Below are 72,089 nucleotides of genomic sequence, written 5' to 3'. Positions count from 1 at the left end.
ATTTTCGTTGTCAAAAGTTTTGTTTAGTTGAAAGGTGTTACTTTAATTGTGTAGAAGTATATTTTCGTTGGAATTTTAAAATAATGATGGGTGCCATTTACTGGTGCTTCAATTTTGCTAGTCCCCAGTAATTGGCATGTGTGCCAAGTACTTAGGAAATAGCGTCATTTCCGCGATAAAGCTGAGTGAAGTGTCATTATCTTCAGTTTTTTGCGTAGATTACGAATATGATAAAGCGGAAATTGAAATCGATAGCTTTTGTACAGTAATTGTCAAAAAAAAAAGCATCAAAATCATCAATTTTTGAAGTTGCGGCTTTTTGTCAATTGGAGTGACTTTCACCAGAAAAATATCCAAATGAAAGTTAGTCAGTAATTAATTTTATACTGGGGGCTCCGGCCTCTGCTCGATTCGCTCGCTAACCCCCGTTCGCCACCTACGGTATCTCAATGCCGCCTGCAGCGGGTGGTTTTTCAAGAGAAAGAAAACCTACTTGTTGTATTTGATAAGTAAAAAAGAGGAAAACTTATGCAAAAAAGTATGCTATATGATATTTTAACTATACTTGGGGCAAACCTAACTTGTTAGCATTCGTAAAATCAAAACTGCAAACCAATTGATGAAACAGCATTAATTTCAATATCTTTTCCATGGAACATTCCAAATTTATGTTTTTATTTCTCTAAAATACTTTTCCAACATGAAGAAGAGTGATTTAGCATTAATGTATATAAAACTAGTGGTACCCGCACGGCTTTGCACGTAATAGAAAAATTTAAAGGTCTTTTGGTTCGCCTGTGTGGCGAATTTTCTCTCCAATTGGCTTGTACCCATGTTACGGTTCCACGTTATGATAATTTCGTATCTCGCCAATTGGCTTGTGCCCATGTTACGGTTCTACCTTATGATAATTTCGTAATTTACTCGTCCATCTTATGATAATTTTGTTCTTAAAAATGGAATAGGAAAAGAACTACATAGAATTTTCGAAAAATCGCTTCGAGGTGCACACCCCCATGCTACAAACTAATTTTGTGTCATATTTCATGAAAATCGGTCGAACAGTCTTCGCGCTATGCGCGTCACAGAAATACCGACAGACAGACAGAAATCCGGACAGAGAGAGATCCGGACAGAGGGAGATCCAGACAGAGAAACTTCCAGATTTATCATTTGTAAAGATAAAGAAGATGAAGGATGAACACATTCTTCCTCATATTATCAAATTTATATGAAAAATGGGCTTAAAATTGGAATAGAAAAAGAACAAAATCGAATTTTTGAAAAATCGCTTCGAGGTGCACACCCTCATGCTACAAACTAACTTTGTGCCAAATTTCATGAAAATCGGCTGAACGGTCTAGGCGCTATGCGCGTCACGTTGAGTCTGATAGACAGAGATCCGGACAGAGAGAGATCCTGACAGACAGAGATCCAGACAGACTTTCTGCTTTATTATTAGTAAAGATTACCTACTTTACATTATCATTACTCATGTTTCTTATGATGATAAAATTTGTATGTAATTTAAAAGTAAAAAATAAAGTGATTTTCCAGTTCTATTAGCCTATGCCAATTACTGGATCACAAGGTGTCATACACTGGGGTATCAGGTGCCAATTACTGGGGACTTTGGTAACTTTTTATAATACATATTTTTATAAAAGTATCGATTCAAATATTTTTGATTTTAGTGAACCAAATAGATGCACAAATGTGCACTCTTTAAGACAAAAATATTTGCAAGAGAGTACTTTTTTTCTAAGTACTGAAAACAGAGGTAAGTTTAAGGACAAACTCTTAAAGTGCCAATTACTGGGGTCTTTACTCTATAACCGAAATTTGATTTTTGAAGAAATGATCCACAAAACACTTACGAAAATATGAAGACCCAGGACGAAGAAAGTCGAAGAATGATATAAAAAGACTTGAATACGAACTGACATGAATTATCTATGTTAAGATAACATGTTATTCAAAGCTATTTATTTTATACCGATATATTTGATTGTCCTTTGCTAGCTGCACATTCTTTCGACAGCATGAGGGACGACTGAATTCATTGTCTTTAAAAACATCACACGTGACAAATAAAAACAGTTTTAATACAGTAAAACCTTCGAAGTTGATCACTCTTGTAAGTTGAACACCTGTCTAAGTTGACCGCTTTTTTCAGGCATGGAATTAGCCCTAATCATATAAATCAACATATGTTAAGTTGACCACTAAAGTAGCGCACCGCAAGTGGTCAACTTACACAGGTTTCACTGTTATTTAGTTCGCGTTTCCAGACCTACTAGAAAGGAAAATATACGATCACTTCAATTTAGCAAACAGCATTTTTCACACAGTCATCTTCGAACAAAACACCTTCACAGTTTGGTAGTACAGTGAAACCTGTGTAAGTTGACCACTTGCGGTGCACTACTTTAGTGGTCAACTTAAACAGGTGGTCAACTTATAGAGGTTGAAATATATGACATAAATCTAATTCTGTGCCTGAAAATAGCGGTCAACTTAGACAGGTGGTCAACTTACAAGGGTGGTCAACTTTACAGGTTTTACTTATCAAACTCCCTGAATGTCCTACACATGCTTCCGGTCCTCACTCATCTCAAAAGCTTACGTTTTACCATAAAGTCACCACATAGGTAATGCAGTTTATTTAAAACTAGTGGCACCCGTACGGCTTCGCCCGTAATCGAAAAATTAAAGGTCTTTTGGTTTGCCTGTATATTTACAAATAATGTATGGTGAATTTTCTCGCCAATTGGCTTGTACCGACGTTACAGTTCCACGTTATGATAATTTCGTATCCCGCCAATTGGCTTGTGCCCATGTTACGGTTCCACGTTATGATAATTTTGTAATTTATGATAGTTTTTTTCTTAAAATTAAAATAAAAAAAGAACCACATCGAATTTTCGAAAAATCGCTTCGGGGTGCACACCCCCATGCTACATACTAACTTTGTGCCAAATTTCATGAAAATCGGCCGAACGGTTTAGGCGCTATGCTCGTCACAGACATCCTACAGACATCCAGACATCCAGACATCCTCCGGACAGAGAGACTTTCTGCTTTATTATTAGTAAAGATTACCTTATGTTTCACATTACCTCAACTGACCCTTAAACCCCAGAAAAAGTATTCAGTTTTCAATAATTCAGTGTTCAGTAATTCGGTTTAAAAAATGCCAGAAAAGTGATTAAATCCATCTTTTTAACCCAAGTTCTAAGACATATTTAACCCTCATTAATCCGAACCCCATAAAAACAGACTTCGCTTAATTCAGACAGCCATTTAGATGTCATACTGTGTAAATACACTGTTAAAAATCATCTGCTTAGAAATGAAAACATTTATCTTCTCATTTTTTCCAAGCAGTTTTGACATAGAAATAAGTAAACGTCAAATTTAAATTCAAATAAGCAGACCATCTCAAAAAAAAAAAACGCGTGCGCAGGAAGAAAAGCAGGAGTTTCATTTCTCACTATTTCTCACTGCAGACTTCTCACTGTTGTGAAAAATATTTTTAGCTCCCAGTTTAAAGATTGATTGAGCGTATTTGTAAAGTGTATCGGCTTCAGTTCGATTGCCACCCGTTCAGACTGTTTAAATTCCAAATGCGAGCGAATATGTCCATGGACCACTTAGCTTTGCAAGAATTACAGCCGAGAAAATACCATGCTCACGAATGGTACAACATGTGCTTATTTTTGAGACATTCCAATTCTCAAACAAACCAATTCGACATGTTCTCATTTTTGAAACAGCTCTATTCTCAAAAATGATACCGTCTGTGCTTATTTCTGAGAAGAGCGGTATTTCAAAAATGAGAACATGGTGTAAATCGTTTTTGAGGAGAGGGTATATTTCAAAAGTAAGAACTCTTGCTTTTCAATTCTAAGCTAAATTGTCACGGAGCCATTTTGAGTAAGTAATGTTTTCAAAAATAAATGATTTTGTCTCAATTTTAAGAAATCTTTTAACAGTGTAAAAAGGGAGTTAGAGCAATAATGCATATTTGTATTTTGTAATGCATTTTTATTACTTTCTCTTATGCAATTTTATATTTTTTTATTCCAAAATACAATTTTCATCAGGGCTGTGGAGTCGGAGTCTGAGACTGATTTTAGAGTAAAGGAATCGGACATCGGAGTCGGTCCTTTTCCCTCAAAGTCCGCCACTCTGCAAATGCTTGTGGAGTCAGAGTCGAACTGATTTTGGAATAAAGGTGTCCGGAGTCGGAGGCGGTGGGAAGTCACGAGAGTTCACTGTGACCTTCCAAAAATTTCCTTATTCGGAACATTTTGTCTGACAATTCGGCAAAATTGTAATCATTCGGGAAAATTTAGAGCTCTATTTGGCTTCAATCCGTACTTTCAATAATTCGGACGATCTGGATTCCCTATTAGTCCGAATTAATGAGGTTCTACACTGAGAAAAATTGTGTTTTCAAAAATAAGTACATTCATGCTTTCAAATTTTCTTAAAACCTTTTTTTTTTTGTTTTTCAAATATGTGTACCCATGAGTTCAAATACTGGAATGAATTATCTCACACTCAAAAACAAGTACATAACTCGGTTAATACTCAATTTTAAAATTATTACATATTGAAAAATGAACACAAATACCTCGAAAATGAGCACATGTTGATTTGAGTATTTGATGATTATTTGAATACCACCTAGTCGGAGTTATTTTGGCTCTGAGATAGGTTCAAATTTGGGTACTGTTTCGTCACTTTTGAAATAGTTGTTTTTAGAGTATACTGTATTTAAAAAATGCTAGAGAAATGGTTTTAGTAACAGAAAGACAAAACTATCTTAAAGTGAAAGAAATTCGTAGTCTTCATCGATCGAAACGAACACTACAATTTTCCTCAAAAAAGCTTCCGTTTCTTTGCCTCTACTTCAACAATCCGAAAATGAAGTTTTTTTACATTCATTTTCTGAAAAAAAAATTCTCCGCTAGGAACTGTTGCAACTAAAGATGCACTGCTTGCAGCTAAAGAACAATGTGGAAGAGTGGATCCATTAACGGCTAATGTGTTTACCAATACCCGACATTCCAAGCCAAATAAAACAATCCATTTGCAGCTTTTCTTTCATAAAAAGGCAAAAAATGCTTTTCTGGAAGTAGAAGTTAAAAGTAGAATGGCATCAGATGTTTTTTTAAGGAATTTTGTGTTAACGCTTTTTTGTTAAATTACTACACATTTACCGAAATTTAGTTCGGAGCAATAGCAAATCATGTTTTGATAATAATATAAACTGAAATTATTTTACTATGTATTCGTTAGTTAATTTTTTTAGTAAGTTAATTATTCATTTTTCCAGGACTTTCATTTCGAAATTTTCCAGGGAGAAAGGAGCTAAGGGTAGGTGCTTAATGAAAATTAAAAGCAACAAAAAATATCCCATTTATATAAAAGTCCAGTAGAACGACGAAAATCCGAACTAATTGGTACCACATAGGTAGTGCGGATTTTCGAAAAATACTAAGAAGATATCATTGAAAACGAATGTGGTTCTAAATGGGTAATGAAGTCAGGCCATTAAAGTTCAAATTAATTTATTAATGAAGTCTAAAGTTAATTGATATAGAACATATCAAAACAAAAAGGGTTAGGCACACGCCTCAACTGACTCCAATAGGGAGTGGCTTAAAAATAACGTAATACAAAAAATAATAGGAAAACGAATCAAATCATTCATCTCAAAAAGAAACCACAAGTTTCACTTCACCGTTTAAAAGAATAGTATGTCATTTAATCAAATAAAGTGCATATACATTGCGTTTGTACAAACATAAAATAGTTTATAACGCAACAATATCAAAGGCGCAAGTAGACGCAAGTAAAATTTTCGGAAGACGGTGTGAAATTTTCGGAAGCTCGACCCCCCACCCCTCTTCCGTAAATACGCTTCAAATATGCGTACAAAAAATCATTGAAATCAATGGGGGGGGGGGGATTTTAAAAGTTTTTTTTTTTTTTTTTTTTTTGTCATGCAAAATTTTTTAGTTTTAGAATGTTGCCAGGCTAAATTTTCGGAAACGGCAAATATGAAATTTTCAGAAATGTCGGAAAGTTTTGGATCACAACCCCTCCTGCACAATATGCAATTACATTTTTGGATTGTATTTTCTCTCTCTTTAATTAATTCTCATTTTTATCCTGTACATAAAGGAAAATTTGTTGAAACTTCATGGGACTGGGTTCGGACTTACGACGTTTCGGATTTTGGACTTTCAGATTTTTGACGCTCTACTGTACATTCATTTTTCAAAAGTCCCCCTACGATACCCCTAAATGACTGACCAGCATTTTTACCAAATTTATTCTTCGTTTTCTAGAATTAAAATGTAAGAGAATGTAGGGCAAAGTGAAATAAAGTTAAAACCTCTCCTAACGGACACCCCTCAAATGCGGACTTCTCCGAAATCAAAAAACGTGAAAAATACGAGGAGTCATATAACCAGGTCGGAGCGGTAAAAATTTTAGTGGCGATTGAATGTATGTCATATAAAACAGTTGATGTTTTATGATGAATTAGCCGGGATAAGGAATGCGAAAAAAGTTGAAATAAAGTAATTTCTCAGCCGAGTTGTAGGAACTTCCATTTTCACCACAGTCGAATGCATGATTCATTATCGCTTTGAATCTTACTTTGAAGTCTTTCTTCCATTCGATATTGAGAAAAGAAAAAGTAAGGATGGTCCCCTGAGATTCTACCACCACACAACTCTTGACTCGTCCTGTGACTACAGATCAAAAAAAGGATGTTCTCCACATGCTCAAGAATCGCAACGGAGATTGCTGAATTGATGGACCCCGGGACAGGGCCGGCTCTAGCTGTTTTGCCGCCCCGGACAAATTTCTAAAGTGCTGCCCCTCCACACAGTAAAAAAAAAAAAAAAAACTTACAAAAAAAAGAAAAAAAAAAGTTCAAACATTACAATTTTTCATTTTTTGCATAACAAATATACACTGCTTGACAATTGCTAAGGAACAAGTGATTTATGCAAATTTGCACCTCAACCACCTGGCCAATGGAAATAAATTCAAGTTCAGATGGTGTGGTAGACCAAAACTCGTTATCTGTATAAAAGACAGTGCATACACGCTCAAGATTCGTACGAAGATTCACGCGATTTGGTTTTTCTCTGAAATTCTGTTTGGTTCTTGAAATACTTAAGAGTAAAAGGTCAGCAAGACATTATTTGAGTGTCTACGATCGTGGACGAGCGGTTTCACGACTGGAAGCAGGTCAAAGTGTCACCACTGTGGCTGCTGCAATGGGTGCATTAAAAAGTGTCTTCTTCTGATTAAAGACGGCCGCTGAAGGTGGAAATCTTTTGCAAAGTCATGCCGGGGGTCGTGGTAGTAGCACAACACCTTCAGAGGCTCGCTATTAGCCCTCGTGGCAAAAAAAAAAAAAAACAGAAATTTTACTCTTGGACAGATAGCTGCAAATCTAACAACAACTATCGGTACGCATGTTTCTGCAAGAACCATCTCACGGCGAATAAATAATGTCAGTTTGTATGCACGGAAGCCCGTACGTTGCATCCAAGTTCAACCACGCTATCCTCGAGAGAGATTACGCTGGTGTAAGGAACATGTTGGTGGGATCATCAAAATTGGTCTAGAGTGATGTTCTCTGACGATTCTCGTTTCAGAGTGACAAGTGATTCTGGTCACCAACTACTGTGGAGAGAGCGTGGAACACGTTATGCACAAAAATTTGTTTGCAAACGTGATCGGTACGGCCCAGGCGTCATGGTGTGGGCAGGCATCATGCACAATGGCAGAACAACGCTTCACATTTTTGAAAAAGAAAGCGATACATCGCAAATGTTTTGCAGAGATGTTATGATGGACTATATTCATCTTTTTAGGGGGGCTGTAGGTCCAGACTTTCTCTTTACGGACGATGATACACGGCCACACTGGAGCATTGAAGTGTCAGACACACTGCAAAGTGAAAACATTCTCCGTACGCAGTGGCCTGCTTACTTTCCAGACTTAAATCCAATTGAACTTGCCTGGGAGGCTCTTGGCAGACGTGTTGCGCAAAGAACCGTCTTTCCCAGAACAGTACAAGAACTCAAATCCGCATTGAGAGAGGAGTGGAAAAACATCCTTCAAGCAATCCTCAATAATTAGTGGGGAGTATGGAAAACAGATGTAAATTGTGCATCAGTGTCCCTGGTAATCATACATCAAATTAAGGTACTCATGTCTCCATCATTCTGAACAACATCATTTTTTTGGTGTTGTATGAAAATCATCTAAGTAGGATTATGTTTTTAGTTTTAAGTTTTTACTTCATTGATGCAGTAATATCTGTATTATTTTGTACTCATAATAAAGGCACATCCACCCTACTAACTATATATTTCGTTCTGTTTCTTTAATCGTTATCTATTCTTAACTATTCCAAAAAACGTAATTGTTCCTTAGCAATTGTCAAGCAGTGTAGTTTATTTCCCTTCTTTCTGGTATTTTTTTTTACATGAAACATTCTTCCAAAAATAGAGCCCCCTTCCTCGCCACTCCTTTCCCCCCCCCCCAAATGATCATGATTGAAGCAGTTGTTTCGCGTTGTCTTCACGTATTCATCAATTCATCGCTCCTATTAGACTGTGCCACCAGAAAATACTTATAGGGGAGGGAGCACGCTTAAAATTTCCCGTAATTGATAAGGGGGTCCGGGGGCTCTCCCCCCCCCCCCGGAGAAATTTTTGAAATTGTAGTCCTATGAACGCAGTTTTAGGTCTCTGGCGGTCTAGACGATTTTAAGAAACTGAAGTCTTAAAAACTCGATTATAGGCGAAATGTGTTGACTTTAGAGTAAGGAATGGGACTTCGGTGCAGTCGTCGACTTTTTTTTTTTTTTCTTTTTGAAAATAGATTTGAGGTATCGTAAACCTCTTACCCCGATTTTTCGACATTGAAGTTCCAAAAGGCAGTTACCGACGAACTTTGATGTTTACAGGAAAGGGGCTCTTCAGTTCTACCCAAAAAACATTTCGAAATAGAAATCCTGAAAAGCGAAGATTTTAAGCCAGATTCAAGGACTAGGGTGATGGTTTTTAAGGTCTCATTTTAAGTTTTGCGAAATTATATTTTTTTTTTTTTTTTCAGATATTATACTGGAGCATCGTCTCACTGTATTAAAAATAACTGCGCGCTAAGCATATCAACAAATTGTCGTTTTGAAAAATCCATTTTTAGACGATTTGGATGATATCAGAAGGAGCGGTTTGATGCGCAAGGCCTTTGTCCCGAAGTTTTCAGAAATAGAAGTCTTAAAAACGCGACTGTACACCATATTTGGTAACGTTAAGGGCATTGAGAAGGAATACTAATGGAGGGAGCGACAGCAAATGTCTCAGTCAGATAAGCTTCAAAAACATTTCTCCCAGGTCAGGTGACTAGTTTGGCTGGGAAGTTGTCGCGTTTTGGCACGCAATCGCTCTTTTGGCACTAAATATTTTTCAGACGACGGCACTAATTATGAAGTCGAGGCTACAAATCAGAGCTGCAGAGTCTGCCCATCTCTGTTCAATTCAAATGAATATGTATTCTGAAAAAATATCGTCTGCTTTCAAAAAACAATATTATTAAAACAGAAGATTAAAGCCAAGCCAAGTAAGAAGAAAACAAAGTAGAATAATTCAACCGCCCTATTTTTTAATTTATCGTCTGCGTAAATTTATTTTTATTATATTTTGGAAATAATTAAGAGTTGTTATTTTTTCTGAGAATATTAGATCGACCAAGTGTGTTGTGAGTAAGCGAAAGTTTTCAGCCTGAATTTTTGTGATGAGTTTTTTGTGCATCGGTGTAGTTAAATTGAGCGCGTGTGTGTGCTTTTCGAAAAATAGTATTGAAACTTTCTCTAGAATTGTTAGAAGATTAACAGAGTTTTGAGCAATGTTGAAAGATCAGTTCTAAAAGGTATCGTTACTGATTATTGTTACTAGCAAAGGCAAAGCTGCGAACCTTTTGCCAATTTTAAATGAATAACGGATACAAATACAGATCTGTCATTCAAACTCCCCTCCCCCACTTCTTCCCGGATTTTAAAATATGATGTAGCTGCATTTTTCATGTATTTTGATGTTTATTCCTTGTAATGACGGTCATGTACAAATATATGTTTAAAGAGTTCTCTCATTGACTGAAAATGTATGGATTCTTGTGTCTTGTAATCAATGTTTTGAAATTATTTCATACGCAGGCACGCTAGTATTTAAATTAAAGCATAAAAGTAACAAATATTTATTTTCAAATCTAAAACTTGTTCTAAACGCATCTGCTGTTCACAGGAGCTTGGCGAGAAGCTACTCGCCAACAAAGCAAACGTACACAAATTACTTGAGAGCCGTTAAAATAATTACTAGTTAAGTAAAAAGTGTTTTTATGGAACTAAAATGTTCTTTGCACTCATGATATACAATGTTTTATTACATTTATAGGTAAAATCAGTACAAAAATTTAAAAATTATAGGCAACTGTGGGAAATGTACTCGTTGAATGCATATATATGTTATTTTTTTCTTTATTTTGAAGTAAAAAACATTTGTACATGCCTAAGAAAAGTTACTGGTATGGCTTTTTCTTCACAGTTTATAATGCTAAAATACTGCACTATTGCTATAAATCTAATTTTTCCCTTCTACAGTTAAATGTTTTTATCATTCATGGCTTCAGCTAATGAAAACTTCTTCAGCGGTTACGGTCAACTAGAAATTGCTCCCCAGGTCACATGGTATGGTTGCCGTATCGGGATAGTAGGGTTGCACTCTCTCCATCTATTCCTTCTCAATGGTTAAGGGCCTTGCAATTTTTCAAAATTGTAGCTCCAAAAAAGCAGTCTTAAACGATTTTTGATGTTGTTTTGAAGGCGATGTGTTTGGTAGTTCTCCCTAGAAATGTTTCAAAATTGAAGCCCTTGAAACGATATTTGAGATGCACTTTAATGATTTTAGCTGAGGGAGGAGGCTTTCGAAGCGTAGCATTTTAAGGATTTTCTTATTTTGGGATCGTCCAGGAACAAGAAAAGAAAAAGGAGAGGTGGGGATGAAAGAAATATGAGGTGTGGGAAGTGATTATTTGGGCAATAATCTAACAATCGAAAATTTTAAGGTTCTTTTTAAATTAAATTAAGATTTTTTCACAACAATCGATATTTTTTCTAAATTAAAATTACTTTGTTATCCTGAACAGCATTCTTTTCTTCTATTTAATAGCGTGAAATATTTTTCAAAAAAAAAAAAAAGTATTATACTCAGTCCTGGGGGGGGGAGCCCTGTGCGCGATCCAATTCTAACGACATGCAGAAGTTCAAAAACTGGACCGCCAAAAATGTATCATTATTTAAAAAGTCGTAAATAATAATTGCTTGCTACGCAATTGCAATATCCCATGGCGCGGCGCCCCTGTAGATGAATTATGGCTATCCGGGGAGGCACACAGTTCGGGAGAAATTGAGCACTTTTGAGTTGATATTAAAACATAAAAATTATATCAGTTTGAATAAACGTTAACTGAACTAATTAATGCTAGCATTAATGCTAATTTTGTAATCCGGGGAACCCTGATCCTGAATGAAAATTTTTGGGAGGGCGGAAATTCTCAATATGCTGAATGAAACTCCAATTTTTTTCCCAGTGAGAAAATGCGTGTATGTACACAAAGCTGCATGTAATAAAAAATGACTTGGGCATCTAATTTTTTTTTTTTTTTTTTTTTTTTTTTTTGCAATTCGGCTTCCGACTTTGCCGAATCATGAGACAAAATTTGCTGAATAGGGATTTTTTCGGAGGTCACAGTGACCTCCGTGACCTCCTATCGGGAAGCTCCAGCAAAAATCAAAGGTTATTTACGTTGAAAGGACATTTTTAAGATGTGTTTTAAATCTGAGAATTTCACTCGTAAGTTACTTTTAGCCGAGATTAAAAAATATACCTGAGATAACAACATTAACAAAATCAAAATCTTTCCCACGTTAGCACTGACTTTGTTTTATAAATACAAGTTTAACATAAAAGTAAGTTTTTTTTTTTTTTTTTTTTTTTCAAATTATATTATTATTCAACCTCTTGAATGCAATAGAAGAAAGAAGAAACGAATAATTATTAAAAAATATATAACTCACTTCAGAAAGTTTCCTTTCCTGTGAAATATATACTATGTATTTCTATTCTTTAATTTTTTACTTTGCTTATTAATGGCAACGCTATTTGAGCAAAATTGCAGTAAATAAGTAACCAATGGTATTCAGTTCTTCGACAAAAGATACAGAGCGGACTTTCAAAAATCACATAATTGCTTGAATATTCCTTGCTCGTGTGTGTGGTAAATTTGTTGGGGAACACAATCAACTCAAAAGGAAAACACTATTTTATGGAAGGGATGGTGGTGCACGTTTCTTTTTTACTGGCAGGAAAGAGAAATACAACCCTTCCAAAACAAAGTCAAAAGATTTCTCATAAAAGGTTTCCGCTCCCCTTGTTGAAACAATTGACAAGAAGAGAATGGCATGGACCAGACCCTGAGCATGGACAATAGGGCTGTAAAGCACAAGGCCTAGGGCCCAGAACCAGGCGGAGGATTCGGATGGTAATCGGACACCACCCATTCTGTCTCGCTTCGCAACTAAACACATGACCATCTGACGTTAGGCAACAGTAATTATGGTACAATAAAACGTAGGAGGACAAAAAGATCTAAAACCTTCACGTACTTTTCAGATTCCCAAGCTACAAAAAAGGAATTATGTTTGCAAAATAATTTTGCACAAGTTTATCAAAAATGTGTTTTAGACATTCGAACCAAAATGCCGCCCCTACAATTTGTCGCCCCAGACAGGGTCCGGTTTGTCCGGCTCTAGAGCCGCCCCCGCCCTGGATTATCTCGGTCAAAACCCACTCTCTTCTGTGTCAGTGACAAGCAAGTAATGGATGCTATTGACGGCCACGAGGAGTATGAAACCAATGGAGAATGTGATTGTCTTGATGAAGAGACATTGACATACATGTCTAGTTTGACCACGAAGTTTTCTAGCAATTCGAACTCATTTTTTATTCTTAACAAAGGTAATCTACCTTTAATACCCTTTTAATTTATTCAGCGTTGAGAGTTTCACCACTTAAAAAAAGTAAATAAATAAATTTTTTCTCTGTGAATTTTCCAAAATGAAATATTTTCAGCACAGTGTTTCAGGGGTAGGCTTCTTGTTTTTATTACCTTTTACCTTCGTTCCATTCTACCATATCCTGCGTTTTATGAATAAGTCCGACCATGAACACTTGCAAAGTATAAATCTAGGAAAAATTCTTACTTTCTGAACCCAAAAATGGAATTTATGACGCAATTTTGATTAAACGCTCGGTTTGGCTCATGGACACTTGATACACTAATTTTAGGTTCAAATACTTCGATATGAGAATATTAGGAGCCTTTATGTTGGGATTTTGGTGAAATTGGCACTATCAACATTTAGGTTTTCATTCAAAAGGGCACGTCACCAGGTTTTTCATTCAAAAAGACACACATCAAAAATTAAAATGGCGATATGTCCTTGATTTTTTAATTTGAAAATTTCTTATGATGGGACATGTCATGACTTTGTACTCAACTATGTACCCACGAAATAGGATAAAATGATTTTGCAGTTGGTCTAATTCGTTTTTTTTTTTTTTCACCTCTTGGACATTTTTGGAAAAAGGATATGTTACCTTTTGATAAATTAGTTCTCATATGTTTTAGTTATTTATTAAGTGAAAAAAAATAAAATTAGGCCTTCATATTCACAATACTAGAGTAATTGCTCAAATAAAATAAAATCATTAGGCCTAAATCAAAATATTTTAGCTATTCATAAATGAAAATTCATTGAAAAAACATCAAAGCAGCCTTTAAGTCAAGTCTCCCTAGTTTGGGTCAGATCTCTCTAGATAGCTCCTTTTGGTTACTTTAAATTTTTAGCAAGTTATTAGAAATTAAAGTTACATAAAATTACTGCATATATATAAATGTATAGGGTGATTCGGAACTACATATCAGAACTGTGCATGGAGGTCAGGCACAGTAATAAACAAGAATCATATAGGAACATAGCGTCGCATGGGCAATCCAAACACGCTACACGGGCTCCAAGACTCTGATTTAGGACAACGCAAAAACCGTTAGAGAGAAAGAAATTTACTTTTAAAATTCATTTCCCACAAAACCTGGAGGCTAAAATTTAACAGATTCCAAAATCCTCAAATTTTGCTTGAAAGGTGCAGTATCCTTTAACACTGAATTTCTTGTAAACTACCGAGTATCCTTTAACACTGAATTTCTTGAAAACCACTGAGAATTCTGAAATGGCTTCGTCCTGCAAAATATTGTTGTGTGATTAGTCAACCAATAATAAGAGTAAAATTTTCCCTAAATATCCTTTTCATTGAAAAATCTCCCAGCTCAAGTCTCTCTATGGGTCAAACCTCTCTAGTTTTCCCTACATAACTTGCACAAAATATAAAATCATTTCCACAATAACAACTCATAACATTCATAAAAATATCTGATTATATGAACAGGCATTGCTTATACTTCTTTTCGGATATTAATCGCTAGTTTGAATCATGCTTTAATGGAAGAAAAAAATGCTTCTTTACCAAGTGTATTTTCAGCTTTTGTTCAATTTTACTAAAGCAACAGCTTGTTACTGAGAGCATAAAAGACTTTATAGAAATTATATCGTCTGAAGTAAACCTTGAATAATCATGTTATAAGATTAATATCAACGTGAAATACGGAAGATGTTTCTTAGTTCTCAAAATTACCATTGTTCCTCCAGTAAAGCCCTAGACTAGGAATTCTGAAGAGTAGCCTAACCACTGGCTACCAGAGTGTAGTAGCCACTTTTGACATTTGGTAGCCATTTTTTAAAATACATATATTCAGCGCAAAAAATAAATAACCTTAAGAAAGTTAGCTCCAAATTACGTTGCCATAGTGGAGCCCACTGATGCACTGAACTAAGGTCGTAGCCAGGATATTTTTTTGGGGGAGGGACATGGTCGGAGGCAAAGGTGGTTCCAGACATGTAATCGAAGTGGGAAAGATTAGCATTTAAAAATTATGTTCATTGTGTTGTTTGCATTAAACTAAAATGTAATTTAAAAAACTGTATCAAATAATTATTTTAATTAATTAGTTCATTAATAACCGATAATTAATATTACACCAGAATTATTCATCAGGGAGTAATTACATTTTTTACGATCTATATCACTATCTGGTGACTATCTGAGACTCAACAAAATAAGAGGACTGCGTACACTAATACAGTCCATACCACTCATCATAGTGCTTGTTACATGCTTACAATTACAAATACATGCAATGATGGTAAGACTAATTATCAGGCAAATAAGTGAAAATAATCACAGTTGAAAAGTAATCTACAATCACCACCTTAAAAAATAAATTAATATTCCTCAAGGTGACAAATATGCATTAACTAACATTAATTTTTTAAAATCGACAAAATTAAGCATTTAACCAAAAGTATGATTGGGTTAAAAATGGTAGTTATGATGTATATCAAAGAATGTTTTTTAAATGTTATCCGTAACATGAGTCATTAACATTCTAAGATGAACCAAGGTGTACAAAAAATAGAACTTTTCAAATTTTTTTTTTCAAAATTTGTATGTGGGTGTGGAGGGGTGAGAAGGATAAGAGGGCTGACTGGGGAAAGAAGATTTGTATAACAAAGTTAAGTGAAGGAGGAGTAGAGGGAAGAATTTTGATTGATAGTCTTTGTTTCTTTATTTTTTGGAGAGAAGTAAAAATTTCGGGAGAGAATTTGTCCCGACGGTCTCCACCCTGTCTATGGCCCTGCACTGAACGTCCCAGGATTGGAAGTGTGTTGACTTATAGCATGATACACGATATGAATATTTATAAAAAAAAGAAAAAAGTGGTTGCCACTTTCTTGGACTTGATATTTTGGTGGTCATTTTCAATTAAATGGTCACCCGTTGGCGACTGGCGACTGCTAATGTAGAGATTTATCCTCCAAGTTCCAGATTCGTTCCCATTGCTCAAAATCTGTTGTTGTTTTTTTTTTTCTGTTTTTGAATTTGTCACTGGTATTGAAAAGTTTTGAATCAAATTATGTTTTTTGCAATTATGGTTGTGATAGAAGTCATTTGCAGAAAAAAGAAACCCCGCGGATTGTGTCCTTTCGCGATTGTGAAAAACATAATTTGAATTCAAGACGTCAAAATTCAAATTAAGGCCAGGGGCTGCATGCTAAATGTTGTGAGCTGGACACTTTTCATCTAAAAAGGATTGTGGGTCGTTATTTAATTTTAAATGGGCTTAGATATGGTATTGATAAATGATTCTTCTTTAATCAAAAGAAACTTAAGAAGTTCTAATACCTAAAATATTAAAGTGAATTCATTTAGAATATGTTTTTATTTTGTCCGATTCAAAAAAAACATTTTTTTTACTTAAAAAAAATTTTAGTAGTAGCTTTTGTTTAATATTAAAATTACCCACATTGCTCAGTGCATATATAATTTTTATTTTCGAAGGTTGCTTGACGTATTATGGCATAACTTATACATATAACGATTTCTCTGCATATATCTTTGTACAACATTTACTATGAATAAAAAATTTTAAAAGATAGACTGAAATTCATGCAAAAGTGTAACTTTTAGAAATGGGGACTAATTAACTATAGAACATAGAAATTAAAAAAAAAAAAAACTTAAAAAAAAAACGCTTCAAAACCTGACTACAATCTCCTTGTTTGTAAAAACGTTTATTTGATGGATAGAAATTCAATTTTAATTTAAATTTGTGGAAAGCTATATCAGACAATTTCAAAACAAACGATATGTTAGATAATGCACTAAAGTACATAGAAGTATGCCCCATTTTTGCACAAGATTTTTATGCCAATCGCTCAACGACTTTAAGTATAAAAAGGTATTGAAAAACTTTGGCTTAAATTATTATAGAGAAATAAAATATCAAACATTTTCATGCTTATTTGTAAGAAAATCTTAGTTTTTACTGAAGAAAACCTGTGCATTAGCAAACACCCCCAAAATTAAAATTTTTAGATAATTGGTTAAATTTTTTTTCCAAGTTTATTCCTGATTTTGTATTAGTTGATTGATTTGTCTTCTTTTCTGTCATGTTTCAGAAATGTTTATAACCAAAAACAAATGCAAACTGAAAATTTAAAATATTTTATTATTCCAAAAGAAAAAAATGTTTTACATGATATTTACAATGAATTCCATACAGATAAAAATTAAATATGGATAAAACAAAATATGTAATTAATAACTTATAACGTATTTCAAAATCAACAAAAGTTTGATCACAGTTTTTGCAAATGGTATTTTCAGAATAAATTCCAGCAAAATAACATATAAAAATATCTGCACCAATTATAATCTGATAAATGTGCACATAATAAAAATACTCATTTATATTAATAACAATAAATAAACATAAATATTTCATATGCTGCTTCAGCTTCAAAATTACACTATAATATATATTCTTGTGGATCTTAAGTTGCAACACTTTATTTTATAAAGATACAACTACATCAGAAAATATAGTTCTTTCCTTATGCTGGGAACCAATCTCAGCCATTATGTCAAACACAAGCTGCAAAGAAAAATAAATCGGCAAGTCAAGTCAGTTATTCATACCTCTGAACTTTCTGTTATAAGTTATCTAAGCTTCGTTTAAAACCAAAAATGTTTTCCACTAAGCTTATATTATAGCACTTGCAGAGTGCAGCGTAAATGTATAACTTACATTGAATTAAATAAAAGTTGCAAACCTATTTAAACTCAAAAATTATGTTTCTGCAATGTGTCATAATATTGATTTAACAAATGTGTTAGACATACACAGGAGTTTGTTAATTTAGAAGAAGAAAAAATGGACCATATGGATCAAGGAAATACAGCAATAATCAGAAATTAAATTGCCATAATAAAAAAGATGCAACATTGCAGTATTTTTCTATCAAAAATACCAATTGCAATTTTGCTTTGTGGAAGAAAAAAAAACATTTTTAAAACAATGAATTAATGTGAAAAATAAAAAAGCGTGTAGATTGCAACTTTATTATTATTAGTAGTAGTATTAGTATTATTATTTATGTTTAAACATTTGAAGAAATTATTCTTAAAAAAGTATTGTGAAACTAGTATTTGGTTAATCTTACAAATAAAGGCACAGAAAAAATAACCAATACCCGTTCCCTACACAACAGTCACAAAATATTTTTCTTGAGATGGATATAGCGCGTCCGTCATGAAAAAACTCCTGCCATGCTTGTGACGTGGGAAGAAACGAACCAACAGTGTAGGACAACAAATATTTACAAGATTAGCATTGTTTTGGAGACATGAATGTATTTTTTACTACGTTTTATAAAAGAGAATAATTATATAATTATCATCTGCAACATTTATTTTATTGTATTACAATTTATTTAGTACACTAAATTTTTAATTTACCACTTACTGATTTACATTAGTTGATACTTATCATTATTATAAAGAATAAAGTAAGTAATTTTGAGGATTGCTAATGAAGATATTCAGAATGAGTAGCATTTCTCAAAAAAGAATAATTCTAACATGTTTTTGTTATGTGAATCTTTGTTGCTAAAGTTTTGGAGTTGAAATAACTGTTTTCAGATGGCAAAAAGTTAAAATTACTGGCCTCCCCATTCTGTTCTGTCTTTTTCCTCTAACTAATGCAACTTCATGAAAATGTGCTCTTTTGTGAAATGAGGCGTGGCTAAGTACCAACTGCTGGCGGTTGGACTAAACCATATTTATTGAAGTGAAATATTTCACCCTTAAAACTAACAGGTATGAGATAATACACAACTGAACTTTAATCTCAAGTGACTCGTTTTAAAAAGTTTAAATGATATCACTGGGGAAGAAATAAAGAGATTGGCATTCCCAAAGTTTTGAAAACAAAAGAATCACAAACTATTCAGATGTTCATGCAGATAGCATTGAAAGCAATACTTTCAGTGAGAATAATTTGTTATGACTAATTTAACAGTATTTATTAAGGGTACTATAATTATTAAAGTAATAAATAATGAAACTATTAGTAGTTTTGAAATTGTTCTCAGATATTACTGCAGTAAAATAAAATTACACAGCGAAAATGCTGCCTTCTGAGTATTTCTCTGCACTGACCCCAAACTGGCAGTAGGACTTTTTCCCACTAATAGGCGAATTATAATTTTCTCTAACGATTAGAATATACAAAAATATTTTATGTCATATGAGTCCCAGTTGTATGTTCGCATCAAAAACTAGGATGTAAAATTAAAAACATTTTCTTGTACATGAGGTAAGCACAATACATATGAAAAAACTAATAACTCATAATAAACTATTTTTTTTGTTAAGAAAAATTTTGTATGTGTGCAAAAGAAATCCGTATTATGGAACTATCTTAAGTAAATACTTTTATAGGATTTCATAGTTATAATGTATGTATCAACGTTTTGTTTTTTAAGATCCTTTAGTGTAAATGTTATGCCATAAATATTTTTGGTTATGTCTTAAATATTCAGTATTATACTATGACTTTGAAATGTACAAAAATAAATTGACTAATTAACTCAAGTTGAGCTAAAATGTCTCGACGTGCCTCATGAAAAGACACATTGGGACAATATGTCTGTTGTGTGTTAAAGTAAAACTTTTTTACCAACAAGATATAAGAAACAGAACTTACTTGTCTGGCTTCACTTTTACTAACATCACCACGAAGCAAAATCAAGCATACAAGTTGTTCTAAAGATATATCAGGGTAATGACGAATCACGCCCTGTTTGAAAAACAGAATTGAAATGAGAAGTTATAAAACATTACTAAGGTAATTTAGTATAGCTTTAGAGCTTTAAACGTCCTGAAAACGAAACTGCAGTAAACTCCCGATTATCCACGGATTCAAGTGGCATGGTAACTGCAGATAAGCGAAACCGTGGATAATCCGAATTATAGTTAAAAAACAATACTGGTGTATACAATAGCTAAAAAAATAGGAACAAAACTCACACATGTATTTAAATTATAGCTAAAAAGAATAACATTGATTGTAAAAAATATATGTAAAAGCTAAAATCAAAAATAATATAAGGCACCACCGTTAATGAAAAATAATTGTGAAAAGACCTGCGGATAATCCGAGTTGCAGATAATCCAACCTCCGATAATCGGGAGTTTATTGTGTTTTGAAACATTTCGAGTATATAACACTGTTACAGTTTTCAATTTTTACAGAAAAAGGAAAAGCAACCAACCGAAATTTCCAAGGACAGCATACTGATGTCTTTCAGTTTTAACACTTCTCCAAGCAAGTTCAAAGCTTCAAAAGGTGAATTTGCCTACAAGAAAAAAAAAGTTGACAAATACAATATTACAAACAAGAAGAATTTGCAAAACAATTTTGAGCTGTAAAACTATCAGGCCTTTGTATTAAAATTAAAATAATAAACCACCCTTTTAAATTAAGATATAAAGGGTTTTTTTTTTCCTTTTCCTTTAAAAAATATTTTGCAAGCACCTGTAAATAAATTCTTTCTTTTTGCATTTAAAGTCTTAGCATCAATATACACAAATCAATTACTGTGTAATGTATAATGTGCTCCTTGCTTTATAAAAAATATTTTAAAGTACTTTTTTGTTTCAGATTATACTCTAGAACGTGGAAAAAAAAATGCAGCAAAATGTATCACAGTCAATATAGAAAGTTTTTTAAAGCAAGGGAAATGCTATCAAGCATGATTTAAAAACCAATTTTATTTAGGTTAAACTTAACCACCATGTGTTAAACTTATTGTGTTTTAAAAGTTAAAATTTACACATAAACTATTCAGTTAAAATTATGCATAGAGGTTTTTTTTATTATTATTTTAATCTATAACATACTCAATTAGATCAGTTTTAGTTACACCGTAAAAAATTTTTCAAAAAAGAAGTGGAGAGAGAGAATCAAAAGAATCTGGGGTAAAAATTAAAGAAATAGGTACGTCAAATCAATATTATTTTTAATGAAGACAGATAGCAAATTGTTTATTTTCAAACACTAAAACATGAGTGAAAGTTTCCTGTCTTATTTATAAGTTGTTAGGTGGAAAAGGATGAAGGAATATTTTCCTCTACTTAGATCTTTTTCCAGTGTTCTCATTTCTTTTTTTTTTTTTTTTTTCTTTTTCAATACTCTGAATTTGACACATTTTAGCAGAAATTTAAACGTTATAAGAATTTTTGATACAACTACACTTAAAATCTTAATATGTAATAATTAACAACTATACATAATTTAATAAACTTTATTAAATGTGTAATAATTATTTTTCATTGGAGTTCAACTTGAGTTCCTGCTTCAATTATTGAATATTGTAACGAATAGTGTGTTTTGAATAGTTACAAAAACATATTTTAGCTTCTGTTCATTGAAAAAAAAAATTTAATTTCATCCATGCACTAAAAGCATTTCAAGGGTGGGTTTTCTTCCTCTCCTTCTAATTTTTTTTTTTTTTTTTTTTTTTTTTTTTGAAAATTTAAATCCATGTTACACTAGTAATATTTTAAGATAAAAATTTTTTTTGTTTTTCCTATCATGCAAAATCAACATTATACGTTTATCCTCTTGCAGAAACACACGAGAATCCCCAGTTATCCTCAGTTAAACACTAAAAATTCTACATAGCATGCTAATAAAGCACACAGTTAAAAAGATTTTAAAGGTACAGTAAAAGCACTTATTTTTGCGAGGCTTTCATTTTTGCACTTTTTTGCGAGATCGTCATAGTTGCTAAAATTTAAGTCTCGTAAAATATTTTTTTGAGGTGGATTTTTCAACTTTCTGCACTGTTCATACAAAATTCACAAAATCACTGATGTTTTCATTTTTGCAAAATTGACTGCTCGCAAAAATAAATGCTTTTACAGTGTTCAATTTTTTTTTTTTTTTTTTTTAATATCATTTTTTTACTGCAAGAATAATAGGCAGTTTCAAATACTTAAAGATTCTAAAATGGCAAAATTCAAAATCACTTGCTACTAACCAAGGTAAATTGCATCATAAAAAATTGTTTGCAATAAAACAAGTCACCTCCACAAGGCTTGTTAAAAAAAAAAAAAAAACTAGAATTTAGAACACTGGTTTGTAAATGAATTTCATTAATTTTAGTGGTTGTTGAAATCAGCATTTGCTGCTCTGTACTTAAAGAATATCACTGTTCATAACATAATTAGAACAATTAATTTGCTTGATATATGGTTTCAATGTAATCTTTTATAGCAATAGTCATCTTAGAACACACAAAATGCTACTGAACAAATCTGATCAAATCAATAATCCTAATAAAAGTTGAATGAAGCATATTTTTGGTTTTCTCCTCTAAGACCCACACATAATAAAATAAAAATGTTGTTGAATTCAAATTGGACTATGAATGCAAATTAAAATTCTAAACATCTGGAGAAATTAATGATGAAATATTATATACTTACAGGAGCATCAACTGGACCATACTTTTTTAAAACATTTTCAAGTATAACTTTTCCATCATAATAAGTTCGTTTTTTCAAAATAGAATTCAGCTAAAAGTAGAAATTATACATGAAAAAACAAATAGCAAACACAGACAATATAATCACATAACAGAGTTCATTTTGTGATCTTGGTTCCTGTAACTTTTTTTCTCCTTAATTTATTATTCACACAAAACAATTAAAAACTTTTTTTTTGAAGTACGAAGATATTTTTTTTTAAACTTTTACATTGTGTATTTTTTATTTCTACACAGAAGATCACCGTTGATATGGATGAATTAGAAATGGTGCGTGGTTATATTTATCTATTTAACAGTGTTAAACTTTTCTGGAAAGCATTCAGAAGAAACAGCACTATCTTTAAAAGTGACTCACAATTTTTTTGATAAGAAAAGTTTTTGACCTATGTATTTTGCTTGAATACACTTTATGTTCCAGAAACTTGCACATTAAAGAGACAAATCATACATAAATTACAAGCAATGTGTAGAAGTATGAAAAAACGCATGCTAGGGTTCAGTCGAAGTGACAGGCAGCAAAACACATGAGTTAGAGAGTAAACCAAAGTTCTTTGCTCTCCCATTTTCACTTTTTTACAGCTTATTCATCATCTGAACTGAGAAAAAAGTGAATATAGAAGTGGACTAGACTGAGCCACTGACTTCCGGATTAGGAAAGCCAAAGCACTGGAAATATGACGTCACTTACAGTAGGCGATCAAGACGTAAAGAGCGATTGTGGTTTCTGGACGAATTTAGGGCTCATTTTAAGAAACTTTCAGCACAAAGAGCTATTTCAACCTTTTTTCTTCTCAGAATAAAATAACAATAAGAATTTTCTGCTATAGTACGTCTATAAGTAACTTTTTTTCCTTTTTTAACTGAAGTTTTCGAAATTATTAAACGAATGTTCATTTGAAAATACATAGCTATTTCAAAATTTAATTTTCATTTTTTTTTAGGCAACACTAATCTTAAAAATGATAGCTGGTAAAAAACTACTTTTAGTTATGTAAACAATCAATTGATCTTATTTTCACATACATTTCACAATAATATTTACTTAGAATTACTCATTTTCAAATGCTTTAAAATAGTTTCTCTATTTTACTATATGCATAAAATTAAAAACTCCAATAAAGTGTTAATTGGGGTTTTAAAACAAAGTTCAGAGAATATTTGTAGGAATGTTAGTAGTGAAAATTGTCTCAATAAATAAAAAAAAATCTTAATTATGAAATTTTTTTCTAAGGCTGTTCAAATAAAGTTTAAATTATTATTTGAACTATTGTTAATGAGTGTATATCTAATGTTGTTCATTTAAGTTTTATGAAAATTAAATATCCATGTAGGGCAGCCTTAATTTGCATGACAGCTCACGGGAGCTGAACTTCAACACTTCTTTTTAGTTTTGTGAGAACATTAATATTTTAGACAAAATTTAGATTATTTTAAAGGTAAAAAATAGGTCTGAGGACTGTAGGACTCCTGCACTTTTGTTAGAAATGAAGTCTTGATGTAAGATGCACCCTATTAATCAAATTAAAAATGAAGTTTATTTTGAATATTTTAAAATTTTGTGTGCACAATTGAAAAAACGGATTAAAATATCGGGTTAATTTTAGTCAGAAAAAACTATTTACTAGAATCCTTTTACTAGTTATTTACCAGCTGTCAGTTTCAAGATTATTGTTGCTCTAAAAATAAGATGAAGATCGAATATAGAAATAGTTAATTGAACATTTGTTCAATCATTTTCAAATCTTCAATTAAAAAAGAAAAAAAGCATTTTAAAACAGATTTGAATGACAAATTTGAATACATTATAAAATTCTTTTTGTTACTCTATTTTGAGGAGAAAAAAGGTTGAAATAGCTTCTTATATAGAAATTTTCTTAAAAAGAGCACTAAATTTGTCCGAAAACACAACCCTTCACAATCAAATCGCTTATTGTAGTGACATCAGGCTACCAGGTCGTTGATTTTCCTAGTCTAGAAGGCACTGTCTGAGCACCTTGCAAGAAGAAACAGTAACAGTTTTGACACCAAAGTGCTATATGGATACCTAGAGAGAAGAAAAGACCAAGGAAGAGATCACAGTGTGGTTGAAGTGATGAGCTTGTCTACTTTTTAGAAGCAAAAATGAGAATTGCAAGAGATGGAGCAGATTGGGTACATTTAGAAGAGGTCTTTATCTTGCAGTGGATTTATAAAGGCTGAGAATGATAATGATGTATGTGTCTTTTGCAAGTACCTTTTGATTAACAGTGAATACTAGTTTCTTAAAGGAGAATAGTTTACTTTTACATCAATTCCCCTCCCCCCCCCCCCTTTTTCCCCTGCTTCAACCAGTCAGCATGTTGCCAATTTGAAATAACTGTATTACATTTTTACTTTTTTATCTTTTGCACTATCAAATTTAAAAGCTATGAACAGAAAACAAAAAACTTTTATCCATACAAACTTCAGTATGCCAAAATATCAGAGACAGCCAATAAAATTAGTAACATCACACGGTGTAAAAAAAATTGGTAAAAAAAATTGATTTTGAAGATAATACTTTTTTTTAATTAAAACTTTAATTGTTATTTGAAAATTTTTATTTGCATTTTCATTTTATTGTTATCTTTTTTTTAAAGGGCTACTGTTAAATTATTTTCTTTGTAGCACAAATTTACTGAAGTTTGAAATGGAACAAATTGAGAGAATAAACTAGAAAATTGATAGAAATTGTTTTGCTTTAAGGGAACTTTAGTAACTCAATCTGTTTTGTCTTTTAAATATTCTTTTTTCTGAGTTTTTAGATTAATATCAGAATTGTTACAATGAACCACTTTGGCCAAATATTTTGATCTAACTATGGATGTCATTTAACCCCCTTGCGGTTGGACAGCCCCAGAATTACATGTTAAATGGACGAGACATCTTGTCAAGAACTGCAAGGTGGTTAAGCTTACACACTATTTTGACTAATTAATAAATCTTTCCTAAAACTATTTTACAGGGATAAACATTATGTTGATAACAAGCTTGCTTTTGTTACTCTTATCATCATTATTGACAATACGTTTAGACTTTATTGAGTGTTATGTTTAAAGCTGTATTTTCTGATATTTCTTTTTTTTCTATTCATCTTTTCCAATAAAATTCTAATTAATTTATATACAAATAGGTGCAAAAGATTATCACACTATTTTGATTCTTTACTTTCAAAAACATCCAATCTTTCTAATTTTAATAATGTGATAAAATAGAAAAACTCTTAAAACTATTATCAAAAAAATTCAAATAAATTACAAATTTATAAGAATGAAATTACATAATTGAATATATATATATATATATATATATATATTTTTAATTGTGCAAAGAGTTTTAAGTTGACATATATCAGATAAATTCAAAAATATCAAATGTATTGATGCATTATGAAAATGGTATTAAACAGGAAAAAATATTACTCTTTTGTTAAAAGGAGCTCTTTGAAAAAGTTGCTGAAATACTTTTCCCTCTTCACACATTTTCTCAGCAGCCTCTTTTCTTTCCTCATACGTTTTAAAATTCATCCTCCTAACCAACATAAAGAAGAAAGTTTCACATTTTAAAAGAAAGGAATAACTAATTGCAGCTACAAGTGAAAATTGATAAAACAGTAAAACATTACTTATTCATCCTTTCAAGGAAGTGACGTGCAATGAAGTAATATTGGAAACAATGCATAATTGAACCATAAACAAACATATTTTATTTTTAAGGGTTCAAACCTAATGATGCAGTTTTATGCAAATACAGTACAACCTCGATATCTCAAATCTCTCGGGACGGGGAAAAAATTCGAGATATCAAGTTTTTGAGTTATCAAGGTTTTAAAAAAATTACACTAAAAACTCTCACAATTGCACACACGTACGCTATATGCATTTATATATGTACTATGAGACCACTTTGAATTACGATCAATAAAGTAGTCTTCAATATTTTACTAAATTTGAAATTTTATAATTGTCGAAAGTGCAAAGGAAGAGATTTTGAAATGAACAACAATTTCAACTTGGTTTTTCACCTAAAAATTTAAAAATTTTTATCTTCAACTAGTAGCTCCCCACATTCAAAAAAGTTTTCAGCAGCCATTTTGTAGGAGTTAAAAAAGCAGAATGATGAAAATGAGGAACGCATTTTCCGTTTGCACTTGAAAATTGACTGGCGAAAAATCAACCACCTTTCCTCAAAGTGGGCAACATGTTCGAGAGCATTGCACAAAGATTCTAAACTCTGGGAAAAACACAGCACCCCCTTCATACCAACACTTCCCTATTATCTTGCTTCAATTCCCTAATCAAAGTTTCCAAGAAGAGAGATGAAAACTGGTCCCTGAAACTGGTTTTACTACAAAAATTGCCAAAGAAAAACGACAACTGAAACTTGCTTCTGTGCAAAAATTTCGATATATCAAGGGTTTCGAAAAATAAATTTCGATATAACTATGGAAAATACATAGGGGTTTTTATAGAAAATGCAGGGGAAAAATATTTATTCGAGACATCAAGGGTTTCGAGATAAGGAGGTTTGAGATATCAAGGTTTGACTGTATTACATTGAAAAGGAACTAATAAGTTTTTTACATACCTCTGGAGAACAGAATTAATGTAATTAACTGCTACACGATTCATGACATCATTAATTAACAAATTAAAATTTTCAGGCAGGAGATGAGTATAATCACTTCCATAATCTTCTAATGTAGCACGGATGGTGTCTACAATTTCTATGCCAGACAAAAACCTGAACGAAATTTTAGAAAATTATAACATTTTAAATGTTTGTTTTCTTAAAACATAAGCACATTGAGAGCGACTTTATTTTCATTTTCAAATACAACAAAGCACTGGTGGATTTATTTTTCAAAAACCTCAAGATGTTTTTTTTTCTTTTAATTGCACTCATTTTACTCATTTATTAGCAGAAAATTCTTACTTAAAATCACAAAACCATTCAAATTTATTAACATAAACTTGAGCGGAATATGGGATTTTAACTTACTGAATTTTGAAATCATAATCAAAAGAATTAAGAGAGGAAAAAAACAATATTATGTAGATTTTTTCCTAGATCAGCAAATTTTATTTGAAAAGATAACATACATTATGAGCATTATAACATTTCAGTTTAGTAAAAATATCTAAATGCTTACAACAAATGGTGCTTTTTTTTCTGACACTAAAGTACACTTTAAAAAGTGAAGCCAAACTAAAATTGTATATCATCAGTGTTCAGGCAAAAGTCACCAAGTCGAAAACTCCAATTCATTCACATAATTTCAAAACAGTTTGATTGGTATGTATCATGAAATAAATTGCTCCAATAAATTACTTTACAGTTATCTTCTTTTTTTTTCTGCAAAGCACCAGTTTCAGCATTTCAACGAACCTTTTTTACAATGCAAAATAATGAGCTTTTGGATGTAAAGACATCCCTGCACAAAGGTGTTTATTTATTTCTCAATGACTTTTGCCTGACACACATAACATCATCCTTAGGTCAATTTGGCTTGACAGTACCTGTACAAATATTTTTTTTTTATTTCATTCACTTCATTTCACAACACACAGTTGCTACATTGTATGACAAATAAAAAACATTTTAGATAAAAATGCAACAGTATAGCTGCCAAAAATAATAGGTGAAAATTAGGGAGGCTCATGTGTAAAATTGAAGCCCAGTGGCAGTACTTTGCGCTTCCACACAACAGGACCGGGATCTATTCTTGGGTCCAGCATAGTGGACTCAGCCATTCATCTCTTCAGTGGGTGTATAAAATGAATACCAAGTGTACTTGGGAATAAATCCTGGGGGTTCTGCATTCGGCTGACCACCTGAGTGGAATATCTGCCTTGCACCCCAGAGCCGTTGGTCAGAAAAAACTGAGATGGGGCAAAGTAGGCCTTGGCCCTCATGGGCTGTCGCGCCACCAGGTTTATGCATAAAATTAGGGAGATCTAGCATGAATAAATATAGCTACAAGCTTGTTCGGTATTTAAAAATAATTGGTGGATCCAAAATTTAGTAATTTGGATTACTGTTTTTACTTTTTTCTCTTTTTTAAAGGGGAAAAAAAAAAAGAGTACAACTTTTCAGTTTGAAAAAAAAAAACTTTATAAGAGGCATAAGTATCTTTTCTCTATTCATTCGTCTCACCAGGTAAATTTTTAAGAAGATAAAAAAAACATTGGAAATGTTTTATTGCATGTTTTTGGAAATATAAGTTTATAAAAAAAAAGGAAATTCAAATAAACATGTTTCAAAGATGATCGAACATACACAACTTTCACACACATGTATGAAAAGGTTTGATTTTTGAGATTGTTCCACTGTAAGGTTTTTTCCAAATTGCAATTACTGAAAACTCCCTTCCTTGCGGAATTTCAGTGTTCTGGGATGAAAATTCGGGAGATATTTTTAATTTTGGGAGACGGTACGGGGGACAGCACCTAAAATCGGGATTCTCCCGAAGGAATAGGGAGAGTTGGAAGCTATGGGATTGTGGTTAATATAATTTGCATGAATGAAATCATACTTCAGTTGTATACACCTATTCAGCTTGGAAAAATAGCTTTGAAGTAGGAAAGAAATTCAAATGAACAAGGTACTTACCATGTACGAGTCATTACTCCATTCAGATTACTACTGAGGTCCAAAAATAATTCCTCTCTTAAATATTTTAAGCTAAAATATAAAGAAAATAATAATAATAATTAGAGGAAAAAAAGCACTTGATGTCGAAAACCCATTATAATATTTTCAATTTATTTCAAATCAATGATATAGAGTATTTCTATTGAAAAAAATATTACAAGTGAAAAGAAATAGATAAGTAACTGAGAGGGAAAGGGGAGGAGAGGTGATTCATGAGCATTTATTTATGAGCGCAAGAACCATTTATTACACCCAAATCCCTCTCCGTTCCTCAAAAAAGTGGTTATTGATAATGGAGGTTGGTTGCTCTTAAAGGTTGTTTGTGAAAACGCAAACAAAAAAATTTAATAGCAACAAGAGAAATTGTTTATATTCTGCTTCCAGTACATAAAAAAGTTATGATGAGAATATAAAAACGTTATGATGAGAATAACTCATAAGATAATTTTAGTAGATTCAAATTTTATTTTCTAAAATATACTTCTTCCATTTATTTTCTATTTAGGAACTGATTCATTTTGAACTATGAGAAGATAGTTCTCTGTTTCAGATCCTTTGTTTTTCTGAACCAACTTTTGTTTTTTAGTTCAGCATTTAGCAGCAAAAATTATTTTTTCAATATCGTTAGCATTAGTTGGAACAGAGTACAACATGAGCCTATTGATTCATCTCCTCTTCGAATGAGTTAAAAATGTATTCTTACAACTAAAAGAACCTAGGAATGAAAAAATGAGGAAAACTTGCCCCTTAGAAAATTGGTCGTGAATGGAGTGGCCACTTAATAGAGGTGCCACTCATAATCACAGAAGTTTTGCTATAATTATTCATACAGAAAGCAAGTGTACAATATGATTATTATTGCTCATTAGCAACTCTTATTAATGATGTTGGGCAAACGTTTTGAAAATATAAATTTTAGATATAAATACTTACACAACTAATATTAATTTGAGAAAAGCATCAATAGTCTTGCAAAACAAGTCTTCTGCTGCACTGGAAATGGTACTTAAATCTTTGCAATACCTCAGCCTCAGTTTATCAGCAAACTCACAAAACTGAAGACAATTATTCGCAATGGCAATCTATAATTATGACATCATAAATGTGCAAGAAATGTACGTAAAGAATACACAGATTTGATAGAAAGCGATAACAATCAAAACACTCTGAAAGACAAGGGTTGCCATGATTTCTTAACATGATTTATAAAAATGTATTTAAAGTACATAAATTTCAAAAATATAAAAAAATCAGCAACATCCTACTTGCACATCTTGATGCAAGAAAAACATTTTCAGAATCTTAAAAAGTGATATTTCAATTATTGCAAGAGATTCTATTGCAACATTTAAGAAGTGAATGCGGTCTTATTAACTATCAAACAATTAGCAAACACCAAAGGGTTTTTTTTTAAGTAAAACGAAAATTATAATGAAACCTTACCATGTATGAAGTAAATTTTTTCACTACACTTCTATCTTCAAAATGCTTGTTTTTATAAACAGTAATGGAGTCTAAACATAGATAAAATACATTTGAGAAATACATACACGATATTTATTTGCAAGAAAAACTACTAAAACTGAATTAAAAATTTAAAAGCCTTCATCCCTGATGGCCCTACTTCACATTAAGATGAAACTTAGGGGCCAGAACACATACAAAATATAATTAAATTTTTTTTCTAGGTAACATGGGAAAACATGGAAAGAGAAAGACAATTAAAAACTACTAAGTTTTGCTAATCACAAAAGCAGAATCAAGAGCTGAAATTCAAAATCCTTTTAAAAGCCTTACACTAAAATAAGTTACAAGTATTTTATTTCTTAACAAATAGCCTATGTCAATAGATAGGTTTACATCGTTTAACTTTTTCCCCTAGCTGCCAGGAGTGAAATCGTAACCAATCCTGTGAAAAAAGACTTAGCATTCTATTAAAAATTTAAAGGTTCTAGTAAGAGTTCCTATTCCCTGTGTTTAATTCTGTTCCATATAACTTGGAGGTTTCAAATAAATTCCATCAGATGCAGGAAAGTTCATTCTTTTGATCGGTACTAACATTTTAAACATGCCAGTAAGCTTTCATTACAAAAATTGAAAATGAATGAAAATTTGGTTTTTTATCTATAGTAATTAAAATCTTATAAAGATGAAACCGAGCTAATTATAAAGATGAACTCAAGCTAAGAACACTCTCAATTGAATGATCCTTCAAACAAAAGAGGAAGGATTGAAACAGGTCCATCCTTTTAGCTGCTATGATGCCACAGACAGACACACAGATGCAAAATTTCAAACATACAACTCTTTTTCTTTTTTTTTTTTTTTCCAAGTTTAAAAACTGAATATAAAAGCAATGTCTTGAATAAAATTCATATATAGTTTAAACATACCTTCATAGCCTCGAGTAAACTCAAGTACTTCCTCAAAGCTCAGAAACATCATACGCTTGACTAAATCTTTGTTCACAGTCTGAGCAACTTGCAACTAAAAATTATAGCAAGACAAGAAATTATTGAGATTGTTTTGATGTTTTTCCTATAAATGTACCACATTAAAACAGAAAACAAACACACGTAAATTTGAAATAGCTTATTATATATTTTGATTTAGCATATCATTTTAACAAGCTACAATAAAAGTCAAAATGCTCATAATTTGAAGGGTTACTTTTTATTTTTCTCAGGGCTGCAGAGACACCTCTCCTGGTGAAAATAGGGAGAAGGCTGAAATGGGGGGGGAGATCCCCAAAAAGTCTCCTTTTGGAATTGAGAGGGGAGAGAAGGTTGGGGATTCCTACAAAATCCCCCTTTGGAATCGGGGGAGAGAAAGCGAAAAATGCGATGACAAAAATCATATTGACTTTAAAAATTCATATTTTTATTAAGTTTTCATATTTTTTTGTAGATTCTGTATGCATTGTTTATCAATTATTTATTTTAAACACGAATGCTAACAACTTTTATAGGTCCAACTAGTAATTCACTTAAAAAAATAAGGGGTGCCTGACATCTGGCTGGTGTTCATGAATGTACTATGAGGGGGGGGGGGAGGTTTGGGACTCTAGCATCTTATATAATTATAAGATGCTAGATATTTAAATTAAATACTCATTAAAACAATAAAATTTAAACAAAATTCAATCAAAGCAAAACTGCATATTACGCTAAAGAAAACTTTGCTCACATAAAAAAATTCAGTTTGTCTTCAACTACCCATAAAGTTTTAGTCAGCAAGTCAAGGATTACACGTCAAGAACAATCACTTTAATTTCAAATCAAGAAAGTGGAACTAGCAGTGTTTATTTAAAGTAGGAATGAAAAATTGATACTCACATGTTGCTCTAACATATTATACATTATTAATGGAAGTTGAGTGTGGAAATAACCATTTTCATCTTCATCAGGTCCTTGCTCTTGCTGCCAATCCTTTAAAACCAAAACTTTACTTATAAAATTCAATTAAAAAAAAATTTGTTCTAATATACAGACATAACTTAGATTGCGTCGTAGATTCTCCAAAAATTTATTTAATTAAAGAAATCTGCAAAATGTGTACAAATTCTATCTTGAGTCGGAAAATATTTGCAGAAAATCTGCAGTTTCTGCAGATATTTCACAGAATACTGTAGAATTTCTGTAGAACATTTGTGTGAGTTTTCCCCTCACATTTGAACAGAATTGTTCTTCAGCTCAGGCGCAGCTTCAGTTATGCGACTTGTGTTGTTGCAAATTTAGTAATATTCTGCTTTAGGGCTTGTGGAGAGTGCAAAAGTGACTTATAAGTGGAGAGACCATGCACGGGAAAAGTCTTTTCATATTTTAACTGTGAGATGTAGACTACTATAAGTACAGTTTTTAAAAAGCTTAACATATAAAATTATTTTACAGATGTTGTATAGTATTAAAACTGCTTTTTTTAACAAAACACACTGAAATAGTTGGCAAAAAAGTATCTATAATAAGAATCAATATATAATACATAATACAGAAGCACTAGAAAAAATTTTCATTACTTTAAATATTTATTTGTGTAAAACTGTTTTTAACTCAATTTGCACATCTGTTGTTAACATAATTAATTCTAGATCAATATTTCTTTTTACTTCCTTTCACAAAAAAAGAAGTATTGTATTTGCAAAAAAAAATTCACTCAAAAATCGACCTTAATTTCCATTTTGCTCACCCCCGAATGAATGATGAGTTTTTTTTTTTTTTTTTTTTGACTCGACCACACCTGGATAAGTGACAAAGAACACATAGACACGCAAAATATCCATTTTGGCGATTCCCGAGTTAGTTACAACAAGTTTTCTCGTGACATCTGTATGTATGTATGTATGTATGTGCGTATGTGATTATGTGTGTATGTATGTCGCATAACTCAAGAACGGTATGTCTTAGAAAGTTGAAATTTGGTACGTAAAATCCTAGTAGGGTCCAGTTGTGCACCTCCCCTTTTGGTTACATTCGGGTATTTCTACAGGGGTCTTTTTCCCCTTTTTGGGGGGAAATCATTGTTAATTTTGATATAAACTCAAGTGGTGTTACAATTTGGCAGACACTTGGCGATATATCGCCAGTCTTTTGGTCGCAAAGTTTTGTTGCCAACTTGGTGACAAATTTGGCGATTTTTTTTTAAATCTGGTTTCAATTTGGCCACTGTTGGTGATATTTAGAGAGTAAATTATTGAGTCACATTAAAATTACCAATAATTGGGAAATGACATTAAATTGGAGTAAAAGGAGTCATGTGAAGCACACATCAGCTCGTTTTTTTTTTAATGTTTATCAGCTGTTTAAGAATACCTAAAAAATGTAATAGCATTCAGAGCTATGTGAGGGACTACTTAAGTTATGTGCTGAATGGTCAAAAGCAGTGGTTGGAAAAACTACATTTTTTTTGTAGCGAACTACAGCTACAACTACTTTGTTACAGATGTAGTTAACTACAACTACAACTACTTTTTTCAAAATGTAGCAACTACAAACTACTTTTGAAATGTAGTTGCTACTTCGCTACTTTCCAAAAAATAAGTAAATAAAAAGCATACACAATAGGTTGTCCCTCAAGAAATGAAAGTCAATTTTTCAAGTCGCATACACTCTTGTATTTTTCCTCTTGTGTCAAAACAATCGTGAAAAAAAGTTTCATATAATTTGCACAACAGCAACCCGTGCCGACTTGCACCTGAAAGTGTAAAACAGTACTTGTATGCTAGGCCAAATCGAAAACTTTTTTTAGAAACTCGAAATTTTTGTTGATAAAACGTTGCCCATGTACCTAACATCCCACATGTCTCACAGGAACATTTATTCAAATTAAAAAACATTTAGATATGCCAAACATTTAGATATGTCCTAAAATTTATAATTTTATTTAAAAAATTGATTTTTTTTCAGTTATCTTTCAAAAAATTACATATAAATTTAAATAAAATATAAAGTTCAAAAATTACTGGCGAACACATTTACAGATCAACATTTACAAACAAATAATAAAAAATATATTTTTTTTTTAATGAAAAATTTAACTCACTCAACCTGGAAAAAATCCTTATCTTTGAGTAGTACTATGTGGGAAACTTAAAAATTGCAGGAAAACAAAAATTTCTATTTAACGCTAATACATTTTTTTTTTGATGTAAAAGGATAAAATATAAGAGAGTGTGCGACTTGAAAAATCAACTTTCGATTTTTTTTTTTTGGGGGGGGACACCCTAATACACAAACACACCGTAAGAGGATTGACCAAAAAGAGATTGATAAATTAGCTCATCAGACTAAGAAAAATGTCCGTTATCATGCTCTCATACACTGTAATGCTCGTATTTATTGTAAGTTCTCCAGAACAGTTCAATTTCATCCTTTTCCATCACAGTTTCAGTAGCTTCTTTATACTTGGTGAATACTGTCCAAAATTTAAGCATCGCTAAAATATTTTTGTGTTTCAATCTTCGGTCTGTTCACATAAAATTCACCAAATTTTCAACTTGCGAAATCACTGATATCTTCATTTTCGCGAAAATAAGTGTTTTTTTTCGATATAAATATTGGTGAAATATGAAAATTACGACGGCAAACAAACTAATGGCGTCAAACAGATAGAAAGTATGGCGTCAAAATGAAATGCCTGAGGTCAGCTCGTATTTTTAAGAGTCTTATTCCTCATTGCATCCGCTGATGCACTTGTGTAAAATTTGCGCCAGACAAATTCGTTTGAACATTTTTTTTTCAGTTTATTTAAAAGTAGTTTCCAGAAATCGCTACAAACTACTATTTTTTTGTAGTTAACTACTCACTACACTACGTTTTCTAAAAAGTAGTGCGCTACACTACAAACTACTCAAAAATGTAGCTACTACAGTAGCGTCGCTACTTGTAGCGCGCTACTTCCAACCACTGGTCAAAAGCACCATTTTTATAGCTAAAATTTCCAGTGAAGGAAAAGCCTCTTTCTAATCAAAACCCTGTTGGATATGAAAAGCATAAAATGAACCTATAATAAGCAAAATATGACAAATTCTCCATCAATTCAGCTGGAACTTTTAAAAATAAATCTAATAAGAAGGTAATCTTACAACAAAACTGGATTGTAATTGTGACATAATGAGATTTTGACACTATGAACATCTCATTTGGCCATCATGAATGGAATTCATTTTGAATGAGTTCCACACTCATATCATCCACACATACACAAGGTGCAGCAACATAACTTCATTTTTTTCAAAATATTATAAAACCCATTTTAAGGTTCATAAGCTTTTTTAACTATGTAGATACATATCAAAAATTTCGTGTTAGTTTTAAAAATCATATCAAGTAGGTGATGCCCCTCATCATTGTCAAGACTGAATAAGGCACTGAAGGCAAATTTCTGGCATTTCTCATGACCCTTTAAACATAGCAGAAGATACGTTAGCAATTTATGCCTGGATGTTCACCTTCAGGCCTTGTGAGGTTGTTGGACAGTTGCCAAAATGAAAGATTCTAAATCATCCCAGAAACACTCCTGAGGGGCCGAATTGGGAGAGCGAGGTAGGAATTCCAAATCTTCTCTTTTGTTAAGATACAACGCTTTGGGAACTGCTGCCTCAAAGCAGCTAATGATTCCCTTGAAGTGCAAACTGTTTGCCACCTTGTTAATGGGCAATGGGAGACGCAATTTATCTGATGTGATTTTCAAAATTGTGTTAAAAAAGAAAAACAAAATTCACAGACATAACTAAATAATTTTAGAAAAAATAAAAGCATTCTGATTAATGAAATGGGTCTTATTTCATTTTGAATTAAAGAAATTATCGTGTTGCATGCAGTATAAATTTGAATGTCCTTGAAGGTTTCAGTCGGACTGCTACACAGCTCATTATCTCTAGATTCAAACAAAGTTTGGCACAAAAACCATACATTATCTTTAAAAAAACATTGACAAAATATGTTAAAATTTCTTTTGGTTTTTTGCTCTAACTAACCCAGAAATTTAAAAAATAAATATTTTCCATTACAGTTGAAAATTATTATAATGCATACTGTGTGTAGAAACTGAAGCTTTTATTTTATAGATTTTGGCGTTAGGTAGAGAGATTATTTTATGCATAAACTATCGTCATGAACATTACTAATGACATTTAGACTATAATAATATGTTTGCATATTATACATTTCTTTTTACGCCTACTGTTTTAAATACAAACCTTTTTGTACTTTTACCAGCTCAAAGGTTTTACAAAGACAATCTAGTACCACTATGTGTGTACTTATAATCATCACATTACTCCTTTCATTTGTTTCAAAATAAATTTGAGTATAACAAATATTTTGCATTTAAAACAACTGAAATAAAGAGTAAAAAGCAAGATGCTGCCTTAAAGCCAATATGCTACAGAATGCTGCTACCTTTACAATGCAGAAAATACGGATTTATTAACACTAAATTTATAGCTTACTTTTGAGAAATAGTAATGTTCATGGATAATTTAATTTTACGGATCCTCAGTTTAAAGATGCATGTAAACTTAAATTAGAACTAACTATCTAAAAGTCTGACAACTAATTTCTAAACACTAATAGGCTTTAAAAAAAAAAAACTTAAATAATTTTTCAACATATATACAAAAGTTTTGCTCACTTTAAAATCAGTAGAAAGAGCATTCTTCATCCAATCTCGGTAATTTCTTTTAACATTATATAAGTATCTGAAAACATAACAAATAAGTCATTTTTATTACTAGAAATAGACATAAAACTGCAAGAATAATAAATTTTAAAAAACAATACTTACTGATTGACCAAGCTTGATATAACATTGTTTTCGAGCAAAGGAGGTAACTTTGAAATATCAATATTAAGATCTGGATGTCCAAGCATTTCATCAGTTCTGTAAATCAAATGAATCGCATTATTTTATGTAACATATTGAAAAAAAAACTATAAAATTTGACTCTAGAAGGTAATCTTGATGAAAATGATACACTAAACACAAAATTTAAGAACATTTTCATTTGGATACCTTGATCTTACCAAAGACTCTTCATGGACAATTATGCATTTCAATATCAATATTTTTCTCCAAAAATATTAACTGTTGGCACAAAAGTCCTCTTTTGAGCTTAAATGATCATGCTATGCAATGCTTTAATTTCGTGCAAAAGTAAACATTCCTCAAATGTAGCCAAATTGCTCACGATAAGCTATAAGCAGATAAAAAACTTAATTCCAACATGGTTGGACTAAACAACTTCTTATCTTTCCACAATGAGAAGATAAGAAGAAAAAATTTAACTTTGCAAAATTTTTACAAGAAAACTTAAATATGAGTAGCCTTACTCTTCAGGGAATTAAAAAATATTATAAAAGAGAAGGGCACAAGAAAAACAAGCAAGAATTCATTTCAATAAATCCAAAGCAAAATTAATGTTCTTGTTCCTAAGATCTTTTATAAGTGATTTAAATACATTTTAATATTTTGTAGTTCAAAAACTAATATTTCAAAATAAAACCTTACACAGTTTTTTTTTTTTTTTTTTTTTTGCTAACTAATTGCATGAAAAAATATATTAAATATTCATTTTACATTATCATTACTGTTAAAACTAGAAAGTTGCACGTCATGGTATGATGGGTGAAAATTTGCTTTTATGTACATTTGAACGCAATGATTGCCTGTTTGGTGATATTTTGGTAGTTAAAGTTAAATTTGGTAGTTTAACCCTAACTCCAGTGGATTAAACATTAACTCCAGCAGCTAGCCGTCATTGTTGACCATTTTTACGTTTCTTTATTCTGTTAAAATGACAGTCTTACCAGTAAAACAGTTAAGTCACCGGATAGAGTTCAGCCTTGTCATGATAAAGCATTTCCCTGCATGTAAAACATTACCAAAACATATTATCAAATTATCATGCCGGGGCTCGAGTTTCATTGTTAAAACACGCGGGTTACTTTATCATTGGCTATTATTTATATGAGATACTCAAACTTAAAAGAAATAATTCAGATGAAAGCAGTAGATTTCAAAGCTAACCCATAAGCACTGATCCAAGTCAAGAGTGTGATGTATTCATTATCCTCAAGTTTATTGCCAATGAGATCTTCCAACTGAAAATGGAAAAAGTTACATTAAAAACATAATTAGTAAAATTAGGAGTGTCAAAAAATTCTTTCAGACAAAAATGATTTACTTACATGCTTTGAAAGACAGTCATGGTACATTTTAACATATTCATCAAATATTTGATACTTTGGAGGAAAGCAGGGGATGCAAGCACTCTATTTATTTAAAAAAAAAAAGAAAAGGAAAAAAGTTACAGTGTTGTTGCAGTTTCAATGTACAAAATGAACGGGAGAATACTATTTCAAATTATAATATTATATTGTAGCATATTTATTCAGTCATTTCATAAACTTAAACTTCTATTAGTTGCTTCTTGCAACATCTACTTAATTTTTGAAATTAGATTTCATACTTTAATATAACATCTATATAAATAAAACAAAGAACACATACATATATGTGTGTGTGTGTTTGTATGTTCCCCATATAAATCCACATTTTACGTCAGATTTCGACCTAACTTGGTAGGGAGGTACTTGGGCACCCGAGAAGGAACATGGAGCGGTTTTCAAACGCCAAATAAGAACCCAACCATTCGAATTTTAATTTTAGGCCCGAAAATGGCATTAAATGTTTTTTTCTACACAAAATAGTAATTGGATCAGTTCAAGTTCAGCGCCATTTGAAAGCCCGCCAAAAAATCCTGAAATTGATTTACAACCTTCGAATTTCAAAAAAAAAAACTAAGGCTGTAAAATTACCAGGAAAAAAATTAAAAGCATTTTTAAGCCTAATGGAAAAGAATTTCATACTGGAAAATTATTATTTGCACCATCTCATTTTAAGTTAACGATCTCATTTTAAATTTACAATCTCATTTTAAATTAGTTCCCATTTTAAATTAGCTCTCATTTTAAATTAGTGTGCAAACAGCTCAGAAGTTTGCCACATTTTTTTCCCCTGACTGTGCCCAATTAAAATTTTCTTTTTGTTTTGAAGCAAAAAATTTCCCCTTTTGATTATTATTTGGCAATTTTTTTTTTTTTTTTTTTGGACTGCCAGCAAAAGGCAATTAAGAAGGTTACACTTAATTTGTTCGGGAATTTTTGATTCGCATTTTTCGTTCTTTAAGAATAATTATTTTGAAGGGAAATTTTACAGTATTTCTTTTTCTCTAATTGAAGCCTGATTGTTGAACATGCGTCAGTTGACAAAACTTTTATTTTAGAGGAACACTGTGTAAAGGCAAGCAATGTAGCTAGTACATATTAAAGCTGATAACTCAAAAATTACCTATAAATCGTTACAATTATACCGGAAATTATCATTATAACTCTGAATTGTAGAAATGTGATTCCAGATAAAGTCTTATGATTAGAATTAGGAAAAAATCAACTATGCCTATAATTACCTTAATAATAAATTAGTTATGATAACCATCATAATTTGGAAAGGAAAAAAAAGAAGATACGAATTAATCTTTAGCATATAGTTAACTTACGAATTCATTTTTCTTCTTATCATCTGACATCCCAAGTGTAAAATAAACAATAAAAAACAATCTGCAAATATGTTGTTATATCTAGACTTGAAGATGGTTACTATAATCTTGCATGGTGCAATCACAGATGCAAACATGCACATTGTTTGCAGATATATTTGCTGTGAAAATATGCATCACCCGATAATAGTTCAGACTTATGTGGTTCTCTAGTAAAAGATTTATTTCAAGTGTTTGATTTAAAAAGCAAAGCACAGGCACTAATAAAAGTGGATAACTAGATAGATTTGCATCATTTAAAGCTAATTTATGAACTTGTAAAATGCCTCAATATTGCCATACATTTTATATGGTCTGGAATTGTTAAAGGTTCAGGGGAAAAATGGCCAAGGGCTCTACATGGTGTTGATAAAATTATGTTTTGAAATATTAAAATTTTATTTAAAATTAAAAGATAATTTTTATTTTACAACTTTAAGTACCTTTCTGTTTTTGAATAAAACAATTTTTTGAAATACTTCCTAAACACCAAATAGAAGGTGCAGAATTCATTTCTGAGATTCTTTAGCCTTCTCAGAATTTCTTGACAGTATTTACCACCACCTTAGTTTTGAAACCCACCTTAGTTTTGAAACATCTCAAATAAAAAAAGAAACTGCTTACTTTGACAACTCTTAGGTCTTCTACAACAATTTGTCTTGTAATCTCTAAATGTGTTACCAACCACATTTTATTTCCAGACCTATCTTCAAATTGATTTCCTTCGATTCTGCAAGTAAACACAAAATAAGTAACATGCTAGACATCAAATGAAAATGCTGATTTTTAAGTATAATGCTGCAAAGTTATTTAAAAGCATTAAAATGTTACCGTGAAAGATTGAAAGCTATGTCATGACTTCATTCATTCTTCATCAACATTCGCACAGGAGTGCCCCCTCCCCCCCCCCCCTCTAAGAGCAAGGTTGCCTCCTAAATATTGCATAGACCCCCAAAATATAATAAAAATAACCCTCAAAACACTCCTTCTCTAAAAATTTTAATAGCTGCGCCATGACCCCCCCCCCCCCCCATGTGGGCACCCCTGCATTTGCAGGTGTTTCACCGGAAATATTTGATCTTTTCCTTATGTCTTCACAATGTGAATATTGACATTTGACATATTTTTATATTTCACAGTAAGATACAGTATATACAGTATATACAAAATTAAATAAAATAGAATCATTTAAAAAACAAAACAAAAAAAAGAGAAAAAAAGGTTAAAAAAAATGAACTAAAAATAAAGATATCAAAAGTCAAATACAACTAGGTTCATCCATAGTGGAAATCTTCCCAAACAGTTCAAATAGAACAAAACACAGCACTTTGTAGCCTCATTGCAATAGATTAGTCAATGCATTAAATACATCAAATGCAAATACCCAGCAAGAAAACAGCAACAGAAAAAAAATTCCTTGCAGTTTCGAAACTCATGACACCTTTGATATTCATGTAAAACTTTCAATTTATCTTCCTTTCTCCACCACACTTGTTTCTTTTCTTTTCTTTTTTTTTTTTTTGCAAATGTTTCTAACAATTCTCAAGAATCGTAGACTACATATTTTTACTCTATTCAGTTATTATTTATGCTCTAGACTAAATATTTTTAGTCAGCACTGAAAAAAGATCAATTCTAAAAATTAAATTTTCACAAAATTTGTAACCAAATGAGTTAGATCAGGGGTCAGCAATCAAAATTGACTGAAGATCTACTTTCAACAGTTCAGTAAATATGAAGATTGAATTGGAGGGGGGGGGGGTTTAAACGGTCGTGTTGCATTGGCAGTTAAGTTGAGATTATGCTGACTTCAAATTATAGACAAAATCTTTTCAAAATAGACTTTACTATTTATTAATTAGTTGCTTTAATTTGATAAAATAATGTTATATGAACACTGTTAAGAACTCACATAGAAATATTTTCACACAGAAATATATTGCTTGTTTTAAAATTGATAAAATAGTGACCATAAAAAGTTCTGCTGAACATAAAAAGGTTGGAAAATGTTCAAGTAATTTGAACTTTAAACCTAATTTTGTTTCAGAAAATGGAACTCCAATAGAAATTAGGGAGAAAACATTGTCTCTATTGACTGAAAATAAGCTTGAGATCGACCGGTTGATCCCGATGGACAGGTTGCCGACAGCTACGTTAGATCAACAAATTACTTTCAGTTAAAACTTCATAAACTTAACTAAAAAAGGATACTCTTCACATAGCTACTAGGCATTGTATGTTTTATTTAATTAGGAAATAGTATATTCAAGCAATCCAATATTATAATAGTTTATTTTATGTCATTTGTAACACAAATTTTAAATTCAGCACACAAAAAAATCACTATTTACCTTTCTGCAACAGACTTATTCAAAACTTCAAATGCTTTTTTCCTCCATTCCTTAGGTCTACCTATTGGCATGTAACCCGTTCTTTTATGCCATGATATAGCATTAGCATCTTCACTTTCTTCCCGTTCGATTATTCGCAAAGCACTTACAATGATTTTTGGCTCCTTCCTGACCGAGTTGAGAGTTCGGCACAAAATTAACCAAAGTTGCTTACTAACTTCTTCTGATAATTTTTCCACATCCGAAAAATAATGTTTCAACATCTAAAAATATAAGGTGAACATTTTACACGAAATTCATGTAAAATATTTACACATAAAAGAAATCAACAGGATGAATTCAAACTGTGTATCATAACAGTATAGTAACACACATGGAATAAAATTGTTAAAAAAGAGAATTTTCTGCATTTAAACGTATGGAAAAAAACTGTTAAAACAATAGAATAACCATGGAATATAGATTTTTCCGAATTAAGGATTATTAATAAACCATTTGGCAATGACAGGAAGTTAAAGAACAAAACATGTTTGTATAGGTATCTGAATTTCATGTAGTATTTTGGTACATTTATATATCATAATCATTATATTAAGGGAGAGGGGGTGTCTTTGAATATGGCAGGTAACCAATGAAGGAGAAAGGAAAACTGAGCACTCATTTTCATGAAAACTTTACTCATTGGTTCTACATTTTTAAATTCAAAACAAACTATTAAACATTACTAAACAAAATAATAAGCTTTATTAAAAATATTATTTTTCAAATTCCAATAACTACTCACATTTTGATCCGTAGGACTTTGATTTGCCAGCTTATGCATTTCAAACAAGAGATCATCCCTGGAATGCTCCAAAATAGCTAAACTGAAAAAGAAAAAGTCAATCGCAAAATGCATGAGAATTACACTCATTACTGAATATAGAAATATCTACAAATAAAATACAAAATTGATTAAATATTAAACAGGAAAAATAATTATAAACTAAAGTTTTATTTGCTTTCTGCATTCGGTAGAAAATGTGCAATTTCCAACTGATTGCAGTTCGATTTTTAGCAGAGGTTATCAATTTTTTCCCAACGATTCATAAAGAACGAAGGCTTTCACAGCCAGTGTCAATAATGTTGTGAGATTCCGTGCTATCTCGGCCACACTGAGAAATCAGCAGTTGTGGAATACTTTTAGTGATGGGACCCAGGACATTAAATTCAAAGAAACCAAAATACTTTCAAGGACTACCCACTATTACGCCAGATTGAACAGAGAAGCGATCGAAATTTTCATACATCCCAACAATTTCATCAAAAAGGAAGAAGGAATTAAAATCAACAAGCTCTGGCATGCTGCACTTAGACAGATTATCCTGAGAGATACTTTTAGCCAACCAGAAACTGCGACAGATGTCCAGCAGCCAATCTTTAACCAGAATGAAGAGGGCTCAAGTTTCAGCCAACCAGAAACAAGGACGAAAGTTCATCAGCCAATCCTGGCCCAAAACGAAGGGAGAGCTAGCTCTTCCCACATAAATATTGACAACATTTTGAAATCTGCATCAGTTGCTAGGAAGTCGCTTCCCTGGAAGCTTCGCCCACATAAACACTGAAGATGACCACCGCAGATGCAGTCAAAACGTTTGGGGTAACCACTGAACAACAACGGCACAACAACCAGGAATCTTACAACATTATTTAGATTCATAAAGAATCCAATATTTTCCTGCTTACATTTTCTATACAAAAATATATTCAAGATATGCTCTTCTTCAGCATTATGGCTAAAGCAAGTTTTTTCAACATTATTCTTTTGCTTAGCTTTAGATATGCTGTCATCATCTGCTGGAGCAGCAGAAGAGCTCACTTCATCATCAACAGATTTCATGTGCTCAGTAACGTCCCATTGAAAAATGTTCACACAGTGCTTTTCCAGGCACAGAAGTATTGATAAAGAATATCTGTAGAAATGAAATTTAAGTCCACCATAAACGAACACCAATTTCTTCACTATCTATCATAAGCATATGTAATATCATTAGGGAAAAAGAAGTTTGGGCAGGACAAATAGAAAAGTTCATGACAAATGAAAGTTCACTATATCCTGGGTTTATTAACCCTCCGCGCACAGCTCAGTTTTTATACTTTCCGGTCCTGAAATATGGGTGGTTTATTTATATTTTCTCTCTTAATATACATATATTATAATTTGCATCTGTATCAGTTATTTTAAAATAATACAAGAATTTTATTAGCTTTTACGTTTACAAAAAATACGTAATACGGCACCAGCTATTTCAGCGAGAAGGTTTTATAAGTTGAAAAAATCATGCGATATTTTTATTTTCAGATAGTTATAATTTTTAATCTTTTAGCTCGAAAAAAAATACAGAAATTTTCTAATAAAACAGGAAAAATTGCGAGAAAAATATCAGTTTGCTTTTTTAGAATACACACATAATTGTGAAAAAAAAAAGCAATTGTTTCTTATTCCCACATAATGCTGAGCTTAATTTAAGCAAGGAAATAGCGAGATCCGTATTGAAATAAGGCGATAAAATTCTTCACCTGCAATTTTCACATGACCTGTAGACAGGGACAAAACTGATTCCTCGCTCAAATCGCGGGAGCCTTACCCAGAGTATTAAAGCAGGCTTTGACTGTATGTTTTAATGGGACACCTTATGCTATTTCATACTGCTGCCTATGGGTTAAAAGTTTTTCTCGAAACCAGAGCCTCATATTATGAGTAAGAATCTGTAAAAAATTATGCATGTAAAGTGAGGTCTTATAGCACATAAAATACATACATAAAAAATCCAATAATCTGTCAATTTTTTGATCACCTCTGTTAAAGTTTTTCTCTAAACTTATTTATGTTCAGTCCCAATTATGCTGGTGGAAAGAAGGTCTACTGTATTTATATATAGTTTTAAACTGCATGTTTACTTTATATTGATTAAAAATTTACTTTTTTTTTCCCTACTGAACACTAGTAAAGGATGTCAAACACAGAATAATATCGGGAATATTTACCACTGATGAGCTGCTAATAATTTTCCTTCATTTATAAGGTCTAAAGCATCTTTCACACTCTTCGGAATGTTCAATATATGTTCCAAATTTTCTAATGCAGCAGAACACTACAAATAAATATATAATAAATTTCCACTCTTGATCACAAAAAAAAATATCTGCACTGAAAAAATAAAATACTTATATGTTTTCATGAAAATACACTTTTTTTATTTAAGTCATAAACTACTGCTCTAAGCTGGGGATGTAAGCATGCACTCACAGACTGATCATGACATCCAGAGACTGCAGTTTCACCCATATTTTGGGACCATCAGTCTGGAAAAGCCATAAATGAGCATGCTTTTCCAGATTGATAAGTTACTCAAGTTAAAATCGATGTCTTGTTAAAAGTAGCATAAACAAGTTTGAATGTGGTACCTGTCTTCAGAAATTGGGAATACACAACATGAATGAATGACTAACTATTCTTTTAATACTCTTCTTTTTATGAAGAAATACTAGTGATTCAAAAATTTGTAGTGAGAAAAGAAAATATTCATGGAAATACAATCTAAGCACAAAAAATTGTCACACATCCAAAATTTTTGAAATGCAACTCATACTTAAAATTTAACTTTAAGAATTTTTAAAAAATAAATAAATAAATCATTTCGTTCAAAATTTCTGAATAAAAGATCTTTTAAAAATTTGTTTTAGGAATATTTCATGAGCTTTCTCACGACTTTTGCAACTTAATACCTTAACTTACATGATTGGTAGATATCCTAGACCAGTGGTTTATTTTCCCAATGCCAAAAGGGGAGGGGGTATTGAGCCCACTGTCCCCAATTAAGTCTGTGTTTTGATTTAATAATGAGAAAATATTACTTTTTATAACTAGTTACCAGACTGTCCTGTGAAGCACTTTCCAGGCCACATGAGGTTGAGGGTCCATATGCAAAACTTTAAGGCCCCCTCTCTCCCCCCCCCCCTCCCCTTGGCGCAGCTATTTTGCTCATAATTTTGTTGGATATATTTTCCTTGTGGAAACCGATTTAAGTACAGGTTAGAGTTGTAAAAAAAGTCGAAAACTTTTGTACTGTGGAATAAGTAAAATGACACAATACTGCCATGGGAAGGTGATGAGATAGGTGAAGAAATGCGCTTTGGATTACATACTAATATTTGGGAAAACGAATATTAGAGTAATTTTTCTTTTTTTTTTTTCGTTTTTTATTTTCAGCAGAAATCAAATAAGTAAGCTGGTACAATAAAACTAACACACAATAGATGACAATGACAAAAATGCAAAAAAAAAAAATATTTGTAGTTAGGCCCTTTACCTAACTACTTTAGAATGAATAAATAGAAATTTAATAAGAAAAATATCAAGAGATGAAAAAACATTTTTGAAGACTCTAGCTACGTCAAAGCAGCAGTATTTGAATATGAATGAAAGAAACATAAGGGAAAGTAATTTACCTGACTATGTTCCTTGCTTTCAATTTTAAGAGCATACATACTTTCCACCAAGTTTGGAACCAGCTTTAAAGCGTCTTGAATTTCTTCGACACTGCAAAATGTCAAAATAATAATAATTTTAATGAGCTTTTGAGCAAAAAATAATTAGTTAGAATTTAATATTGCTCAAAGTTATGAAAAAAAAAGGTAACAATAATAAGCATACAGTATACTCCCAATTATCCGCGGAATTGGGCGGCACCGGTACCGCGGATAACGGAGATAACCCAAAAAAAGGTTTTTATTAAAGGTAAAAAGATAAAATTGTCTTTTGCTTGAAAAATGATTGTGAAAATAGGTGTGATATTAAAAATTAGTGCTGGTGTATGCAAAGGCTTTAAAAGATCTATGTCACTCACATAGATTTAAAGAAGGGTTGGTATAAAAAACGGGGTGGGGGTTTGAAAAACTTTTTTTTTTGGTTTAAATCAGGTTTTTTTGGTTTAAACAAGGTTTATTTGGTTCAAACTATTCGTAAGAAAAACAATTTTATTTTAGGAAAATCATGAAAAATTTATGAATTAATTTTTAAGGAATGTTTAATACTCACATTTGTACCTAATTTCTTTGTAATTAACTAAATAATTAAGAGTAAAATCTTGTAATTTCATTTCCTCATATAGAGATTTTTATAGGAGACTATTGCTTGAAAATCTTAACATAAATGGGCCTTAGTATAAAAACTCAAAGAAATAATTTACTGTGATAATTCAGACATTATTAATTACAAATAATCAAGAAAAAACTTCCTCACAATCATAGCTATATACGATAAATAAAAAAAAATAAAAGTCAAATTAAATTTACATTCTTAAACATGAAAAGTATTTTGCAGTATTTACAAATGAATCACAAGTCTGAGGTACATTACACAACTTTAAAAATCAAAAGATCCAAAGCATATTTTATTTAAAGATTTTTTTAAAAAAAGTTACAAATCATGCAATTTATTTACCTAATGTATCAGTGATAACAATTATGGAAACAGGACAAGTAGGTTTTAAGAAAATCATTATGTTTTCCATTGTAGACATTATTTCTCCTGGTTTAATGCATTTAGGAATTTAAAAAAAAAATTTATCAAAGGGAAAAAAATCATTTTAATTAAAAGCCTCAGTACAAACTTAAATGAAAATACTCAACATATTTTAATAATGCAGAATGTCATAAAAATTAATGATTACTGATGCCTTCACCATTCATACATGAGACTTCTTTTAATATATTGGGATCAAAAAAGTTCTTTGAAAGGTAAAAATTTGACATTAAATTTTTGCATAAGAGCCAAGTTACATGGATATGTTCTGTTTTCAAAATTTTACATATTTTCTTTTCTTGCTCTGACTACATTGCCTATCGAGGATGCAAAATGTGTACAGGTATAAGAGCAATTTTATACCTACTTTAAGTGTTCTTGGACTTTAGTTATTTTTGTTCTCTAGTCATTTAAATATTCTAGCGTTAAGATACATATACACTATGCATCGCTTCAATGTTATATAATCCATCTCAATAAATCTTCAGTAATCAAGCAAATTAGGTAGTAAATGTTTCGGCTGAAATATGCTTTTTGCCTATTTTGAAATGCAAAAGACTGAAAAATAATGATAGCTGAAAAAATTAAAAAAGAGCTACTTGAACTTTTTTTTCCATGTAATTTTAGAAAACTTAGTTGGTCTGCCTTGTATATTTATGTACATAATAGGAAAGTTGCATAGATTTTTAAAAAGAAAAACTAAAATCAAAACTATTTAGCAAACTTGCATTACCTTACAAAATATAAGTTTCTAAATTTATTAAATCTGTTATTTATCTATAAAGCTTTGCTAGTTACTTTGCACTAATTAGATTTCACTCTTTGAAATAAAATGTAAAATTTAAGAAACCATTTAGGGGGAAACAATAAAATTTTTCAAAAAAAACATTTTTGAAAAAAAAACACATGGTTTAAAAAAATAAATAAATAAATAATTAAAAAAAACATGGTTTAAACCAAACAACCCAGATTTAAAGTATAGAAAACGATAACTGCAAAAAATGCACTTGAAAACTTAAAAAACAGATTACATAGATACGCGAGCAAAGCGTGCAAACAGATTAACTGCAACAGATTAAACGAGGTTATTCCAAAACGACAGGTGAGAGGAAAAGATTTTTTTTTCTCGCAACTAGTTCGATCAATCCTTTAAGCTCGTAAGTAATGTAGATCTCAGTAAGTACGGTAGATATAAAAATCAGTAAGTAGTGTTTATATAAAGCTGTAACTAGTGTAGTTCTGAATATCAGGTTTTAACATGTCAGGTTTCCTTTGAAGGTTTGATGTCACTGGAAAGGAAAGAGGAAGAAAGATATAGCCAATGTCTAATAGATTTGCACTTATTAAGTAATGTATGCATTTATCTACTTTCAGTTAATCCTTGCTGATTTTTTTGTTTTTTCTTCCCTTTGAAATGTGAAAGACCGCAGATAAACTGTTCACTGATAATCGAGAGTTTACTGTACTTCTAAAAAACAAACCTAATCTTAGACAAAATATTTGTTTTTGAGTACACTTGAAAAAAATGTATTACATTACATAAAATTTTGTAATAATTTATTGAAGCATTCACAGGAGGCAAAATGATTGAAATCCCAAACAAGGCATGCAATTTTTGGCAAAGCACACATTTCATGTTAGCATGTTATCAAAATAATGATTCTTCATAGAAATTTCATTGAAGTTTGAGGAGGGAATATAGGTAAAACAATGAAATGGGGGCTGCTATGATTGGAAATATATTTAAAAATAAGAAATTTTTTAGATTTATATTACATATGGAAGTGCTGTAAAGTCTAAAAAGGACAAAAAAAAATGCAAAACAAACACAAAATGTTGGAAAACTTTCATTCCTGCATTTGTGCAAGTTTTAGAGGTAGAAAACAAAATATCTCATGAAACAAAGGGATTCATTTTTATGAGCAAGAGCAATAGTTATGGTAAATATTAGTCAACTTTAACTAAGCACTAATTTTTTAAATGGTTAAGACATGTTTTGAAGTTAAAAGCAGGGACCGATACAAGAGGAAGGTCAAGACCTCCCCCCCCCCCCTAAAGCGTCAACAATATTATATATCCATCATTATTATAAGCGAGCCGAATTTAGTAATTGTATGCAAAATGGGTGGATTTCTCATTTAAAGGTGTAAAATCGACAAAAATTTCTCAAAACAATGAAATAAAATTTTGAAACAGAACAAAATTTACTCTGTATTAATTTCTTTGATTTCAGTCAATGCAGCCTCTAGTTGCTTCAATCCAGTTTGCACACCATCTAACTGAGTTTGCATAGCAGTTTTAAGCACTCCATCTACAGCAGCCTAAAATCAGTTAAAATATGCCAAGAATTAATAAAATGAGTAAATAATTGAAATTGCATTTAGTGACACAGGTAATAATGCAATAGTCACAATCCAGACATCTTTTCTATGTTACAAAGTTTTAATAAGTCATTGTACTGGTCTGAGAACCAAGTAAAGCATTGTTAATACCTCTCCTCAATTGTACTTTTACATTTGTATATCGTCTTCAAAAAGTCCCTATTCCATTTAGTACAAAAGTACATTGTTTATGCGTAGTAAAATATTGCATTACACATTGTTTTTCCCTTCCTAAAGTTAAAAAATTGACTATCTTTGTAACTTTCAATAGAGGAGAGAAACATCTCAAGTATGGGTGAAATGGCACTTCCTCCTTTTCAATAAGGATGAAAGGGAGGAAGCAATGAATGAAATGATAAACTTAAAGCTTACTTTGTATCTCAAAACTCAAGTGAAAAATCATTTCATGAACTAAATTCAAGTCATATTACAATGAGTAACGCTCAAAGGCAATCAGCATGTAAATGACGATAAAAGGAGTTTTTTAGCTAAGTCTATAATCTAACTGCATAAATAATTACTTTTTTTTTTCTTTTTTTTGAAATATACATTGAAAAATGAGTATTTAGAAAATGCAATAAAAGTATGTTTTATTTCATTTTTATAATTATTTTGTTTAAAAAGTCAAATATTGTTTTTAGTGTGCAATTGTTACAGAATAATTTTAGCTAGTTGCATAAAAAAGATTTATAAGAACCTTAAAACTGTTATATTTCAATAAAATACTAGGGGTATACTAGGGTTGAACTCCTAAAAATAAAAGAGACGTTTTGATTACACATCCTTTTCATTTGTCTATGTCGTTCCACTCCAGTCCCTTGAATGAGGTTTAAACGATGCTTTACTGTATTATTGATATTTCTCAGATCAATCTACGTTTTTAATTTAAGGTTTCCATTTTGTGAAAAAAAGAGATCCATTTTTAAGAACTTTCTTTATTTTTGTGAAAAAGACTTTTCCGGTGGGGTATTTTCCCTTTCAAATTTTCTTGTGAAAATACCTACCTTGTCAAATTATAAGGGGAATTTTCAACTATCACAGCTTTAACCTAAAATCCCTTTAACCCTAAAGATTTTGCAGCTTTTTTTTTTTTTTTTCATTTTAATATGAATGTGCTCAAGCGAGTTGATTGAGCTTAAAATAAATGACAAAGTTCAAATGAAATTTTGTGAAAGGACAAATTTATGAATTTTTGTGATAAGTCCATTTTTACAACATGGAATTTTGTGAAGGGTCAGTCCCGAAACAAGCCCGATTTCTGTCTAGATCAACCTCTGTATTTTGATTCCGTAAATATAATGCAAATAAAATTTCTAATAATAAGCACGCCTCTATAAAACAAACCAAATCATAGACAAAAGATTCATTTCTGAATATTTTTTTCCTTGAAAAATAATTTGTATTTGTTATGTTGTGGGATGTTCCCTCAAAACAAAAAAGAAGCAAGGTACTTCCAGATAAAATGGCATGTAATTTAATTAAATGGGCACTTCCTTCAATAGAAATTTTGTAGCAGAAAAGTTGAGTTTTTAAACTTTCTCTGTATACTATGTGCATATAAAACAAGTATTTTTCAATAGTATTTTTTTTTTAATAATAAAAAGACTTTTACTGTTTGGTTTTTAAAAAATGCTAAAAACTGAGAAAAGTCAGATTTTCAATGAAATGAAATTTCAGTGGATAAGGGAAAAGAGGGAGTTGCAGTTCAAAGGCTTAGTTTGTTTAATGAAGTTTTTTTACAGTTAAAACATCAGAGGGACAAGAAGGGAGCATTGAGAAACACAAAAAAGAGAGTAGAGCATACTGAACCATAACTTAAAAGAAGAGCCCCCCTAAAAATACCTCGGGGAGACACTAAATCAATTTTTTTAAAGTCAAGAAAACATTCTATAAAGTTGATGCTTTGTAATATGATACATAATGGTTCCTTATGTTCAAATATATGTAAATAAAAAGCATAAGTTTAAAATTGCAGGAATAAAATGTGAAAATAAATATGAAAACATAGGCGGCTTGTACAGGGTAGGCAAGGGGGCAACCCCTCACTTTCAAAGTTAAAGGCGCCTTGCCCCCTCACTTTTCAGAGTTAAAGATTAATGATTGATTGTAAAAATGATTTTAATAGGGTTAATTGATTTATTTCACGAAAGTAAAAGCTAAAAATCCCAAATATAAGAACTTTCTTATCTAATTTCATACAAATGGAACTTTAAAATGAAAGGGTGACCCCCAATGAAAGGGTGGGGTTTTGACAGAACTGTCAAAACTTTGGATGCCGTATTCCACATTCGCAGAAGTTATTAAATTAGTAACATTAAAAACTAGTAATATAGCCAAACTTTACAAGAAAAAATCAGTTTCAGGTTCCACCCCCCCTAATTCCTACAATTCCTTTGACCACCCCACTTTTTTATTGCATCAGTCGCCTTATGTGTAAAAATATCTCATTTGAGCATGACAGAATTGAAGCATTAACAGGATGCTTTATTTCCATCGCAGTAAAAACAGACAAATATAAACTGCAAATAGAGAAAAGTTAAATATACCTTTTATAATGTTTTTTAAAGCAGATTTTATTAACGGTTAAGCTTTTATTCACGCTATTGACAACCAAATTCATTGTTGGCCGACAAGGAAATAAAACGCAATGATTTAAAAATTTTATCTGTTGCCAGTTTCTATTTAATAGCAAATAAAATACTTGACATTGATTTTTAATAACATAAGGTTTTTTAAGAGATTTTCAATTTTCCCTCTTGATTCTACAGTTGTGGTTCAGTCAGGTGTTTTTAAAATTTTTAATTTTTTGTTGTTGCTTGTAAATAAATAGGTTAGTTATGAGTTAACGAAGAAATGCATCAAAAATATTTGCAAAATTTGAAATAATATAAAGAACAGTGTTTTACGAGAAGGTATAAGAGATGCCATTATCATCTATAATCACTTTTCTTGTTTGTATTTTCAGAAAGACTTTCTGCAACATACTGAGCATTACTACCTTGGACGTGAGTTCATAAACCTGTTCTGTGTGATCAAGTACACGAAATGCATGTTGTCAATAAGCTGAGCATTTCAGTTTACATTGCGCAACTTTGCAATAATTAAAACCGTAAAACTTCATCCTCATTCGCGGTAAAAGGACAAGCAATATTAAGCAAAAATGAGTAAATGTACTTTATTTATTTTACTAACACGGAACAAATTAACTGACAAAAGGTGCAAGAATGTTTCTTTCATAACAGTTAGGTACCTACTTACTTTTTTACGCAGTTCTCGATTGATGTATTTATCTATATTTTCTAACTGATCTGGTCTTTGTAACATGTTAGCCACATGCTTAGCTGCTGTAAGTGCAGCTTCATTTTCAATTTGTTTCATGTCAAAGCCTAGAAAAAGAAAGGAAAAGGTATAAAATTTATTAATATACATCTTTACAATTTAAACATAGACAAAATGTTTACCTTCATTTAATTTTTTTTTTTTTTTTTTCATGTAGGGTTTTTTTTTTTTTTTTTTTTCTAAGCAATGACAAATTTCTATTTATTCTCATTTGACCGTCTTTGATGTTCCTATGATCTTTCAGATTACTTATGTTTCCCACAGACCAAAAAAGGGGCAGGGTCCTTCCAAATAAAAGGGCACAAACTAAAAGAGCATTTTTTAATAGAAATTTTGTAGCAGAAAAGGTGCTGTTTTTTCCTTTAACTTTTTTTTCTCTTGTATACTAAGTACATAAAAAACACAAATACAAATGTGACAACCAGGCTTTGGGCCCAGCTAGGCAGGTCCTAGTCTATTTATTAGTGTTAAAGGAAGATCAATGGCTCTTTTAACGCTATCCACCTCCTTGCTCAGTACAGCCTCTTTATGTGTAACCTTTCAATATAACAATATGAATTATAAGAAAGTAATTATCAATGTGAGGCAAAAGAATTGCATAGGAAACAAAAACCATACAATTAGTTTTTTTTATGAGAGTGGATGCAATCACATTTTGATATGTGCTGAAAATAAGGGAATTTAAAATTAGGGGAAATAATCAAACATAGTTTGAAGTGCAAAGTTTTTCTTAGGCTAAGTATTTAATCTCATTATAATAAACAATATAAGCATAAAACGTCTTATTAACTTAACTAAGCTTACTTAACTTAAATATGGTGGGAGTTATTTAGGTTTTTAGCTTGAACTCAGTTAAAATTTAGGTTATTTTTTATAATTTTATTAGTAATTAGTTTTTAGCTTAGTTAAAATTTAAGCACTACTTTCTTTATTAAATCTATCAGTAAAAAGTGAAGGAACTGTCCCAGCTTTCTTTTTGACACCGCTGGAAAGAGCGGCTTTTTTTACTCCAGATCTAATTTGACAGATGGTCGAAAAACTAAGATTCTATCTCCAAAGGAAAAAGTTACGAGCCGTTAAAAATCAAGTTTGAATAATCTCACATCCATTGAAATTATTGATGTTTTATTTGGCGTTGCCATTGTTACATCTTTTCGATTCACATGTTTCTTCTTCCTTATTCACAAACTTTAAGGGTTTCGATTTTAACTAAACATCTTATGCTCAACTCAATTCAAGCATCGAGATAAAAAGCAAAATATACTACATTTTTGCAAAGCCCAGGAGCCCCTCAGCCCTTACAACTCTGCAAGTTGGTACAAATTATTTTGAAACTCGGGAAAGGTGTGCTTTGTGTTACAAAGGGAAACTCAATGCGTTTTTAGTCTGTTTCTTTTTAATTAACGATTTTAACCTTTGCAAATCAAACAAGATTTCGAGGCAATCTTCAAGGGTTGGTGAGCGCTAGCGAGCAGGAAGCAAAGCCCCCTAGTTATTTTTAAAAAAAATTAAGGTTTCTTTCTTCCTTTCTTTTTTGTAAATGTGTCAATTGTGTTAATTGTACATTCTCCTTGTGGTTTCAAACATTCTATTAAAAGTTAAAGATGTTTTGAAAAAAATAATAAATACATCGCTATAAACATAAATGGAACCGAAAAATGCATGTGAAATAGAGAGGGGAAACTAAAACTTTTAGGAAGAGGAAAAATGCTCAATTTGCAAAAATTAAATCCCAATTTTAGCGAATGATAAAATTCGAGTATTCACGTATATACATTCATAACATCTACTGCAAAGGAACATATAGGGTATCATTCAAAACAATTTTTAAAAAAAAGAGTATTAAAGCTGCAATACTGTCTCCTAATTTGTCGAATCAATTCATCAAATGTGTCTCCCCCTCCCCCCCCCCCAAAAAAAAATAGGAAGGAGGTCACAGTGACCTCTGGTGACTTTTCATCGGGGTGAACCTGGGGGGCGGGGGTGCAATTTCTTAAGTTTGCCAGGGGTGCCAGATCTTGTAGGTATACACTACTACCCACCATTAAACTCATTCTTTTTTTATCCTGATCACGACCCTAGTAAAAATTGAATCCTATCCTAAGTTTTAATTCACAGTAGCAGTGATAAGGCATCACTTCTGTTAGGAGAACATAGCAACAATGACATTAAACAGAACTCCAAAAGAACTAAAAAAATATAACACTATGCCAGGAAGTTCGACAAAACAAAATAAAAACAAAATGTGGTCTCTGATATATGATAAATTCATATTCACAGAACTCCAAAAGAACTAAAAAGTACAGTGGCTCCCAAAAGTGTTCGTACACCTTGAAATTTTTTAGTAAAACCAAAATAACGCAAAACTGAATTCGAATATGAAGTCCAATTTTTTTTCACTTCATTCCTATGCCATTCTGAATAAAAACCAGCAGTTTTCTTCAAAATATTGCCAGATTTTATTTTTGAAATTTGTCAAAAAATGAAGAGACAGAGAAAAAATATGCCGCAAAAGTCATGGTACACTGAAATATTTTCGAATAAATTCATGATTAAAATTATCATATGTGGTTTTTTTATTGTTTTTGCATTCTAATGACACTGTAAAGTCATTTGCCATTAATTTTTTGTTTATTTATTCCCTAATATTCTGCTTATTATTTTTAAATGGCAGGTATGCGTAGAAAACAACAAACGCGATTCGAAATTTGATTTTTTCCCATCGAAGTAGACATAAATTGGTTTAAAATGTCTCTAAATTAGTTAATTTATACCATTCTATAGTGAAGTGCTTGATAAAATGATTTAAAGACAAGAATCGGATCGAAAACAAGGTAAGAAAAGGTCAAATGGTAAACTTAACAAAGCGTGATCGGAGGTTTACCGTTAAAAAAATTATAAAAAATACACATTTGAGTGCTGAAAAAGTTTCTGCAGAATTGAATGCAACATTTTATGTTTATTTTTCACCTAAAATTGTTTGCCAAGTTCTCCGATTAGCTGGATTAGAGGGGACCTCTTCACGCAGAAATTTTTCTTGTTCGTGCATAAAACAGTAAGCTTACGCTATCCGTCGTACAATCAATGATATTAAGGCTCAAAACGTTTTGGAACAACGTCTTACTTATAGATGAAAATATATTCAATATTTTGGGTTAAATTGTTGTATATCTGTCAATAGAAGAAAAAATGAGGAATTTAATCTTAAGAATTTAGTTGGATCAGTTAATCAGGACGGTGAAGGTTTTCTTGTGTGAAGGTGCATAACTGCATCAGGAGTTGGAAATTTAGAATTTTTAGAAGAAATAATGAATCATGCTGTTCATTTAAATATTTTAAAAAACAATTTTAAACTATTAGCCCAAAATTTGGTAGTCGGAAACAACTTTGTTTTTTATCAATATAACGATAAGAAGTACACATTTGCGATTGATGCCTCAAAAATTGTCCTTAAACTTTGAAATATCTCCTCAATCGCCAGATTTAAACTTAATGAAACATATTTGGAGATATTTGACGGCTAGATTACGAAAATACTCCATTGAAACGAAAAGCAAACTACAAACAGTAAGACTCGAAGAGCGGCTAACACTTACTCAGAAATTGCATAAAAAAAGAAAGAAAAACAATGAAATCTATTCCAAGACGTTTAAAAGCTGTTGTTGATACTGCATGATATTCTACTAAATAATAACTTTGTAAAATGTTAGATTATTTACCAATTTTTTGACATTTTTTTCAAAGTGTACGAAGACTTTTGTGAGATAAAATTTCCAGCAATTTTTGGTTTTTGATTTTTTAAGAATTATGTTTTAATGTTTTATTAAAAATTTTCATGTAGTTTTGTTAAAAATAGATCATAGATCTAATAATAAAATAATTATTCCGAAATATTAATTCTAAGCAATGGATAATGGCCAATTTCATTGAAAGTCGTAGGTGAACACTTTTGGGAGCCACTGTATATAACAATGCCAGGAAGTTTGACAAAAACTGTGAGAGATATTCATCTTGCAAAATAAAAACAAAATGTGGTCTTTGTTATATGGTAAATTCATGTTCAATCCAATTAAACTTTACATTATAATACTGTGGCAATTATAAAAGCGGTAATTTTAGAATTTAGTTCTTTTCCTTATTTTTATCTTCCGGTTCCTATCGACTTGCGTGTGCTTTATCTAATAAATAAAATACATGTTTTTACAAATTTCTTGATGTAACCCATAATTTGTTATAATATTAACGACATATGTCAATTATGGACATTCAAATTCAATTGACAGCTTGATTTGAAATTTATGTAAACTTTTTTTTAAGTTAACAAAATTTTTGTTTTTCCTAACTTAAGAGTGCATTTTAAATTGTATTTAGAAAAAGATAAATCACCGCAAAGAAACTTACTTGAAATGAACATGTTGTATTTATTTCTCTCCTCAGCGTAATACACAGTAATTTCTTAGCTTCTTTTTGTTTTACATAAAAACATAAACACAAAAATTTATCTTCCGATTTGTTTATATTCGACTATTCGACTATCGACCGGGGACGAGATTGCACATTCGAGGAAAACCTGACCGGAGAACAATAAGTCAACCGCGGCACTCCAAAGAAATTGTCCATCTTTTGATCTAACCGGCACTTGGCGTTGGCTTGTATATCTGGCGATTAGATTATTGGCAGGGTATTCATGTTTTTCCGGAAGGAAACCATTTTTTTTACGTTCGAGCGGTTTTTGGTGGAGGTATGTGGTTTTGAATTTTCCGACGTTTGTATCATTTTTTTTAAAATTGATCAATCATTAACCATAATAGTTTGTTTGTAGATATTTATTGTGTATTATTTATATTTCTTGTTGGCTTAGAAAATATATATTGAATCTTTAATGTATTCATTCTAATATTTAAGTCGTTTAATACCTTATCATTCGCATTTAAGATTATTAATTTTGTATTTTAAGTACTGATCAATGCAAAGTACGCTGGTTATTTTTGCTTGTGCATAATATTAAACATTATATTTGTAACGTAATATTTAATTTCGCATCAACGGTGTTCGAGCTAAATGGTTGTTTCACTGTGTTTTGTATAATTATATACGAAGTATGTTATTTTTGTTTTAACTATTATATTGGGCCGGTCTGTTTGTAATGTTAGCTACAAGCATTGCAGCAGAGGGAAATTAATTTTTGAGCTGGCTAATTAGTAAAATTGAAACTTAATATCAAACAATATTGAGCATCTTCCCGAGGTGGATTTTATGACTTCTTGTATTCATGACATTACGATTCTACAAGCATATAACTCGATGCGTTTTTATGCTAAGTATGTTTCAATGTGGCAAAAGTGAGTTAAATGCTGTGTTTTCTCCTCTGCTTTGCAAATCGTCAACAAGTGATTTGTTTTCATGTAATAATTTCAAATCTTCCTAGGGTGAAAACGTCCTGCCATCTAAGAAAGGACAGGGGTTTGAGAGCCCCTGATAATCTGTAATTTTCAAAACAATATTTGATTGATGGAATTATATGATGACAAGGTGTATTTTGGGCTAGTGCATTCCTCAAAGGATAGAGCTTCTATTCTGATAGCTACAGGGTTGGCAAGTTTCTGTGGAGGCGGTTAAAACCACTGGTAGAAACCGGTTAAACCGGCATGGCGAAAACCACTTTCTGTCACAGTTGCGGCAGAAACTGGCAAAAACTCACAAAAAAAAAAAATATTGACATGCAATAGGAAGTGCATGGAAAAAATAATTATTAACCAAAGCACATTTTAATTATATTACCACAATTTAAAATCAAATATTACATTGTTTGGACCCTGCAGTTGCTTCTTCAAAAAGGTTATTTCTAAAATCTAAACAGTTTCTCAATCTAATATGTACAAATGAGAAACTTTAGAATATTCCTGCAACAGAAGAGCTAGCAGGCAATGCATGAAGGAACAAGCAATGTTTGAAACTTTCATCTATTGTTTTTTTTTTAACTGGTCCACCATGTAGTAACTGGGGTAGTGGGAGAAATTCGACTGGAAAATAAGTTTCGAGAAATAGGGCCAATTTATTTTGCAAAGGTGTGACATTAGGTACAAAATTTATGTTAATATTGGCAAGTAAAATTCTGGCACTTTCTTCTTGAAGCACGTGATAATTTCGATCACAAACAATTTAGATGAAGCATATAAGTGAGCAAATTAAAATCTGAAATGCCTTTTAATTTTGTATGTCGCTCTTTCCTGAGCACCTATATGATTTTTCATCCTTTGTTAAATTAATCCAAACATTACGAGCATCTGCAAATGAAAAGTTCCCTTCTCGAACTAAATCAAGGGCATTAGCATAGAATTTTATTTTTTTTAAATGATGAAATGAAGTTTCATTTTTTAGTTTACTTAAACGAATATCATTTAGCAATCACTTAAGTAATTAAAGATGCTTTTAAGTTTTTGCCAGTTTCTGCCGGTTTTTACCGGTTACAACCAGTTTCTGCCACTGGCACGGCAAAAACTAGTTTCTGCCGGCAGAAAGCCAACCCTGGGTAGTTACTAAGATGAAAATTTGACAATTTGTCAAAGTAGTTTGTGAAATAGGTAACTAATTGTCCCCAATCCATGCAGTTCATGTTAATCATATTTCTTTAAATCACCTTTTTTTTTGCAGAAAACCTATGCATCCTGTCTTCAACGATGGTTCCTCTACAAAGCGGATATTTTTCCTATAAAACTGGGCTTTGAACCCAGTATCTTCCTGCTTTACATATTTCCTTCTTTGCAGTCTCCCTGTGAATCGACTGGACTGACCTCAATTTGAGCAATCTGAAGATGGAAAAGGTTGACAAATTTCCTTGATATCTTTCCATTGAAAGAGACTTGTTGAACAAGGTGGCAAGGGTAAGTTCTCTACATGTCATTTTTAAATTGTTGTTATAAGTTGTTTAAAATGCATTTATATGATCTATTCAGTGTGCTCTTTTTTTTCTCACTCATTTTCTGAAAAAAATATTGTCTCCCCAAAAAAACTGCTTGTGTCAAGGCCTGAAAAGCACCTATAATGTTCTGGTCTCAATCAAGATTTCCGCTATGGTCACATTTTTTGAAAAATGCGAAAATACTATTTAAATTGCAAAAATGGAACAAGGCATTTTTGCTTTTTTTTTTGCTCTAATATAATAAGAAAAAGAAGGGGCAATTTTCAAGTCGATATTCTATATTAGAAATTGTGCGGTCAAGTGGTTTGGCAAGGATCATATTTTATTTTCTTCGGGAAGGTAAAAACGTATAAGGATGAGCTGTTTTTACTTGTTTTTCATAGAATGAATAGTGTAAAATATAATAAAAGTATCGCACTGTGTATTGCATGTCTTATTTTAAATAAGTATTTCATTATATACAAAAAATATTTATCGAAAAAACATTCAGTCTAGAATCCTTTTAGTAAATTTTTTTTACACTTAAAGGTTTTTAAAAAAAGAATAACAATTCCAGCGATGTAAGATTTGTTATTTTATTATTTTGAAAATCGAAATGGAATTTTACGTAAGGTAAGGAGGGGGGTGAAAAATCTTTCGACCCCCCCCCCCTCCCCCATGTAAGGGTAATCAAGTTGCCAAAATCATCCTTACGTAATCAATGAATGGCCTCTAGAGATTCAAACTGACTTACCCGGAATCCATAAAACCCTAAATTAGTTTTTCGTCGACGAGAAAGGTAGGTACTTTAATGTTTCAAATAGCCGAATTAAACATGAGTTACAAATTAGGAAGATACGAAATCTATTTTCTGTTCTGAAATTACCTCCAATAGTGAATTTCTAATAGAAAATTATTTTGAGACTTTTTTTTTTCAAAAAATAAGATGTTCCATTGAAAGTGGTACTTTAAAATGGAAAATCCCCGCAAAAATTGCGGGAAAACGAACCCATAGTAAGCTTATTGGATGTGCAGTGGGAAGTACTTGCCCACAAAATGGCGGACGATCGTTGGTTGAAAAGGAATCACTTTTCTACCACATGGACATCCATCTAGTTAAGCGAACCGGTTCCCATGTCCATGTTTTCCTCCCTTCTCTCTTAAGATTCGCGGCGGTCCCGCCTCAGTGGGCGAGTGGTCTAAGCGATTCTTTCTCACACTTCCGCTTCCGAGTCACAACTGTATTTACGTCGAGGACTGCATACTAAGTGCTTTGCTTCCATTATTTTTTATACCAATAGATGGCAGCACCATCACCGGATCAAACAGTTAATGAGAATTTAGAATTAGTCCAGGAGCTAATAGCTACCTGGTACTAGACCCCCAAAGGTATCGTTTCACTTGGAGGACATTGAGACCACGAGCATATTTAACGTCGCCCAGTCCCCTTTAATGACGACGGTGGGTCTTCGACCATCGAAGTTCGAACTCGGGACCCTCCGGCCCCGAATCCGACATTCTACCGATCGGGCTTTTCTCACACTTGAGGCGGTGGGTTCAACTCCCACCCTCGCTCCGCATGTACTTCCCCCTCTTTCTGATGTAAATTCTTTCATGTGTTTATATGTAATCTACTGTAATAAAAAATATATCATGCGTAAGGGAGGCAAGACACTCAGATTGTAGTCCTCATCAAAATAAACCCGTGCAATAAGCAGCAAAAGAAAGAAAGAAAGTCTACTAATTCAATTTTCATCTCTAACATGTTGCATTTGTTTTTGTCGTGATTCAGGAGACTGAGTTTTGCGTTATGTACTTTCTTGTCTACCTTTTTTAGTTTTGGGAGATTTGACTGACGCCGTTTCTTAACTCGCGTCAGCATGAGTTATACATGCTGCTTTTGCTGAAGGTCATGCACATGTAGCTTTAAGCCGAGTTAGGCCCCTAGAAGCAGGACTTGATTGCTGAACAGGCCAACTAGGCCCGGGCTTAGGGCTCCCGATATTTAGGGGCCCCTAAATGTCTGAAATTACTTTAGTCTTGCTAAAATTTATTCAGCCGACAGCTAATGCTATAAAGTTTGAATACAGGGGCCCCCAAAAAAAGTATTTGGCCTAGGACCCCTCGATATTTTAATAGGGCCCTGCCTAGAGGGACTCATTATCAGTAGTTTAGACCACCGCAAGTTACTTAATAAACCTCAAGATACAAACTCTCTCAATAAAATGACAAGATTGAGAAGTGTATCCTCTCATAATCATCTAAGTCAATGAAAATTAACTAAAAAGTGTAAAATAAAAAAGAAATATTAAAAAAAAACCCCGACTGCGTAAAAACCTAAAAAGAAAAATGTATGAGCCCTGTAGTTAAGAATGTTATTAAGTATTTCTGATAATTACACCATTGAAATAGTTTTATAATTGTACACAGATAAGACTAATCATAAATTCAAAAGCAGAAGAGAAGGATCAACAGTCGGAGCCCATTCAAATTTTACGGGGTTCCTTGAATCAAAAAGGAATGGGCCCCCACTGTTGATCCTGTCCCACTCTTGTCTTACCTGTGTACGGTTATAAAACTATTTCAATGGTGTAGTTATTCAGTAGTACTTAATAACATTCTAAACTACTGGGCTTATACATTTTTCTTTTTAGTTTTTTTGGTTTTTACGCAGTCAGGTTTTTTGTTTGTATTTAATAACTTCTGAATTCACTGGAAAAGCAGTGGCAACTCTTGTTATCCAAATGTACATACATGCAGTATATTTCATTTTAAGATATAGCTTCGAAACTACTTCACGTTTTCTTTTGTATTGATACCAAGACCTTTACAATGATTGAGAGAGCAGGCAGGTGTCATACCGGTCTAAGTAGAAGAGAACATACACCCTCTCTGACTGCCTGTTAGCACAGAAAAGATTTGTGCTTGGTTCCACAGATCAAGATTTGCATCAAAGAAAGGAAGAATGCTCTGGACGGGCAAAATAGTTCTCTAAACAATCTGGTTACTTTTACTTTTCACATCCTTTCTACTGCAAATCGAAGGGATTAGAAAGTCCCTTGGGAATAAGAGGGTATTGGAATGCTCACTCTTGATGATCATCTTTAGTCACCATTTCGTATTGACGCTGAAAATTTACTTAAATTTGAATCTTGTATAAGTTTCAATACGTGCGATAGTAAATTCTTGAAATATATCGAAACCTTTTGAAAATCATGTCAAAAAGAGTGAATGCTAATTTACATGTATGTGTTGGATGGATGACTATTTTTAATAACCTTGGTTACTTCGCGCTTTCGGATAATACGTGCTTTTTCTTTATCCCCCGAAAAGCACAATATAACAAGGGGTAACTGTAATATCAAATTGAGTGATGAACAAGCCAGGGAAAAAAATCTTGATGAAGAAATGAAGACTGGTGTCGAAGGGATACTATGTGGGCCTTGCTTCCGGTTTCTGGCATGTAAACATATTGTTGAAAACAGTTATATTTGTACTGGTGAAAAAGATGTATTAAATCATAAATATATAATTTATTACTCTGCAGCTCTACAATCTGTGGAAACTTTGTTAGATGCTATAAGTTGAAAAAAAATTGATTATGGTGACACTGCTGGGCCCATGCAATCTGTTTATTTGGTTTGAAATATCTATACAAACAATTGTATTGTTTTCATATGCTCCTGTAGTAATTCTATTTTAATATTTTCTTTTCCGATTTTTAGTCTGGAAAAACATTAAATGATATAATGCATTTATTGGTCATACAGTTACATATTTTGAAAATGCATGTGCTTATAAATTCTAAAGAACTATCCTAGTTTGTTTATTTGTATTAACTGTACTTATTCTATATTTTGTAGGTTTTAGTTCTTTGAAAAATACTGCTCCTGGACCCCTACCCCTCCAACAGTTGATGTTACCAGTTGTATGTTTTAAAGATGCTTGTGCTCTATCTGGATATCTCCTCAAAAATTGAAGATTTGAACAGACTATTTCACTTTACTACTAATCCTGAATGATGTGTTGCTCTGTTTTTTCTAATATTAGCAATGTGGTGCGCTAGGCTTTTCGAGTGGAATGATAATTCAATTACTCAGTTTATTAAGATTCTAAAATGTACTTTAACTTGAGAATCTTGTGAGATTTATTTTATGTATTCTTATATCAACTACTTTTGAATTTTTATTGTTATAAAAAAGATGTATTGAAATCATGGACTACGAATGTACCTGTAAAATGCATATAAAACTCTTATTCACAAAACTTTGTTTGGATTATGTCTATATTTTTAACTTTAAAGTAAACATCTCCATGTAATTTTAGAAAGTTTCTACTTCTACATCAGAAATAATTTTAATCCCTATGCATTATGTGATATATTGCCGTATCTGAGAGGATATTCAATTTTATTTGATACCAGGGGAAAAAAGATGTCTAGTGCAAAGAGTTAAATGTGTAAATAAATAATGAAAATATACAGCTGAAAGTCTGAAGTTATGAAAACTGCTGTTAATGAATTATCAAATTTGTACTTTATTTGTTAAAAACAAATCAATCATTTTGAAGCAGATAAATTGGCTATTTATTATTCAGTCAGAATAAAGTGCGACAGTGAAGGTTATGGAAAAATTTACATTTTAGTCCTCTCTTAAAAAATAAAAATATATGTATAATTTTGTTCACAATACAATTAAGACCTAAATCAGAATATTATTAAAATAATTTTCATACTTCTCAATCAAGAACTCCAAATATACTTGTACATGAAGAATATTATTATTATTTTTTTTCTCTGCAATTTTGGAAAATCAAAGGTAGAAAATTTTAGGATATTTTAATTATTCAAGTTACCTGTACTTTAATATGGGTTAAACTATTTTTACTTTCTTCTATATCTAATATATAGAAAAAGGTATTGAATTCGTTCAAATTTTGATAGATTTGAACGTTTTCGGGGTGTGCTGAGTAGTGTTTGTGTGTCACGTACGTGTGTGACCAGTTTTTTGTGGCCGCTCTACAGCAAAAACTACCACATGAAATCAAACAAAATTTGGTACACATATGTGCCTCAATGTGAACTTATGCCCATTGGTTTTTGGCGCGAATTCCTCCAAGGGGGGTGGAGCAATGGGACGTTTCTTGAGTTACGCGTGCTTGCTATTCCTCTGGAAGTAACTGGCGGAATCAAACAAATATTGGTCCGTATGTTGCCATTAACAGGAGCAGGTACTGATTCATTTTTGGTGTCGATATCTCAAACGGGGGTTGAGCTATAGAACGTTTTTTGTCTTCAATTGTGACTGCTGTATCTCAAGAAATAATGAACGGAATCAAACAAAAATTTATTGACAGGTAGCCCTTAGAAGGTATAAGAGCTGATTTTATTTTGGTGTCAACAACTGAAAAGGGGGTGGGGTAATCGAACATTCTTTTTTTCCATTGTGAGTGCCATATCTCAAGAAGTAATGTTACGTTCTGCATGAAATTCGGAATAAATGTGAATTCATATGAAACAGGCATTGGTTCAATTTTCACGCCAATCGCTCCAAGAGGTGCTGATTTTTTTTTTGCGAATAAAAATAGCTTTATGAATGCAACAATGAGAAAGATAAATCGTAATAAACTGTGGTCTGCGTATTTCTTGTGATTTTAATTGTATGGAAATGATTTGAAACTTTTAACTGTTGCCATCTCATGTTTGTTAACAAATAAAATATTTGTAATTAATTCAAGCAAGTCTTTTGAAATAACCTTCAATTTTCACTCTTTGCTTTGATTTTGCGATAATTCAGACATTGGGATGGTTGTCAAGTTTTTGCATGTGTAATTTTGTTTTTGTTGGGAATATTGCTTCCTCGTCAAGAGTGGTGAGGGATCAGAATTATAAGAAAGATATAGAAGAAAGTTTTGTGATGGCCACAACATACTAGTTTATAATGACACATACTAGTTACAGTTTGTTTCTCTTCAAATTTTTATTGTCCTGATAGCATAGCCAATTTGACATGGTTTCACTAATGAAAATTAACTGAAAGATAAAGTTTGTTCTTAGTTACATCCAGTAATGCAGGCTTACATCCAGCTTCTAAAGGTGGGGGGGGGGGAGCCTTAACCTTTAAACCAAAGCCAGTGAGTTATTTCATTCAATTTTACTCTCCCCTTTATTCTGCTTTCAAAGCTTTTTACTAAGAGAACTAGCTTAACATTCGGATTCCTGTTTCAATGATGCATTGAATATTCTGAGGTAAAAAACATAAAGTAACATCTTGGTAAATATATATATATATATATATATGAAGCAAACTATTTTTGCAACCTCTGGCCACTCTGCTAATGTATAGCCCCAAAAGTACATTCATCAATGAAAAGCTCTTCTTTGAAAATAAGTTTTCCCCCTTATTTAATGCATACCTTCAGTAATTAATTGAAATAGACCCTGTTTTTTGAAGAAAATTAATTATTTGAATGGGGTCCGGTTCCAATTGATTCAGATGATTGGAGTTCACTGAATTTTAAAAGATTTCATAATCATCTTTTTTTGTAGTAAAAAACTAGAAAGTTTTAGTTTTTCTGCTTTTTTTTTTTTTTTTTTCCCCATTTTATTCTGCAATTCATAAAATGTTGTACCAGCATTAACAGCTACAATCCTAAGCTTGAACACACATGACAATACGATAATAACTTTTTACTAAATTTTACAAAAACAGACATTTGCTCTCTTCAAAAAACTTGAGTCATTTTAAAAAATATCTTTAATTTCATTTCAGTCATGGACATCCTTTAATTGCCTGTCCAATTATCCGAGTTCGGGCCCGACGGACTCGGACAGTTATAATTCTATAGTATTTGTATACAGTCGAACCTTGATGATGCTTGTGTATCCCCGATTCACTATTTTGTGTCAATGTCCAGAGGCAATTGGTATAAAAAAAACCTTGGGAGGGGGGGGGTTGGCTTGAAACTAACTCTTCATTTAAAGAACTAGACAACTAAATTTTAACGTCATAATTTATTGAATGACCTCTACAAAATACAGGACAAAGCCTTAAAATCCGAAACGGATGGCCACAGTGTGGTTTTCCTCCTTTCAATTCCAGGGCTGTGTCCAAGGGGGGGATTTAGGGATTAAATCCCTCCCAGTGTGAAAAAAAATAATAGAAAGTCAAATGAAGAAAAGTTCATATTTGAGTTTTAGATAACTTTTAATGTTGAAGTTAGGGTTCAGCAGTTAGGGAAAAAAAACTCTCTGGGAAGTTTCCTGGCAATTTAGGAGTGTCCTCTTTTTATTGACTAAAATCATATTCTCTTAAAAGCAGTGATGGAGGAACCACTGAATGGGCTGTCAACACAAGTCATTTTTATTATTGCTTTTTATAAAAAGGCTATGATGACTTAGGCGGTTCACAAAAAGGGAAGAGTTGCTGCTGTGAATGAATATGCATAGTAATTGTGCTTGGGTAATGTAAATAATTTGCATTTGCAACGAACCTTTTACTATTTAGTTTATTAAGCATTATTTTAGAATACCTGAAAACATGTGTCATAAAAGATTTTTTAGAAATATATTAGTACTTATTGAAATTTAGTGCACAGTAAACAGGTTTGAAATCTAAACAAGCAGTAGAATGAGTGAATACTGAGGTTACTAGCGCAACCAGAATTTTTCATAAGGGTTCTGACATGTATATAGTATAACGGTTCTGACTTATATCCCCTCCCACCGCTACGCCCCTCATTGGGAACAGTGTAAAGAAATGAATTATTTGGCACTGTTGTGTTTTCCTGACAATGCAAGCAAGAATGAAAAAACATTGAAACCAAAAGCCCTCCACTTAATGAAATCCTGGACACTCGCCTGTCCAATTCAAAACTCGAATTTAATTTTTATCAAATGACATGAGAAGAGTATAAAACGCACACTTATTAAGCAAATTCTTCTTTCTTCAAATACGTGAATCGATCAACACTATCATTTTCTATCGACGGTTTATTTTGAACTAGGAAAAGTTAAGCTGAAATCACCCAAACAAAGTGAGACAAAAATGACTATAAGCGTTTACGGTATTTAAGACCTGACTATATATCCGATATCCGAAAATGTAGAATTCTATTCAATATATGAAACATTAAAAAAGTGATTGTATATGCGGGGTGACCTCGTATCAAAAGGGGGGGGGGGGGGTTGGCGCAAACTGTTCAGTTGAGAGTTTACCTCTTTTTTATTTATTTATTTATTTTTTTGAGGGGGGAGGTGGTTAGCTCCCTAATTTAGCCAAGGTCTGGCTCTTTGTGTTTCTGTGTAAAGCTAATAAATAGCGTTTTTTAGTAAACTTTGCCGATACTTCTTTCATGACGACCTTTCCTTACATTTTAAGGAATAATTTAAATTTCCTTGACTCTTATAAACCCTAAATTTTGCCCCCCCCCCCCCCTCTGCAGCAAAATCTGTAGGACCCTCCCCACAAGGCAGTGTATATTTGAAACGTTAACAAGCCTTTAATGATTTTTTTCCCCTCCCATTTCTTCTGCGTAGGGCCCCTTAAGGACGTGCCCCCCCTCCCCCGCACTGTGGGGTCAGCGGGCACGCAGATCCGGGCTTAGACGGTCGTAATCACTTACCTTTCTATTAACGCAATGGTAACGTTTTATTTGATGCACAGACACAAGTATATATACATTATACATAGATATATTTAGGAGGGGACACGATTTTAGTGGTACATAAAGACGCAATTTTTGTGATGTGAGGGTTAAGAAGTGCAGAGCTTCCCTCAGAGAACTTTACTAAATTGATTTATATAAATTTCGATTTTTGATTTTTTTTTTTTTTTTTAAATCTGAAGACGTTTTAATTTGACTTAGAGGACTGGACTCCTACAAGTTTTCTGAAATGATGCTTTAAAAGCACTACAGTCGAACCTGTTTATCTCGAACCTGCCTATCTCGAAAACCTCTCTGTGTCGAAGTTTTTCATTTCCCCTGCACATAAAGTATTAACTGAATGTTTTCCCTCATGTTTGTCTCGAATGAAATTTTCTGAAAACCTGCGTAACTCGAATTTCGACTAAAGTGTCTTTCTTGAATTCCATCTCCAACGATCTTTAATGACTGGAATTTGGAGACAGAAAGCATTTTTCTTAATATTAGCAGTCACGTAATCCTCCAGAATTAAAACTTTATGTACAAAAAGCAAGTTTTCCAGCAATTATATCCGTTCTGAAACTGAGAGGAAGGGGACATTGTTGATTAGTAAAATTGCTTCCAAAGTTTTACTTTCGAGTCATTGCTCCAATTACTTGTTTTTAGAACTTTTTTCAAAACCTCTGTATCTCAAAACCTCCATATCTCGAATTTTTCTTCTTTCCCGTAAAATTCGAGATAGACAGGTTCGACTGTATTCGGTGATGATGAGAGGAATATTCGGAAGTCCTCTTCAGAAAATTTTCACTGAATTCTGAGAAACGAAATTGTAGGCTATTTTTAGTGACAAACTGCCAGATAAGGAATGGGTTCGGTGGTCTCCATCGGAAAAATTTCAAAATCGAAACCTTGACGCAATGACGCACAACCCCTGCAATTGTAGAATACTTTAAGGGTAGGTTTTCCTCGAGATTTTTTTCATACAGAAGTTATAAAGAAGCAACTTTTCATAGGCTTTGTTATCAATAGAGGAAAGAGGGTGCAGTAGGTTTGAAGTTCCCTCTGATTTTTTCTTTTTTCGAAATTAAAGATGAGTTTAAGAATGCTATCATTTACAGGGAGGTTCCCAATATAATCCATATAATCCTAAATTCCTAAAAAAATCATTTCTAAAGCTAACCTACTGTTGCGGTTAGCTTTAGTAGTGAAAGAAATTAACCATACTATTTTCTTTCTTTCGAAATGGAAATTAACTCTCTCAAGGTCAAATATCTTTTTATCAGAGCCATACTTACGATTGCCCGATTAAGCTTTTTCAGACAAATATATGTTGGGGAAGCTTACAAGGGGTATAGGGTTCATGACGTAGACTGTACCATTGCAATTTTAATAGGGTGGCGGGTATTTTAGAGGATTTTTGATCTCACATTCGGGGATCTCGTTCTTGGGAGGATAGGCAGAGTAGTAACCCCTCGAACGCTTCGTTTATCCTCCAATCACAACCCCCTCAAAATGATATCAGGAACCCTGAAAAACTATTCCGCCTAATCAAATCCTCCCTTCAAATGGTACACAGCATCCCCATAAATAAGACAAAAAAAAAAAAAAAAAAAATCAAAAACTTCTAAAACTATTCCCCCTCCTGAAATATATCAATGCCGCAGTCTGCGTCAGGACTCCTCCTCCCCCTCGAGTATCCCTATCTTCTTTTGCCCACACTGAAATGAATTCTCTCAAGGTCATACATCTTTTTATCAGAACCATACTATACAAGCAATTGTTTATGCCTTTTCAGATAGTTAACCATGTCAGGTGTGCCCACGAGAGAGTTGCTGGGGTTGTAGCGCAGATCTGAAATTCTCATGAAACGACAACTTAGCAGGAGTTTTGATCATGCTAAACCGTCGTGATGACCCCCTGATGATTTGTGGGGTCTCTTTTCTTTTCTTATGGAGGGGAAAGGGTATCGTTTTTGTGGGGATGGACACCGTACCACTCCTTTGAATGCCGAAATGGGAAGATGGGGCGCCGCAGACATTGGGTGCATGCCGGGAAAATTGGGCACAACATGCTCGGCGCCCAATGTTCTTGTGCCCAAAGTTAACGGCGCCCAATGTTCTTGTGCCCAAAGTTAACGGCGCCCAAAATGCTCGGTGCCCACAGTTCTCGGCCCCCAATGTTCCCGGAGGCCAATCGACGGCGCCCAATGTGCGGGGGCCCAATCTTCCTAGACTGAGGACCCGGTCCTCAAGCCTCAACTGAAATCCTTTTAAAATTGATGTAAAAAGTGTGTTTTAGTTGATCTTTAAAGATAGTAGAAGAAAGTCAGTGTTCGGAGGCTGTCCCTAGAGTTCCTAGCTCTCCTCAAACGAAAATTTTCGAAGTGGAAGACCTAAAACTGCATTAGGCTATTTGTATAGATGATGAGGGGCGGACGGTAGGTTTCAGGAGCTCTTCCTCAGAACCTTA

General features: G+C 32.2%; 1 protein-coding gene across 1 annotated transcript; it reads right to left on the bottom strand.

Annotated features, from left to right (window-relative positions):
* Positions 1-17,362: 17,362 nt before the first annotated feature.
* On the bottom strand, positions 17,363-58,601 carry LOC129221890 (exocyst complex component 3-like). Its single transcript, XM_054856261.1, has 23 exons — positions 58,478-58,601; positions 53,996-54,123; positions 50,565-50,677; positions 47,282-47,372; positions 45,818-45,924; positions 43,575-43,656; positions 42,791-43,053; positions 41,064-41,169; positions 39,031-39,114; positions 38,870-38,943; positions 37,628-37,723; positions 37,475-37,541; positions 32,680-32,772; positions 31,738-31,831; positions 30,788-30,858; positions 30,278-30,426; positions 29,303-29,374; positions 27,278-27,433; positions 26,113-26,221; positions 22,611-22,700; positions 20,393-20,476; positions 19,825-19,917; positions 17,363-17,712 (listed from the first exon to the last, which is right to left on the bottom strand). The coding sequence occupies exons 1-23, from the start codon at positions 58,488-58,490 to the stop codon at positions 17,632-17,634; spliced, it is 2,316 nt and encodes a 771-aa protein (XP_054712236.1). The 5' UTR covers positions 58,491-58,601; the 3' UTR covers positions 17,363-17,631.
* Between the last annotated feature and the right edge of the window lie 13,488 nt (positions 58,602-72,089).

This window comes from Uloborus diversus, chromosome 5 (genome assembly GCF_026930045.1).
Source record: "Uloborus diversus isolate 005 chromosome 5, Udiv.v.3.1, whole genome shotgun sequence".
Lineage (NCBI taxonomy): Eukaryota > Metazoa > Arthropoda > Arachnida > Araneae > Uloboridae > Uloborus > Uloborus diversus.
This window is presented reverse-complemented; position numbering and strand designations above follow the sequence as displayed.

Excerpts from the sequence above, each read along its gene's own strand:
- LOC129221890 (XM_054856261.1), bottom strand. Across the intron at positions 38,944-39,030 it reads ATGACTGTCTTTCAAAGCAT|TTGGAAGATCTCATTGGCAA; the intron begins GTAAGTAAATCA and ends TTCCATTTTCAG. Across the intron at positions 30,859-31,737 it reads GTTTACTCGAGGCTATGAAG|ACTCCATTACTGTTTATAAA; the intron begins GTATGTTTAAAC and ends ATCTATGTTTAG.